This window comes from Anomalospiza imberbis, chromosome 12, assembly GCF_031753505.1.
Source record: "Anomalospiza imberbis isolate Cuckoo-Finch-1a 21T00152 chromosome 12, ASM3175350v1, whole genome shotgun sequence".
In the NCBI taxonomy this organism is placed as follows: Eukaryota; Metazoa; Chordata; class Aves; order Passeriformes; family Viduidae; genus Anomalospiza; species Anomalospiza imberbis.
This window is the reverse complement of record NC_089692.1, coordinates 6,069,438-6,141,526: the sequence shown is the minus strand read 5'-3', so window position 1 is coordinate 6,141,526 and position 72,089 is coordinate 6,069,438. Positions and strand designations below refer to the sequence as shown.

Sequence of the window (72,089 nt, the reverse complement as noted above, 5' to 3'; positions counted from 1 at the left end):
GGTGTGACCAAGCTAGTAATAGTACAAAAGTGGTGGGGATCATAAAGCTGCTGCTCACTTGGTGATCTAGAGCACTTATTTCTGTTACCTTAGTAGGCTCAGATCACTTCTGAGCCAAATCAGCTAGCAGCTGGATGCGTTAAAAATATAAAATGAGGCTTAAGAAGGAAGAAAATGGCTCCAAAATGCATTGCATCCAGCCAAAAAGACCTGAAGATCACTGTGAAGAGAAGAGGAGGTTGAATTTGAGGGGTATTGTATTGATCTCTTAAAAACATCCATATATCTTAATGTAAAGCTACCAAGAAAAACCTTAGCCAGACTCTGCAGAAAGCTTCATGATGTGAAGAAGAATGGAGCTCCTGGCCAGAGCTCAAGGGAATGTTGTAGGTCTCAGATCTGATAGTGATTTCTATCAAGCATATGTTTCAGCTTTTTCCCCCCTATTATTTCTAGAAATTAGAGACACAATTATGATATTTAATGACCAATACCCACCTATAACACTAGCTGCCTTTTTTTTAAGGGTATTTACTTCCCTCCACTTTTTTTTTATTTGGTAGAACATTTAGAAGACTGAATTCCATTTGTTATAATGTAGAAAACCCACAAGAAGTGAGATGCAGATTTACTTACTTGAAAGTGGAAGATAGCTGTTCCACATTGCAAAGATATAAATTAAAAGGGCATCTGAGCTCCCCAAAATCATCTGTTCATATCAACAAAGTGAATATTAATGAAAAACAAAATTGAGTTCTTCCTGTGGTTGATTTTCGTCGCAGTACCCAGGTAATAAAAATGGCCATAGAAATTGAATCCATCAGTCATTAAAATAACTTTGGCTTCTTCTCTGTAGCAGACAAGCACCAGTGCTGCCTGCACAGGCACAAGGCAGTTATGTGAAGTCTATTTGGACACTTTATACCATGTAATGGAAAGGGAGGCAAAAACATCCAACTTCTGCTGTCCCCATAACATAATCCAATGCTGGTAGGAAATGTGCTTGTTCCAGAAAGCACATTAGCACAGATCAGTCAACCTTCCTACCCTGGCTGTCTCTGCTTTGCGTGTCTGTGCAGTGGGGTTGTGCCCTAGAAGTTAATTGGATCACTTCATCCCTGAGACAAGACCAATAACCACACAAGGACTTGGGCATCTGAAAGAGGATGTCAAAATGGAACTCTACAAAGCTCCTGTTCAGCCTGTTGGAAAGGGGGGATATTACCTGTTTGGCCATAAGAACATTGTCTGGAGAAATAAGAGGTGATGCTTTCAGATTGTTTCAGATACCTGGGATCAGTTCCCATCTATCATCCTTCATACTTTCTAGGTATCTCATTTTGTACATTTATGACTCATTTTCAGGCCAAGTTCTCTGAGCAGCAAATTAACTTTTAAGTTACATGAAAATTCCCTTTTCCCACTCTACTTTCTGCATCAATAACATGAAACAGAAGCAGTGGAGTAAATTTAAAAAAAAAGCCTGATACAATCAGGGTAAAATAGAGATGTCATTTGGGCAGATGCCTCACTCATGCTGGTGTTAAATTCCAGATCACCCTGTTACCAAAAGCACACAGGGCAAATGCTCAGCTTGTACCAAATTAGGGGCAGTTACTTCAGCAGAGGCTGTGTAATATGGACCCAGTAGTAACTGGGAATCTTTGTTTCTCCAGCAAGGTCTGGTTGAGCTTATGTTTAGCCGAAATCCTGCAAAACATTGAAGTTCTTCAGTAGCAAGAACTTCCAGGGACACTCTTAAAAACCCATTTTGTCCCACCTGTGTTTGCAAGTCTCACCTGCAGCTGCTGTAACAGATGACACTGAGCTAAACCCACTGTTTCCCTTTTTTTGGCTTATTTATATGTAGTAGCACTCTGCTTATGTGCAGTGTCACTGCTTTTCCCCTAGTTGTCTTGATCATATGACTGCTTAATTAAGTATGTGCTTAATTTTGTATAACTTACTTATTCAGGAAAGTTTCTCACTTGATTAAAATTAAGCATATGAATGTTGCATATCTGGGGTTCTAATTAGTTTTCTTGGCTGCTTGAGTTTTTTTTTTTTTATAAACCATGAAGGAAGCAAATAAAGACAAAGGAAAACTATATCTTCAAAAGTAGTTTGGGGCTTAGCAATGGCACCTGGCATGGTTTTTACTTCATTGTGATTAACAAATCAAGTCAAAGCTTCCTTTAAGACTGCTTAAGGATTTAAAAGCTCCAGGGCAGAATGAAGTAACTGCTTCAAGCTTTGCTTTAAGGATTTAGAGCCCAGTGCAAATCCTATTGGAGTCAATGGAAATAATTTAAGGGATTTTACTGGGCTTTGGATCAGGCCCTCATGGCAAACGAGAGCCCTAACCATGTTAAGGAGTTAATGTCCTTAGAGCTGTTCTGGACCAAAAGTGGCTTAAGACCTTACGGTGTGTTTTCAGGTATCATGGTGTAATCGGAGGAGCTAAACTCTTGCTTTAAATGTGCTCTTCCATGCTGATAGCCCTTGCAGGACACAGCCTTGAGGACACCTGTCAGGGCACCCCTAACTCATTCATTTTTCTGGAGTGAGGTCTGTATGCAGCAAAGTTTCTGGCCTGTGTGTCTGAACCCCATCACCCATATCACCCACAGCTGGGCAGATGGAGCCATGATTTTAAGATGCTTTCATGGCCCCTGCTCAGACAGGTAGAGTGGGAGGATATGTTAATGTGTGTGTGAAGATAAATACACACAGAGCCTGCAAGGGGAAAAGCATCAAAAGCCTTATAAATAAAAGCCAATTCAGTTTTCTGGCCACCTTCGCTGTTGTGAGGAGCAGCTGCTCCTTTGGGGACAGGGAAGCTGAGTCTTTATCCATAAAAACATGTGGACGTTGTCACTGGTTTCTGCTGTTGGAACCTTTCCCTTCAGCTGCCATCAGGCTTGAGCCCTGATTTTTGTCAGCAGGTCCTTGTTGGGAAGGCTGACTTTCTGTTTCCTGTGGTACAGACCAGTGCAGACAAATTTTAACTCACTGACTTTGCTATCCCATCACTGAAAATTGACCATATTCTCCTGATTTAATCTGATATCCTCAAAGTCTGCATCTAGTCACAAACTAAATTATGTTTTGTGTTCTCAATGATAGGCACAGAATACAGGAGGACCCTTTTACAGCCTTTGATTTTATGCTATTTCTCCCTGCCTGGGTAATTGTTGAGGAGTGAGTCAGAAAGATGTTCTGATTAATTAGATATGGTATTTTAGGATGTTTCAGTCTGGGAAAATATGGACTAGAATCTAGACTTCCCACTTATCTGCCTTAAATAGTCTGACCCTACCCTGAACTTCACACTTGCTCTATGAGTGTTTGTTTATGCTGGAATTTGCTATAGGAGGCCTTATTAACTGGTGGTCAAGATTTTATTTTTAAATGGATCGTTAACTTGTTACATACTCAAGGAGAGTGTTGATGCATCTCTGCGTAGGAATCCTTTCTTCCCATCCCTGCACCTTCCCTGTGTGCCCATAACGTGAACCTGTTTAGAGACCTTATAGATTTCCTTTCATTCATGAGAAAATAATAAAAAAAATGAAGCATAGAAAAAGCAAAACAGGGAAGTAGCAGCAGTAGAAGTGGAAACACATTCTTTAATCATGGTAATGGAGCAGATGCTTCAATAGCAACAGCAGCAGGTCCAGTAAGTGCTGCATCTTCTTCTTTCATCCCCCTCTAACCAGAGCTGCTAGCAACATGCCATCTTTCCTTCCCAGGATTTTGCTTCCAGTAGCATCTGCTGTGCCTCTTTTTCCTACATGCTGCGACATATGTAGCTGCATCATAAGAAGCAGCCAAGTCATACACTAAGGTAATTTCTATTAATGATTTGTACTTGCTTAGTGGATAAAATCCCTTTTTGTAGCCCTGATTCATCACAGCTGCTTTTTGCTACTAGTGTGAGCAGGGGAAGTGCTATGAGAACAGACGGATGATTACTGGATAGCCCAGGACTGACAGCAGAGCACAAGTGCTTGGATTGAGGGAAATAACTTCAGTGAGGGTAATAAGATGATTCTGATTTTATGTTTGTTGTAAGAGATGGTGGCTGCTGTATTTCCACATCAAATTCTTCTCTTTTCTCGCTGGCTTTGTTGGCAGAATCAATGAGTAGAAATTTCCGATCTGATTTCTGGAAACACAGGCTTGCATAGTTTAGATTATAAAAGAGAAAAGGTTGGGAAGGGAGAAACTCTTATCCCTAGTGGTATTTGGAAAGCAAACTGACTCTCAGAGTCAGTTTACTCCTGTATCCATCACAACTTTGCCTCTAGAATAACCAAAACCTTGGCTGTGGTGGAGCCCATGTTTTGTCATCTCCTGAGCTGCTGATGTATTTCACTCTGAAGGCTGAAGTCTCAACATTCCCTCTTGTGCCACTACAAACGGGTGTGTTTGCCCACCTTCTGTTCCATGGATGACAAATGTGGGAACATGGATGCAGCGCTCAGCACCTCCCGAGAGCCCTGTGTTGGTGTCCCTGGGATTCAGGGCAGCTGGATCCCTCCGGGGGAGCTCGCAGGATGCGGCCCACCAAGAACACAGTGTTTGAGCTAATATGCAAATTCTAGGTAGTGCAAACACCAACACAGTCAATTACACACAGCAAAAACATACACAACAGCCAGGAAGCCATATGATAGATATCATGTTGTGACTATGTTGTGGGACTTTCATCTTTATTGGCAAACATTTCAGGCAGCAGTTCAGATTTACATAGAATCACATATGTGCTTAAGAAAGCATTTTATCTCCCCCTTCCTTTACCGAGCTGCAGTTACCAATACCCTGCTACTAGTAAGTAATTAAGATATTTCAGTGCTCTTCAGCTAATCACTCAAAATGTCAGTATCCTTTCCAACCCTCATCTAAATTTCTTCAAGTTTTAAAACCAGGCTGGAAATTTTAGGCAAAGTGGAAGTGCTGCTTCTTCTTAAGCTGATTTGTCTTTTTTATTTACAATGTTTTGTTGTTCTTTCAAGAGCCCAAAGGAAAGTGTGCAGAAGGAAACCTTATTGCATTGGAAGAAGCTTCCCAGAAATAATATTTTATTTGGAAAGTTATGAAAAGAAACAGACTTATTGTCAGTGTGTTGCACTTAAAAAATTCTGGTTTGATTTTTGTCATGGAAGAGGTTTGTAACTTAGATCACATTTCTCCAGCTTTTTTTTACTTTCTTCATTATAATACCTTAAAAGGTTATTTATATAAACTTCAAAATAGCTTTTCTGAATTTGGATCTAAAGGGAGTTTAGTGATTATTGAAAGTCGTGCTCTTAATGATAGTCTTAAATAGAATGAGTATTATGTACTCTAGTAATAATTTAAGTTCTCTAGCAAAACCAGTAATATATTTTAAAATATTACTTACACCTCTATTCATGATAGACCGTATATTCCAAGTATCAGCTAATTTTTCATTTTTCTCTCCATTGTTCAGTTTGGTCATTTTATATGAAAACATTTACAAGCACTCTTCTTGTTGAGATACTCAGAACCTAAAGAATTTGGAGTATCAGAAATCTTAATGTTGTACAGAGATTTTATAAGGAAAGTTTTCCCAAATAGCACATAGATCATTTAGAAAACTTCCATAAGAATCTTTCCAAATGAGCGATATTTAAGTATTTTTACAAAGAGCAATCAAAGCACGTAGCACTTGAATTTGTTACATTAAAGCTCCCTGATTGTGCAATAATAAAAAATGAATGTAGATTTATATTGTATGCAAATTAATTAATCTTTTCATAGCATTACTCAATTAAAAAAACCCGGGGTAGAATTGCAATGCTTATCTGCTAGTACTGAAAGGCAAACAACAAGAGTTCATGAAGCATCCATGTGCAGGCATAATGTATACAGCAATTTTTCTCATCTTTAATATATGTGCAGTATCTGTAGTAGTTGCAAAAATTACTTAAGAATTTTAGTTGTAAGGCATGAGTTAGGACTGTCACTGCAGCCCTTCTGGATGCCATGCTCTGAAGTGCCTTTTTGCAGAGTCCTTGCAGCAGCAGATGTTGGGGAATGCAGCACTGTCAGCTTCTGTCTTGTAATGGTATGTCTTGGAGGATGATGAGCCCATTCCTAGTGTGACATTCGGGGCAAATATGTAAGAGATCTTGTCCTAAAAGTTCAAGAGAAAATGATGTCTACCATTGCAACATCTGGAAGTGTGGTGAAAAGCACATTGTGAATAAAGACAACAGCCTGGTGGAAGTGCAAACCTCAGGCACAGAAAGAGTTACCATGCCAAAATGGGCATATTTTAATAGCAAGGATCATTAACAGCAAATGTTCTTAGCAAAATGGTTTGTTGCAAATAGAGGGCGCTGGGGCTCCTCAGGTGTCCTTAAATGTGAATTAGATTGTGTTTGCAAACTTTTTTTCTGGTTCATTGTACTGATCAGAGAGCAGTGGATCCAGAGAGGAACATAGATTTCTGTATATGATTAAGATGTAGTAGAGAGAGTTAGACTGGGGTTAAAACAGAGGCATTCACATTTACACAATTAAGTGATTCTGGTCAGCCATCTCAGTCCAGTAAGTCACTAAACAGTGTGTTTGAATGTTTGCCTGAATAGCATGCAAGTGTTTATATCCATCAGCCATTTGTGTGAATTCAGCCTATATCCCTCAGACCCAATTTCAGGCATGCTGTGAATGCCTCCAACAGGAGCTACCACTTTCTAGAGGGTTCCCACCTTGTGCAGAGGTGCTTTGCTCTGTGTCTGGACTCTGTGGGTGCAGCTTCAAGAAAATTGTATAAAAAACTTCTACCAATAAATGCCTCTAATGGTGCAAAAAATGCAGGAATAAATTTAGCAACAGAAATTATATGACATGGGTTTGTGAGATCAGCAACATAGAATTGTTTGAAAAAGGCAGTTTTGCTCTTACCCTGCTTTTTTAAGACCTCTCTTTCAAAAGTTTTCCTGCTATGCTCTTCTGCACTGGTAAAAAAAAAAAAAAAAAAAAAAAAAAAAAAAAGAAATATCGAAGTTCAGACATTTCCAAAGCCTTAGCTGTTTTTTCTTTCTTAACCAATTCTGTTTTGTTTCACCTTATCGATGTCAAAATTGAAGCTGCAATTAATGTCTTTTTCTGAGACTACCTGGAGCTGATGACTCAGAGCTTTAACTCCAGGGCATTTCTGTTCTTTGGCACTGGTCTGGCTGAACCCCACTCACCTTCCAGCAGCAGAGTGAGAAAGAGGAGTTGGGCTGGCTCATGTCTGATGTGAAACAAACAAAAGCATGCAGGGACTGTCTGCTCTTAGCAATGAACACCTGGCCATGGAGTTCAGGTGATACCCCAACAGGTCAAGGAAAATCATAGAATAACCCAGATTTTTCCCCAGTTAATTGCTTTTTGTGATTATCTATTTAAAGTATTCAGGAAGTTTTCTATAGTGATCTACTTTTCTTATCTGCTTATTTAAAAGTAGTAAATTCATATTTGTTCACATAGCACAATGCTTTTTTGTCATAAAATAAATAACTCAGCAAAATATCAGCATTACAAAGTGATATTATTTTTCCTTTGAAGGTTCACTTTACACAGCGTGTCATACTAGACACAGTGCTGCTTTCAGATGCTGAGGTTTTTTTTTTCCTTTCCCCACATTTTCAATTCCTTTTTGGTTAAAGTTAATGGAAGTGCATATTGAAACCTCTATTACAGGTAATTTTGAATTTTTCTGCCAACCTGTTTACTCTTCCAGTGACACCAGAAGACATGGTAGAGGTGTTTACAGTAATGAATGGTCTGGAGGAGGTGACCTGCACACCATCCCTCACCAAACATAAGATCACAGACTTGCAGGCTTGAGCAAGAATTAAATGTGCTGGTTCTTTGCCTTTCCCCTGGGCAGTGTTTGGTCATCAGGTCTTGCTAGGAAAAGGCTCAACATGGGCAACTGTGCTACCCATAAAATTCTGCAAAGCACACCCCTCCAAGGCACGGCTCTAGTGGCAATTCTCTAGCATGGTTTGCCGTGGTCCTTTTCAGAGCAGGGAGCACTGGGGCCTGCAGGATGTCAGGGCAGCTCCAGCCCATTTAAATTAATCACTTGCCAGGAAAATACAGCTTACTGCTACAAGACAAACTCACATGCTGCAAAACCTTCGTGTTTGACAGGAAAAGTGTGCTTCTCTTTAGGACTCTAAACAATGAGTTGAGAAGCCTTTATAATTAACACTTTATTAAAAGATTCTAGATAACAAGAAAAGCCATTGTCAGAGTGCATGCCATGTCCTCAGCCAGCGCCTGGCTACATGGACATCATTTCCTCATACAAATCCTAAACCTGAAAAAAGATCTGTTTAACCCATCGATTCCTTGTGTGACATCCTATGTGCTTTGCTACACCAGTGTTGCTTTAATAGCATTACAAGCAGATCTTTTGTAGTTTTAGTCCTAATTCTGCAAAAAGTTCACCCATGGGAGCAGTGGGACCCTGGCCTGTGTCTTGAGTGGAGCATAATATCCAAGGGATGTGTGGGTAGTATTGATTTTTGGAAACAGCAATCAATTTAAAATAATCTTGGTCTCATGAGTGACCTCAAAAGCACTATTTATTGGAAATGTTTTAAAAATGAAGTGTTTTGTTTTAATTATTTGTCACATTATTTAAAATCTTACTCCATCTCATTTGGGCAGAAAACTGGATAGAAGGAGGTTATCCAAGTTTCTGAACTGGTGAAAATTGTGTATGTAGGGAAGCAAACAGAAAACAACATGCACATGTGACTCAGTAGTGTTTTGGACAATGGTTCCCATCTAAGATGTACAAAACACAAGTGGTCAGAGAGGCTTCTGCTTGTGGAAAGCCCCCCCATGCTCTCATATGTCTATGGGGGAGCAATCATATTCATACTAGAGAACTGGCTTCTGCAGCAAATAAACATATTTACATAGTGAGAGCTGAAGCCACCACTTCAAAGACCCAGCTGAGGTCAGGTGCCTGTTCATTTCAGAAAGGTATGGTGGATGCTGTCACTGAGGCTGTGAACACTTTACATCTATAAAACATCAGTTATAAAAGCATAGAGCTTTTATAAAGCTTTCAATTTAAAGGCTAGTAGCAGATCCCTCACTTGCTGATAATCCTCCTCCCCCACAGGCAGGCTCACACACGTCCTCCTGCAGGTCAATCAGCACTCAGCCAGGCAGGCAGGACTCCTGCTCTGTCTCCAGCTTTGTACACCAAAGCCTCAGCAGCACAGAGCTGGGTTCCTCAGCATCAAGGGTCAAGACATTTTCTCCTCATCAGAAAAAATTAACCAAGCCACCTCTCTCCCTCCAAAGCCCCACCCAGCATGAGTGGAGTAACCATCCAAAATGATGCCAAGCTGTAATCAGTAATGCTGATATGCTGTGAATTTTGGAGAAAGATCAAAAAAAAGCAAATTTTGTGGTTGATTGGTCTCAAGTAATATTGAACCTAGAAATATCAAAGGGCTGATGGCCTCGCAGGGGCAGGGCAATGCCTGAAAGGTATGACATTCCTATGCATTATTGAATACTATGCATGTTTGCTCATCCCCTTAAAAGAGTAAGAGCCATGCAACACAGAACATCTGCCACTAGTTGTGAAATTCCTGGAAATGCAAAGAAGAAAAGAAAAAAAGTTTCTCTCTAAATAAAACAAAACATGGGAAGTTGCTTCTTTTTGCTAAGTCACTGCTTTCTGTGGCTTTTTGATCCATTTCTGAAGGGATTGGCAGCTCAGTTGGTAATTAATAGTCTCTGGAAGAACACAGGCCTTTTGGAGTGTTTCGAACAGTCTCTCCGTTTTCACCTCTTCTCAGGATTTCTTTGAAGAACCAAAGTCAAAGATGCATTTTCAAAACATGTCTCAACTCTGTGAGTTGCAGACAGAAAGACCTAGATGAGTTCCATTGCACAGGGGGTATTTCATGCTATGCAGGTATTTCAGACAGGTACAAATGTAACTGAATATCCTTTCGGTTTGGAATTATTTTGACTGTTCAGAGCTCAAGACATGTTGGATACCTCTCATAATACTTTCTGGGTCAGTATTTTTTTTTTTAATTCTTAATGAAAAAGAGCAAAAATTATACAGTATTTGAATGTAAACATGAAATCTGAACTATAATTTCAGGGAATTGAATTGCTGATTACAATATATTGCAGAAAAGAAAATTCTTTGTTTGCCACATCATTTTAAGTTTAGCAGGAGCACCATATAATCTTATATATTTAAACAAAAGCAGTTAATTAATTTTGCCTGACACCTGTGTAATTTAGGATTGAATTCTCTGAAGTTGTAGGCACTGGTCTGTCACTGCTCTCTGTGAGCTATGGGATGAAGTCACTGACTCCAGTGGCAGCAGAGTTGTAGCACTGCAGCTTTTCAGGGACTCTCCAAGATTTGCGTATTCTTAGATTTGGAATATGAATACCCTGATGGGTATCCAGAATCCACAGAAAGTAACACCTCAATCAAATCAGAAATCACTGTAGGTACCACCCAGAGCCAGTGAAATTCCCTTTGGCTCATTTTGCTCTGCTGGGCCACACAAATCTCCACAACGTCTGCATCAGCTCTTCAGGGAACATCCATGGGAAACAAAGGAGGAAAGGCCTTCTGATGCCCACTTGGCATAAGGGAAATTTCATTGGTAGCTAACTGAAAGTTGTCCCCAAGTTTTTGGAATGTAGCCACATCTGTGTGCAGTCATCTATTCAGCAAGTGGATATAAACAACCTGGAAATATATCCGTATTTTGCAAAGAATTTTGAGTATTCTGAAAAGACTCATTAGGAACATTCCAATTTATAACCCCCCACCCACTGCACTATGATTTAATTGTACTTGCAGATTTAACTGTACTTGCAAATAATTAAACAAATCCATAAAATGTTTGCATTACATTAATTTACTTCACTTGGCCCTGCAATACTAGAACCATAATTACTTACATATTTCCCTTTATTATTTTCTAACCTCTTTTTGTAAATTGTCAATAAGCATTCTAGAGATAGTTGGATTAAAAAAATACTGAGCATGTGTCTGATTAATATTTTAAGACCAGGAGGATCAAATCTAAAAATGTGGCTTTTTTTCAGCAAATTCAAATTAACTGATAAAGCTGTCCAGTGTGTATTAAGAAGTTCTTTCTTAAATGTTGAATGATACAGTTTTTATATTTCAAAGTGCGGCCATCGATACAAGAACTATAAAAATAGAGGTCAGGTTTCAGCTCACACTGGTGGGGTGTCCATGGAACAAGGAGAAGTGTAGGCACACAGTTTGTGGTGATTGGGATGGGGCTGGGTGAGCCCCATCCCCAGTGGGCACAGCTGTGAGAAGCAGGTGAGCAGCACTGACAGCAGTGAGCCATGGAGTGCCCAGGTGCACTGAGCAACCACCAAAGGGAACAGAGGGCACACAGGTGCCATGCATCAGCGTGAGGGGATAAAAGGTTGGGCTAAAGAACAAGGAGGGCAGATGCTTGCAGCCTTCTGTGGTGGATGGTGTTACTCTGTTTGGGCTGAAGCCTTCTGAAATTGTGTGGTGATGCTCTGTGTATTGTGGCTCTCTCAACAGCCACATGTACTGTGACAGAGAAGGTGTAAATGTCTTCCCTTGCTGTCCTGGACACTGATATGGGGCAGACAACAACCCCAGAGCCAGTCTGGCAGTGATGGCTGTAGGGTCCCTCCTCTCCTCCAACCAGCACAACTCCTCCATGTTAGTCCAGGGCAATTCTCCATGGTAAGACCTTTTCCTGAAGGGCTAGGCAGGAATGGTGACATGGAACCTCCTTAACTGCTTCCTTGAAATTTTTGATCAGGGTTGGTAATCACATGGATTGTGATTCAGCCTCCTGCACAGGGACAAGGTGAATTCAATGTTTGAAGGCGTCATGTTTCTTTCATATTCCGTTTCAAAAACCAGAATTTAGTTCCACTTTTCAGGCCAGTGTCTGCCCCCCGTGTCCCTGTTGATGTTAATTTGTAGAACTAAAGTCTCCTTCTTAAGGAGTATCAGCAAAACTTGCTCCACTTTCCTACATTTCAGCTGTGCCAAATGTTCCTGCAGCCACAGGGACCCACAGGAGGCTCGGCAAGAACAGACCCACTTGGTGACCAGCTCCTGCTAGCACCAACCTCATGGCTGTAGGAGCAGTATTTCACTCGCAGTAACTGGGTGATTCTTCATTCCCCAGGGCCCAATTCCTCCATGTTATAGCACTTTAAGAGGATGTCGTGTTCCCCACAAATGAGAGTGCATTTCAGTGAGGGGGGAACCCATTCTTTCTGCTTCATTGATATAATGGGGTGTCGTTAATCTTTGTAAGGTCTTTGGAGAGTGTCATATGGGAGATAGTGCCCAAGTGACAAATATTAAATTAATTAGGACTAGCAGCATTCTGTTAAAAAAATAAAAATAACCTGAGTTGCATGTGTAGAGGCTATTTATTGGTTTTGTGAGTGGCACTGAAGGATGTGTACAGAGTAACATCATGTCAGAGAACACGATGATCTGAAAGGTAAAACTATCCTTTGCTGATAAACTTTTACTGCCATCAGTTGAGGAACAGTTCATTCTCTGCACTAAATTCACAACCATAATCCCTTAGGGAAAAGGCTAGTGCATTAAGGACAGTGCATCCATCAAATGTACCACCCAGTCCCCTCAAGCTTTTTCTTTTTGGAATGGCAAGATTTATGGGATTTCTGCCACTTAGTACCTTACAAGAAAAGAAACCCCAGTGTTAAGAAAGGATACAAAACTACCAAGTTTGGCACATGCCCTACCAGCTTTCCTGGCTTTTGACACAACCATGAACCAAGGAATCCAGAAAGAGTACTCCTAACTTTCTCCTGGTTAGACCAGTCCTGGAGGCTTTCCCCTGGCAAAAATCAACATTTGGCATCAGACAGGATTTACCTAGGTGAAGCCCTCAATGTTTCCTCAGGGATTTTTAGGAGTATTTGTGAGTATTGTGGTCACATTGCCAATGGAGGGACAGATAGAAAGGGCAATGGCACAGGTAAATCTCTGCTTGTCATTCAGGCAGTTAGGCTGCTGCAAACATTTTGGGCTCTGGAGGACTGCAGGGCAGCCCTAAGGAACTCTCAAAACAGATTTAGGTGCTACCCACATCAACCTCCCTCATTGCAGTGTTACAGGACTTAGAAGAAAGCTACAATCATTGAAAGTACAGAGCTGGATTTTTTTAATAAAACATATTTTTGGACATTTTTCCTGATTTTTTTTTTTTTGGGGGGGGAGTGTGTTTGTGTCTCTGAAATTGTATTTCACATATCTTTAGGGAAATCTTTGGTTGTCCAATCAGAATAGAAAAATAAAAGCATGCCTTGAATTTAACTGCATTAGCCAGCATAGTATCAGGCAGTAATGCCTTCATTATAGCAATCTGAGTTCTTCCTGAATAATTCAGAAGTGCCAAACAGAAGACTTGTTGCTTGGATGTGCTAATGAAAATATCAAGGGAATTAATTAATAGTCAATTATATCAATTTTAGATCTGGACATTGATTATGACGCTAAAAGCAAAATCTACTTTCTTTACTATACATAATTCCTTACTTCTGAATGCTATATCTCAGTTTAATAATTCCAGTTAAAAGTGGAAAAGAAATAGAAATTCAGATTATTTTTCACTATTTCTCCTTCCTTTCCAGTATGCTCAACATAAATGAGATAAAAGGCGTGGTGGAAACATATATGTACATCTTATAAGTGTTGATGCAGATTTTGCTAGGATGAACTTCATAATATGTTTTGTGAGAAGGTTTGAATTCAGAGGAGAATAAAAATGTGACATGGATGTGTATATTTAAATTTTCAAGTTTATTTCTAAACTGGAAAAATAATTATTTGGTATTATTTGATGGACCCCATTTTTAAAGGGAAATTTTGATTTTTTTAACACTCCACAAACAGAAAAGTTTACCTAGAAGTGTTTTATTAAACTCCACATGTATTATAAAAAAAACAACAAAAAAAAAGGAATGAGAACATCTTCTGGTCTTTGGTGCTAAAGGAAAGCATTTCATTGAGATCAGTTTTTGCATGATTTGGCACGAGTTGTCTAGACTGGTTTATGAAAAATGACAGCTAGTAGGAAAGTAATTAAAAATGTATTTTGCTGAAAGCAAAAATATTTTTGGAATCCATAACAACCGTCTTTAATTTGCCAACGATTTCTACAATTATTTTACATTAACTGGAGGATTTTGTATTCTAGAAAATATGTATATTGATACCTGAGCATTGATAGCTTTCTGGTTTGATCTTCTTGCAAACTCTGCTCTTGTAACACACTGGCAAGAGCTGAAAAAGTGATCAAATGTTACATTCAAATCTCTGTGGCACCCTTTATGAATTATTATGATTGGCAGTAGATTGGGATAGGACTCTCTTCCACGGATGAGATGTTTCAGTATTTTGGCTGGAGCTGAAGGAAGGTTTGCTTTACTTGGAAAGAATACAGTTTTTCAGGTTTGAATGCAGTAGTGTTCCCATTTAAACAAGAACAAAACCAAAAAAGCCCAACAATGCAAAAGTTGAATAAATGTAAAAAAATCATAACATGAAATCAAAGCCAGGCATTATGATATGAGTTCTTCCTAAGTGATGGAGCTGAATTCTTATTAGTGTTGTAGAGCCCTTGGCATATTGCTCAGGAAATTACTGGCAATATCAGAATAATTAGGTAACCTCTGCACTTCACTGAATCACTGTGTTGGTGCAACCTAGCAGCCTGCCAAATGCAGCCAAAATCTTAATGTCACTTCAGGTAAGGTTGAGGTGGGAGCAAGTACAGGGTATGGCTTTGCACTGGGAGGTAAATGAATTAGAAACCAGTGTGGAAATGTCTGAGCATCCTCCAGTTTCAGGCCTGCTCCTTGGTGCTGCTTTTAACTGAATAATCACTAACTGCATGGTAAGGTTTAGTCTCAAGAGGACACTATTGACTTTTCCAAGTGACAGTGGGAGCATGTGGGACCTCAGGGTGGGCAGGTGAGACAAGGTCTTCTCATATGTTCAGCCAAGCCCAGCCCCTTCCCAAGAATGGCATAAGTAATTCATTCCAAAGGGTTTATGAAATTGGTGAAAATTTGTCATTCTTGAGTTGCATTTCTGATTCAATGTTTTAGAGACAAGAAATCAAATCTGAAAGACAGCAGTGAATGCATTATAGTTTCTTTTAAAGCTGGAGATTAAGTATTAATAACAATAAACTGATGGCAGAAAACATGTTGATAGTCCATTGATCAGTACCTGTCATTCATTGCTCCCTGGTATTTTCGGTGAGCACTTTATTTATCATGCTGTCACTCTCCTATCAAGGATCCATTCCAGTCTGGATCTGTGGTTAGCAGTCCAGAACTAGTTCTCCTATAAAGAAATTCAAGTATTATTTCATTATACTAGGTACCTCTAAGAACTGCAGCATAAGTAACTCTGCACATGGTATTTTCCAAGCTGTGTTCCAGTGTTGAACAATACTGGAAACTCCATAAACTTCTATGTTTAGATGAAAGGAATTACAGTGAGTGTGCAGCCCTCAGTGCATTAATGCTCTTCTCCTTCAGCCAATTGTGGTTGGGATACCTGCAACAAACTCCTATGAAGTGCTTTGAAATTCCTCAATGAAAAATATCTCACTGTTGGATTGGCCAAGTGGGTGATAACTGCTCAGCTGTGCAGGAAAGGTTTTACTCATCTCTCATTCCACAGGAACGGTGCTGTGCACCACCCTCTGCTGCATGGGGCTACAGGGACCTGGCTCCCCATTTATGTCAGTAAAGAAAGTTGCTGTGCAGGGTTACTAAAAAAATAAATGAAGCTTAAATTGGTATGTCTGTCTCTGACATTTCACACTGACTGTCACAGCTGTGTCTTTTCTTGCCTATCCTCAGTTAGCCAGCCACCTTTCCCTGCCATGGTGTGTCCCATCATGTGCCGGTGTCAGAAACCTTCAGCCTCCTCTACTCTGCTTCTGCCTGTCCTGCCTTGTGGGTTTTCACTGCTGCCTTATCTCAGAGCAGAATTTTCTCCTCAATTGATATGCATAGTCAGACATAGTTAATCCATGCTTATCTTATCCATACATCTAAATATCCCAGAGATTTAAGGAACACTAGTAATCAGTTTTATAAGGGATAGTAGACAACTCCTAAACTTTTTGCAACAGTTTGGGGCTCAGATAAACTAGTAAATGCAGCTCACAATTTATTTTTGTGATGGGACCCCAAACTATGATGTCAGTGGCCTTGTATCAGCACAAGCTTGAAAAGAAAGTCCTGAAATCACTGAAATGATTGCAGGTTTTCATGCGTTTAACTGACAGATTGTGTCCTTGATACTCATGATTTTTCCTGTGGCTTTAACTAAATGTGCATAATAATTTATGCTGTCATTTAAATTTTAAAGAGAGACTTTCTGGGCAGCAGTATTTTGCCTGTTAATTCTTATGAACCATACTTTGAACAGCATTTTAATATGAATAGGTAAGTAATGCAGATCACAGTAAAACAAGCAATGTATGATGTGTGAAGAACCAACCAAAAAAACTCCTGAGCTTTACATGAGCGTAAGTTTGTGAATGATTTTCCAGTGCAAAGCATATTGTACTAATCCAGTTTTGTGTGAAATGTTCTTAGGATAAGCTTCTATCAACTGACCCACTGTTTGTGTATGATATACACAGACAGGATATTAGTTATGGATTACAGACATCTTCCTACAAAGCATTTTGTTAAGTCCTGCCAATTGCCAGACAACGGCTATTGTTCTATTTTGGCCTCTTTAGCTAAGCCTGTCTCTGGATTAGCCTGTGCCTCTCTTGGAGTGTCAGTTGTGCAGTGCAGCAGCTCAGTGACTGCACAGGTGTCCTCAGCAGAGGTGGGGCAGCAGACGTCAGCCCCATGCACCCAGACCTCAGTCACGGACCACAGGTGTTTGTCACAGCTAGGATTTCTACTAATGCCAGAGGCAGTTGAAACACAGTCACTTGGAAGTGGTGGGGTTGTTGTTAATTTTCCAGTGGGGATGAATCCTCAGGGTACCAGCCTGTTACAGGTCCAGGAGGAAACCCACCCTGCCTTTCTCCCTCACTGCTGGGCAGTGCAGTTTGGAAACCTGGCATGGGAGGAGAGGCAGATTGCCACCTTTACCTTACCCCTCACCCACAGCAGGGAGAGGATGGGTGCAGAGTGGCTCTGCAGCTTCTCCTGGGACTGCTGGGCTCTGGTCACTGCAGAGCCAAGGGCAAGAAACAGATGTCGACAAGGGGAGTTTCTCCACCATCCCCAACCTTTGCATTTCTCATTTCCCTGGCTCCAGCTCCTCCCCGCCTCCCTCTCCTGCCTTATTGGAGTCATTAATGAGGGTGTAAGCCATCCCCTTACTAGACAGGCGTACATTTTGGGCTTGATGACCCTGATCCTCCTCATGCTCAGCCTATCTCCTTTCAATTGTTTCATCAGCGGCGTGACTGCCGGCTCACACCTGACAAGTGACAAGTCTCAGGCTCCTGCTGACTAGATAATCAAAGTCTTGTCAGAGCTGTCAATACCCTGCAGATAGGAGAGGACAAAGAGGAAAGGTTTCTACAGAAACCACTGCCTTCAAAAAATACTGTCGATTCTTCTTACAGAAATCACCTGTTTGTTTCAAAACATTATTTATTACTGAAAATATGGTCTCTGCAGAACAAGCATGTAAGCAGAATAATGACAGCGGCTGTTAATGACACAGCCCTCCAAATCTGCTGGCCCTCATGTTTTGTTGGGAATTGTTTTGAATCCCTGAATAAAGGGAAAATATTAATATTCAGCCATTTCATTCATTTAACCTTCCTGAAGAATTTAAGGGGGATCATTTAAAGCACAACCATAATTATCATTTGATAAAAAACACGGGTTTTTTTAAAGCGGAGAAGGCACAAGTATGTTCTAGTATAATATTGCAAACCAAGGTTATTTATGATCTCTTCCAATTTTGGCACATTTTCAAATGCAGATTTGATTTAAAATGTTAATTAAAGTGCAGGGCCAATTTTTTCCCTTATTTACAGAACTCTAAATCTGCAATCTACTGAAGTTGATGAATTTCATCTGGGTTTCACTAGCACAAGAAAGTGTCATATTTGACACACAGTTATTTGGATATTCTAACATATTTACAGTCAAAGAATGTGTTAATGTTTTGAGACTTTGGGACAGACAGATGTTCTGAATGTGACGGATTCAAGAGATTTTTTTTTAACTTTGTGTAACAAAAAATAGAACCTTTAATTTGAAAGACAGCTATGTCTAGAAAATCAAATGACACCATTGCTTTTTGCAGCTGAAACTCCTTTAAAATAATATTGGAGGTGAAGTTTCTGAAGACCTAGTGACTATTTAGTGTGTACCATTTACTTAGCACCAGAAATAAAGCAGAGGGCCTGGCTTGCTGCTGAGAGAAAGACATACAGCATTTCTTGCCTCAGAAAGAGAAGTCTTTAAAGCAGAGTTTTCATCAGCACTTTTCATGTGCTCGCCTTCAGTGCCACTTCCAGACAACTCATGGTATGAAAGAAGCACCACTGTTCAGTCAGTCCCCAAGCCCTGCATGCAGCACAGTCCTTTTCTCTGCTTTTAAGCCTATTTCTTTTATTAGGAATGGCTTTGTTAGACACAAGCCGTTATCTGTCTGAGCTGTGTTCAGCTGTCAAGCGCTGGCTGCCTTTTGCTGCTCATGTCAGCACACAGCAGAAGGTGGCAGGAAGGGCTGGAAGTTAAAGCTCGTCAGGTTCCTGGTGTGCTGCCACCGGGGCTGGGCTGGGTTTGCTGGGGGCACGGCACAGCCCAAGGCAGGAGAACCCCACCAGCAGCTCCCTGGCGGCTCCTGTGCCACCTCTGAACTGCAGCACTGGGGGACGAGGAGGAAGGCAGGTGTGGTGCTGATACCAGGAACATCCATCTCTAGGGAACTGCCAGCCTGCAGAGTGTCCACACTGGGGCTGGTTTAAGGAGACAGGGCTTCTGAGAGACCCTGAAGATACTGTAGTGTTTGCTTCTGCTCTGCTTGGTGTGGAGCCAGTGCTTGTGTCTGAACACCGGTGCTGGGGATGGCTGTCTGTGGGCCAGCTCCCAAAGCTGTGGGGGATGGAGGAGAACAGCAGGACCCATCCTGGAACCTCAGCTGTGGTGGGCAACTCTGGTGAGAGGGAGGGGATCAGGAGCTGGGAGTCCCTGGGACACTGTCCCCAACCTTGCTGTGTCTCTGCTGGCTCCTCCTGGAAGCAGCAGCTGCCAGCAGAGCTCAGTGGAAGTTTTTGGAGAGAAAGTTTGTTGGCTTTTTTTTTTTCCCATCAGAAAATGCCGATTCGTCAAAAGCAAAACATTTCACAAAAACATCTGGCTTTCAATGAATCTTCCCAGAGAACCTAGCCTGCTAAGCAGATTTTCATTGTAAATCTGTCTGGTTCCCTGCCAGGTCACCTGCGTGGCTCCGTGGCTGCCTGCCAGCGCTCGCGGCTCAAAGGTAGCCACACCAGAAAGCCTGCCCCACATCCCAGGCCTCGCTCTCTGGATTTACATCTGCACCGGAACATCCCAGCCCTGAACACAAGGAGAATTCCCAGACAGACCCTCAGGCTTCCAGCAGGCATAGCCCTGGGCAGCTCTGATGGATTTCCATTCTGTAAAAAGTTCAAGCAAGAGGAGGAAACAAAGGGGGGAGGGGGGATTAAATTAAATATTGATCTGAATTTGAATGGAAAATTATTTCAAAATGCTCGTGTTCTCTGCAGACCACAAATTCCCAAATTCCAGTAGAAATAAGCCAGCAAGACTCTGAGGTAGAGATATGGGAAGCCAGCTGTATGCTTCCAGGTTAAGTATGTTTATGTATATCATAGGGAAGCAATATTATTTTTGTGACATATGTATCCACAAAGCAAGTATAAGTTATATCACTGGACTTAGGCATTTATTTCATTAGTGGTATTTAAAGTAAATTAAAATTATCATATATGCCAGCTTGTAAAAAAAAATTCTTCTTTTCTATAGAATTCTTGATCCTAAAAAATACCTTTTAAGTAATCTAATTTTTGTGTTTAGTTAGCATACAATGCATGTCCTGTTAATCCTGATTAAATACATGATTAGGTGTATTTAAAGTACTTAATTTAAAGTATTAGTACTTATTTAGACAATAGTTTTCTTATTAAGGGTTTGTTTATTTGTTAATCAAATGTCACTTAAAATGTAGAGTGGGTGGGAAAGAGTAATTGTATGATTTACTTGAAAGAAAGCTGTAGACAAAGTAGGTGGCAGAGGGTAAACAAGGAATTGTTTGAATGAAGATTGCTATTATGTGCATGTTTCTAATTTTATCCATGTGCCTCGAGCAAAGAAATGGAAGGGAAGGGGGAAGATCAAAGGCTGGAGCCCAAGCTGGGTTGGACTGCTCAGCTATGTGCTGGGAATTTTTAATTCCCTTAATTTTTCTGAAGTAAAGTTTTCACTGTGGAAGTTTTCAAGGTGGAAGCCTTTTGTTAAAGTTGCTGTATCTAGAGATAAGGTGGTGCATTCCCTGCTGGTGAGATACAGCCACTTCCACCACGTTTGTCACTGTGCCCTCCCTAAGTGTGGCTGGAGGAAATTGTGGGTGAGAGAGCTGGTGTTTAACACTGCTCAGGTTTGGGCTCCCTGGCTCTGTGACAGGCTGGTCACACTGCCTGCTCTTGGACAGGCAGTACTAGGGTTGCTTACTAGATAGAAAAGTTTGAAATGGTGTTTTTCCAGAATGTTTAAAGTTTTGAGGCTGAGCACTGTTCCAAGTTTTGCAAATATTCTCATTTGCGTTCTGCTTATTGTTTTCAGGTTTAATCATAAGGTAAAATACAAGCTGCATTAAAAATTGCATCAGAATGGATTAAATTGTCTGCAACTTTCCTCAGTGAAGAAATATTCCTGTTTAATATGGTCTGACTCTGATGCCTTTGTTTATGTGACAAGCAGCACTTCCCTTGGCATGGCATTGCTGCTTTCCCTTTCTTTTCTGCACTTTCGATGCCGTGAAAAGTCTCAGCTGACTGGCAGAAGCAGAAGCTGATGAAGTCTCAGCTCCTCTGAAAGGTGGGAGTTGCGCAGGAGTGAATGGAGCTGCAGTCACATCCCCCAGCCCCACAGGCTGCCTCTGTGCTCTGGGGGACGCTCAGCGCTCCTCTCGCTTCCCGGTGGGATGGTGAAGTGAAGAGATGGGTATGTCTCCTGTCACTTGTTAATTAATGGATTCTCTGCATCATCCGAGAGCTAAACAGGCCATTTCCAAATCCAGAATTCTCAAATTGCATTTGCAACATGCTGAGACATCTCTCTGGCAGCACATGGGGTCCTGACATCCAGGGGGTTTTGGGACTTCTGAAGCTTTCCCTACCTTCAATTTGTCCTGTGTGGAAAAGGCACGGGGTAATGACAGATGTGAGGATGATATGGCACTGATGCACAGAATTATTCAGAGGTAAAGTTAGTAATTTATTTTGTCTTTAGGAATTCTCTTTGTGGACGGCTTGCTGATTGTGGAATTCTTACAAAATCAGAAATATTCGGCTAAACTTATATTTCCTTCTGGAAGAAGGTTATAACATTATTGAAATTTGATCTATAACATGCACACTTATTGCTTGTAAATCTGGTAGTTAGCATGTCAAAAAGCCTTTTATCGGTTATTTCAAGGTTATAGCCAGAACTGAGTGGGGTTCCAGTAACATTCTGGGGAGGTTTGTACTGAAATCTCTTTCCAAGAAGTATCTGGGCTATCTGCAGGTTGTATGAAGAATGCCAGGCACTGCACTGTGCCAAAACACGATAATGGACATGCTCCCATGAAGGCTGCTGTGGCAGAGGCTTGCTATTCCTCTGAGGGAAGATAAGCAATCTTAAAGCTCTGTGTTTTGACATGCAGGAGATATGTATTTTTGTGGAAGCATCGTGACAGTTATATATGAAATGTTACTGGTCTGTAAAGACAGATATGGTGACTCTGAGGTTGTATATCAGTGCTGTCTTGTGTTGAGTAGGTTATTGCCTTCTCTGGGTTGAGAAAAATAGGTGTCCTCCAAGTGATATTGCTGGTGTTGTCTTTTGAGACTGCTTCAGCTCATCTGGGAGGGTACAGCTCCTAAATAAATAATTCACAGTTAATTTAGACTCTTTTTTATTAACTGTGGTCAAAGCTCATTTTATTGAAGAGATAACCAATTATTATATTTATTTCCCTTTCTCATGTCAAGAATCCTGCCTTGATGCAGAACCAGAGGGAACAGCTTGTTCTAGATTATTATGTTTTTTTTTCTGGACTTCTGGTGGTTTCTAATGCACTTTTTCATGTCTTGGGGTGCTCCAGCCCCTTGGTACCCTCCCATTGCAGAAATTCTTCCTGCTGCTTTGAAGTGTTTGCTAGGTACTGTGCAGAGATGAAACTTGGGGCAGTACTCACAAAGCTTTTGGAACGGATTGTATTGTAGGTGTTGGTACTGGTGATGCTCAAAAGTTTCTTAATTGTTTAAACTCATGCTCCTGGACTGCTTTGGCTAATACTCTCAGGCAGAGCCCATCTTTCTTTCACTCTGTGTTTCTTTGGACTGATATTATAGGTTTGTAGCATGAATTTATCCATGAAAAATGAGAATGAGTGAAAAATACTAAGGCTTCCAGGTCTTGAAAGTTTTTTTTTAATATTCAAAATTAAAAACTTATATTGTTATGGTGGTGTGTTGTTGCTGTTGTTGTTGTTAGAAGTAGTATTATCTTTAAAGGGAGGAATGGAGTGAGGAAAGACCAAAACAAGATTGTCTGGCAAGGAAGAAGAACTAGCTTCAGGTTCTCATCCTGAGGGATTCAGGGCCTTTTATTTCTTGCACTTGGTACTACCACCAGGCTGTAACCCCTTCTTCCCCCTCCCACCTCTGAGCCCTTGTCCCTAAGGACACTGACATGAGGGCATGAAACATTTCTGTTGTATTACACTGCATTTTTCAATGGAGAAATTTCACTGAAGAGTTCTCACAATCACCATTTGATTTACACCTTTTTATTTTGTCATTTCTTTACCTAACCCAAAATATTATTTAGGCAGGACTTTGGGTCATGACTCCTTGCAGAATTCATATTTAATATTTCCTTAATACAGAATCTAAATTATTTTTGATAATTGATGTAAAGATTATGTAATAATACAATTAATTGATATGAGTGGTTTCAATTCTCCTTAATATGACAAATCTCTAGTGTGAAATATTCTTAGTTAATGATCAACATAAAATAGATAGAGTTCATTTTTAATGCAAGTACAAGATTTGAATTAATTTGTAGTTACAGCAGAGTTATTAAACTATATGATATACACACACATACATTCCCTTTTGTTTTTAAAGCTTTTCACATAGAGCAGATATGGTGATGGGGTTGGGAACTTCCTATCTAAATTCTTTTGCTTTTCCATACTGTACTACTAACAGACATTTATTTAGGGTTCCTCTACAATACACTGATACTTCTTTGTGCCAATACTCTTATAACTGGCATGCATTTTTGTTTGCGGTTTGTCATGATTTAACCCCAGGCAGTATCTAAACTCCACACAGGTACTTGCTCACAGCCCTCTTGATGGGATGGATAAGAGACTCAGAGAAAACTTGTGCACTGAGAACAGTTTAATAATTGAAATAAAATGATGATGATGATGACAACAATAATACTAAATTATAATGAAAGGGAAAATAAAAAGAGAGAGAGAAATAAGACCCAAGAAAAACAAGTGATGCAGATAAAAAACACCTGCTCATCTCCCACCAAGGGATGCCCAGCCTGTTCCTAAGCAGTGGACCCTGGCCAGCTTTCCCCCCAGTTTTTCTGGTGAACATGATGCCATGTGCTATGGGATATCCTTTGAGCCATCTGGGGTCTGCTGGCCTGGCTGCATCTCCTCTGAGCTTCACAAGCCCCCAGCCCCCTTGCTAAGCAGGGCAGCATGAGCTGCTCTGCACAGCTGAAACATCAGCAAGTTCCCATCACTGTTCTCATCCCACATCCAAAGCACAGCACTGTAACTGCTGCTGGGAAGGAAATGAATCTTCTGCAGCTGAAACCAGGACAGAGCTAACACAGTAAGGAGTGCAGGTATGAACTACAGGCCCAGAGTCCAGCTGCCACAGAAGTAGTCCTGGCTCTAGGGCTCCCAGCTGCCTGTGGCAGCTCAGTGTGGCTGTGCTGGTCCACAGGCAGGGTGAGACCTCGGGCACAGTGCAGCAGGCATGGCAGGTTTGCACAGACTAATCTACTCTGAGCAGAGTACTAATGCAAGCAAAAGAGAGCACACAAGAGTACTGGTGAGGGATTAGCATAAAACTGTGTACATTATCATGGTCTCACTTTCTTAGATTTAATGCGAGTGATGTTCTTTAATATTGCTATTAAATTTATAGCAGTGAGATAAGCGTCAAATTTTCCTACAATTGCATTAAAGATGGGGAAAAAATATTGGGAGAAGTGCCAAATGGAATCTGAATGTTGCTTAAAAGACACGTGGGATGGAAGAAGCAAGTTGCAGGGAACATCTGTTTCTGCTGGACCTTGTCACTTTTCTGTCAGTTGTAACACTGAGTTAATCAGATTCCTTTAAAAACTGTTGTATTTAAAATGCAGCACAGATCAAAAATAACTATCCAATGTGCTGGGGCCTGTGCATGTTATGGAATAATTTAAAAATGAGGACAGAACTTGGTGTAAACGTATCCCCTTGTATTTTCCCCCAGTACAATGTATTAGTGAGAGCTGAAGGGATTTAAAGTGGTTTTAATCCTCACTGTTCTTTATACTCTCACTGTTTTACAGGTCAGTGAGCTTCAACATTAGTGTTGTATTTAAAATTTTAAGATACCAAAATTTGTCCAAATAATACAATTTAAAAAATTCTTTATAAATGCCTTGTTTATTTTATTTAGATCCCCAGAATTTATCAGCATAGGAGTGGAATGCCAGTCTGTGTTATGGCAGGGGGTCTTTGTGGTGGGGGAGCTGTGGCAGGCCCAGAGCCAAAGCAGCCCAAGGGTTTGGGCCAGTGTCTTCTACCCTGGGCATATCCTCTTGTTGTCTTGTTGTTTTCTGATGAGACAAGTCACTCTAGGATGTACTGGGGGAGGAACAAGAACCTCTGTCTTCTCTGAGAGGACCAACACATATCCTCTACTGTAAATTTCCTAAAGGTTTTCTGAAAGTATTTTTTTTTTCTGTCATGCTATATTTTGATTCTTCAATTTCCCAACTTTTTTTTTCTTAATATTATTATTTTATTCCTTAAGAAAAGTAAATACCTCCTTGAAACATTTTCCACAGAACAAATGTGAATTTTTCTGAAAGCATTTTGATGGGTAATATTAGACCTGTGATACCATAAAATCTTTTTTAATATGAAGGAAATCATGACAGTAAGTTAAGATTGATTTTTTTTTTGAGGGGGGGCACAAATTTCAATGTAGCTGTAATAAGGAATTTAATAGTTTGCTGTATGTCTCTTCATATTCTTTCTCCAAATTTTATGGCTTTTTTACAAATCTGTGTTTATTACTGTCATGTTCAAAAGTACATTAAAATATATCTGGTATCGTTGATGAAAAGCTTAAGTTAATATCTTAAGAAAGTATTTTGGGAAGTACAGGATTTTTGTGTTGCAGTTATGCCAATTAATGCTGTGATGCTGTTAAATCTCACAAGCTGCAAGGCATCATTTTTTGAGTAAGGGACCTCCAAAGAGACTCGCTCACTTTGTGTAGTGGTGCTGGTAAATCAGTGGGCAATATTCTCCTCTTTGAGTCAACACAGACCAAATGTCCCAGTATGGTGCTGGGAGAGGACAGTATTGTTGGAAAAACCATGCTTAGATATCTGTAAGTCATAAATTTGAGGTCATGATTATGTGCAGTTCACACACCTCATTGAATTATTTTTGCAGGACAGGGGTGTGAATCCTGGTGTGCTGGCTAAACTCCAGTTGGAGCAATTACATTTTATGCCTGAAATTCCCCTGCAGTTCCAGCTCGATATGTTTCCCATCTTGGTTTGTACTGTTGCTGTGTAGTGTTAAGTAGCTGACGTTTTAAACTCTATGACTTGCTGCATTCTCCATGTGAGTCTTGTCTATGATCATACGCCAGCACTTTTTTCAAAAGGCTTGGAGTGAAACCTTTTGTGCAAGAAAAAGTTGATACAGACGTTGTGGAAAAACTCCAGAAGTTTTGTGTAAGTGTGCAGTGCGTAAGTTGTATAACTTTTTCTCCTTGCACTCCTCCCTGCTGTCCCATTTGGATCTCTAACCTTTATGGGCATTCCCAACCACCCATGAGACATGGGCGTGGTACAGAGGAAATCTTGTGCTGTGGGAATTTTGGTGGCAGCTTTTAAGAGACTCCTTTGGGAAGGTGCAGTAGCTCAGGAGCAAGCTGGCAGTGCCAAGCCCCAGTCCCTGGCTGGGTCTGGAGTGCTCAGGAGTGACCCTGGTGCAGATAAAGCTCTACACCACAGTGCCAGCGCCAGCTCGTGCCCTTTCCATCAGCTGCAGGAAACCTCTGATGGCCAGCCCCCATGGCCCTGCTGGGGGGTGTGTGTCCCAAAATGCAACCCCCATGGCCCTGCTGGGGGGTGTGTGTCCCAAAATGCAACCCCCATGGCCCTGCTGGGGGGTGTGTGTCCCAAAATGCAACCCCCATGGCCCTGCTGGGGGGTGTGTGTCCCAAAATGCAACCCCCATGGCCCTGCTGGGGGGTGTGTGTCACAAAATGCAACCCCCATGGCCCTGCTGGGGGGTCTGTGCTGAGACATGGGACCCCCATGGCCCATCTGGGGGGTCTCTATTGGAACATGGGACCCTCATGCACGAAGCTGTGGGGCCAGGCGGGTTCCTCGCCTGGCAGGTGAGCTCATGGCTCCCCTGGAGAAGCTACAGTGGCACACACGCCGCTGTAAATAGGATTGTCTAGGGCTGATCTCTGTTTTCTTTCTTTTTCTTTCCAAAGAAGAGGCCAAGATCAAAAGCCTTTACCCAATCAGTCAGGCTTTAATCAAATGAAGCACTTGAGCACATGCCTTACGTTAAGCACATAAGGATTATTGCTGATTTCAAGGAGATAAACACATGCTAAAGCAGGGACTCTGATCTGGTTCATGGCAACCTCATACCCCCATGTCTGTCTGTAACTCAGGCAGCTTCACCCTTTCATTTGCTTTAGAGTGAGGTGAACATGCTGTCTGATCCAAAGTAAGCAGATGAAGGTATTAAAACACAAAAGACTTGTTGCTTTGAGACCACTTTTAATTAAAACACAGGTAAAATTTAAGCCAATAGAAAGGTTCTGTCTGACTTATGTGGGCTTTGTAATAGGCATCATATCATGGCATCTAAGCAGATCCTTATCTCCTCAGAACTTCTGGATGAGTCAGAATTTGTTTTTTCACTCCTTTCATTTCAATTTGGAAGTCACTCCCAAGGACAATATGCACAGAGGGCTGACACTGTGCACACAAAAGTGTAACTCCCTCCCTCCCCACCAATAATTAGTTTAAAAATTAAATGTTTTTGAGATCTTTTGCTTAACTGGAAGTTAGTGTACATCAGAATATAGAGTTTGCATAATATTTATCTAGTATTCTATGATCAAAGGTCATTACTGATGCAAGACAGATTCAGCAAACTATTTTCAGGTGAATCCTTGTTTCCACATCTAGGTTTGTACATTATTTTCATAGTTGTTTTTCTGTTAATGGCACAATCAGACAATGAATCCCAGCTTCTAAAAGCAGAAATAGTGAGTCTGGGAGAAGTCATAGGGTTAACATCCTAACTTAGAGTCTTGGTTTACCTTTAATTGAAGTGGGTGTCCTCAGCAAGTGGCTTCTCCCATTAGAAATTATTTTCTGCCAGAAATCTATATTCTGTCATACCCAATTATGCACCCTACTAATCAACAGAGAACTTGGTAGCACCCCAACATGGAGAAGTCTGCATCTGTTCTAAATCCTGCCCTTCTAAGCAGGATTATTGCCAAGCACTGTGAAGATTGCTTAGCTGGGTACAAAAGATGCTGTACCCTAGCCAAAAGAGGGAAGTAATTCTGATTTTATTTGAATGAGCTTATTTTATTGGATAGAAAGAAGTAATTGAATTATGCAAAATAAAATAAGGTTCTGTGTTTTTAAGGAAAACATCAGCAAATACTATCTCATAAAAATCTCTTGAAAAACCAGAATTCAAGGGTCTTTGGCAGTTAAAATATCTCAGATTTTTTTTGCTTCTCTGAAAGTACTACTAGGTGTATTTTTTGACTACAGTAGTAACCTCCTATCAGCTCATTTATCAAACCTGTCAGGTGTTAAAATGTTTAAGCATATGCTTACTGTCAAGCACTCGAGCATTGTAAGCCATCCCAACCAACTGCTTAAAGTCTTCTGTGGGACAGTTCTGGCTGGTTCCTGGTCCCCATGCCAGAAGCACAGGAGTAAATTGTGATTTTTGATTTGTTTTTGTGACATCCTCAGTATTTTCATGTTTACAGGCCACCTTAGAGGCACCAGCTCTATGTCTGAACTGAAGAAGGTTCTGAGGAAGCCCACAAGATACCAAATAGCTTCCTGGGGGAAGAAAGATTAAATAAGCAGCACTTTTTGGCTTAGAAAAGAGATGACCATGAGAAGATGAGACAGAGGTGTGCAAAATGGAGAGGTGGGAAGAATTGTTCAAGAGCTGGCAGGTGTTGTGTGAAACAACAGCAGGTTTAAAATTTAACTTCCTCGTAGAAAAAAAGCCCTAGGGTTTTTCTCAGCACACAGAACATTGTGGAGGCCAGAAATAAGAGTAATTTGACCAGGAATTCAATAATGTGAAGTGCATATAGTCCAACCAGATATGCAGCTGCAGGTATGACTGCCACCAATCTGTTGGCAGCGCGAGGGCCTGGCTGGTCTGCAGGTCCTCCTCACGTGGGGTGTATCCTGTAGCCCTGCTGCCCTTTTGGAGTAACTGCAGTGTGGTTTGTTGTGTTGGGGTGTTCTTGTTTTGTTTGGTTTTTCATTTCAAGACCTGGATGATCTTCAAGGCCATTCTGTGGTTCTGTGATTCTGTTTATTCTTCCAAACTGGAGGATGGTTTTTTTTTTTTTCCCCGTGAAAATGGCAAAGTGTGACTCAGTCATCCATTCCTCCTTTCCCATGTGGTCACAGGACAGTGTTGGAGAGGCTGCTACAAGGTGGGGCTGGTGGAAACAGCTTTTAACAATTCAGCTGAGCTGTTACTGTGCAGGCCAAACTACAGCACCTTTGATGAAGGTGCCAATTGTCTCTCCCCACTGCACTGCTGCTAACAGCTTTACTTTGTTTACTGCAGGATGGGAGGCTCTTGAGTATTTTTGAAAATGAGATGTCTTTTCCAAAACAGAGATCCTATCAATGTTGCATCTGCCTAATACACTGTTCCTACAGGTGTCCTGTCCAGTGTTTGAGCACTCCCCCTGTTCAGGAGTCCTGTGTGTGGATGAAAGGTGGATGATGCAGCTCACAGTGGCTTTGGTTAAGCACTGAGACCACTCACAACTCCTTTGTGGTTTTACACTGCTATTAACAAGTAAGTGGCTCTCTAGGCTGGCTCTGGGGCTGGGAACAGCTGTGCAGGCATGGAGGAGTGGCTCTCCAGACAGAGTTCAGCAGGGGGATGCTCCAGGTGCAGCTGGGCAGCAGACCTTACCTGTGCCACAGTTATTCAAAGGCCCTATTCTACTTTTCCCTTTACCATCCTGAAAGGATTAAACCCAATGGAAATTTTTCACATCTGAGATGCACTTTCTCATTATCGGAACAATTTGCAAAAAAAAAAAAAAAAAAAAAAAAAAGTCTTATTCCTAAGGAATAAAAAGATCCAAGTTAGAAAATGTGTAAGTATGCCTCTGCTTGCAACAAAGTCCCTTCAATCTGCATTTAAATAAAGGTATTGACTATGTAAAACACAAGGCTGCCCAAGGAAGAACATAAATAGTGTTTGCCAGGCATAGTGTTTGATGTGGGCTTCCACATAAGGTATTGAAGGCACACATCGGTAAATCCTGAACCTGCCAACTCTTTCCTGTGCAGTGTCACTCTAGTCTAGTTAGAGTGTATTTAGAAAGTAGCTAAACACACTTTTGTGGAAATCATTAAATAACACAGCAATTCATACATTTACAGCAGACAGCTTCTAATGCACATTATTAACTGAAAATAAAATCTCAGCATTTATCTTATATGTTATTTTATCCTTAAAAAAAATCAGATGCCCAGTATGACTGAGAATATAATACCCTAAAGTTTAAGACTGGTTTGTAAACACAGTCCCTAGTGTCTGCTATTGATCTTTTGCTATTTTAATGCATTTTTACTGACCGACATGTCCTGTGGTAAAGAATATTGCCTAAATTAGTTATCTGATTGGTTCTTTTGATTAATGATGGGACTGTGCTTCATTACACATGACAACATGATCAGAATAATCACTGCAGCCATAGAAGTTGAGACTGGCATTTTTTATTCCTTCATTTTTAAAGTTCATTTATAAAATTATTTAATGTATACGTCCTAAGTTGTAATTTATTTACATGACACTTTTTTCGATGGGAACTGTTGTACTGTGTCACAAATGGCTAAGAAAACAAGGTAAACTAGATGTACAAATCAATGTCTTCTGGCTCAAGGGGAAAAAAACATAATCAAGATTCAAGAGCTGACCTAGTCCAAAGTCCAACTTGTCACACAACAAACAGTGAGGTGCCCAAAAAATCACTGGAATCAGCAGGATGTATTCAAAGGAATGTTTAAATGATGTTATTCCTTGCTGAAGTTCTTACCAAAACTTCAGAGACTGTGTGTGTTGGGGTGGAATCAGCCCAGAACTCAGAGTGCAGGGAGGGCACACTGAAGTGGGGAAATTCCTCCCCCAGCATCTGCTGAGATTCCATCAGATGCAGCACAGCATTTCTGACATCCCTTCCTGGATGGGGCCGTTCCCCAGCAACTGCCCTGCAAAGCCACATAAGGCTGCGAAGGGGTCTGCAGGGTGAAAAGGTTTCTTCATTAAACCCCAGAGCCAATCTAAGCAAATCCTGACAACCTGCAATTGCGCACCCTTAAATTCTGCAAAATTCAACTCTGCTTTGTGTAGGGACCACGACCAGATGTACTGCTCAGCATCATCTTATCCCTGTGCTATCTGCCATGGTTTATAGCACCTTCACATGCATTGAGGTTCTTGATTGCTTTTTAGTAGGTCATTCTGAGATTGATCTGTTTGAATTTATAAGGACATGCATGCCACCTTATGTCATGTTGATGAATGATTCAAAATTTTAAATGGCAATTCAACATTTAATGTTTTGAAAAATGTTTAAATGGTGTCATGCACAGAATAAATGGCAGCTTTCATTTTCTTTCTTCAAAATTCCCTGCCAGCCTGTTTACACGATGTTGACAGACATTTTAGCATTTGCCAGAGAAATAATGTGAAGGGTTGGATACTTGCCATAAAATGGTTTCCTCTCTATGGCAAGTGTGGAAACAAATGTGTGCATGCACATTACATACACACACATATATTTTTAACGTTTTTCCAAACAAAAAAAAAAAAAAAAAAAAAAAAAAAAAAAAAAAAGTTTGCTTGCTATTACTACTACAGAAATGTATCTCCAAGCAGGACTAACTCCAAACGAGGTAGGAGCTCAGAGCTGGCAGGAGCCAGAGCATGACTGACTCCTGACTGAGTCCAGCTCACTGTGTACAGTGTCACACATTCATTGCAAAGCTCAGGAATGCCCTTGCTGATCAGCAGCTCAACTTGTATTTCAACTCCAAATTTTGGTAAATTTTGATGCAACAACTAAAAAGTGCATTTGTAACCTAGATCTGCATCATCTTCTAGCTGTCCCATCTTTATTGTGCTTTGTCTCACTCTAAGACTTTATTGTACTGGCACCATATAACACATTACCTGCGTATAAAAGTAAAAGTCTATCCAGATTTAGGGCCCAATCCTTTACATACAAGTGCTCTTTAAATGGATCACAGCATTACTGCAATAGATTTTCCTTCTGGGATTGCAAGGGGAAGGCTGATCTTTGTTGTGTGCAGTAAATCTGAGACTTTAATATGCCAATAATTCCATTTCCATGGAATAACTGTGGATCTAGGGTGTTGCACTGAATCCATTTTAGCTTGTGTTTAGATGTTCATTTTGTGACTAATGTTTGATAACTGTAGTGGCATACAAAGTTTTTGTTTCCTGGGAAGGGATTGCTATTGTGTGAAATATGTTTAACTTTGGTTAAATATCCTTTGACTTCTCATGTAACTGGTTCCAGCTGTATAAAGGCTGTTTGGTGTTACCTTCACATGTAGGTGACTGAAACATTAATGTTTCTTTTATGAAAGCAATTCTGAATGATGGATTGATACATAAAGTTCATGATTCTTGTACTCGGGAATTGTTTTTTTACCAGTACATTAGAAATTGTGACCAGTCAATGAAATGTCAGCATTTTGGCACCTTCGGAATCAGGGCCTATCTCAAAAGCAGTTGCAAACTCCTGAATGAGTCACTGCGGTTTACTACCAGAGATACATGAAATATTAGACGACACTAAAGGTTTCACGCTGTACCTAAAAAGTAAATTTTTATTGGCAGATGCACAAACAGAAGAGATTTTTTTTTTCCTCTTGGAATTGATGAATTTTATACATGGACCTTTATTTCCAGATAAGGAATTAATGCATTTATGTATTCAGAAGTTGTTGTCTACCAATACAAGCAGATAATTGGTTCCCCTAGTCAAATCTCTCTGTGTGTATGTGTGTGCTACTTAAACATTTACTACAGACACAGTACTTTTAGGAGCTTGTTGTATGGCAATGCAACATTTTATGCATTATAGGATTAGAGCATGTGAAATTGATGTTGGATATGCAAGTTTTATGTTAATCTGATTAAATGAATGGCGAATTGCCCAATGCAATCAATTGAAATATTCAAAAACTTTGTGTTGAACTTGAAGGAAATTATCACCTTGAGGCTGCCAAACCCATGAAACAACTTTGCATTTGCAGTAATATTTGCCTATTTTGCATTAAAAACCATATATATATAAATAGTGGTTTTGTAATGAATTAAGATTGGTCCATCAAGGAGAGGCTTGTTAGAACTGGAAATGCAACAGTCTCCACAACCTAGGTATGTTAAATGTTGGATGAAGTGTATTAGAGTGGTTTTACTCATACTGCATGTTTTCTTACAAAAAGAGATGCAAAGGCATCTATATTATTTTATCACTTTATTATTTGTTTATTTTCTCTAAAAATAAAATGACTTGATTTAAGTGCGTGATGCTATTTACTTGTATTTTAAAGCCTTGCATAAGATTATATAGCAGATTGAAATGCATACTTATGTCTGTTTCTTTCATTGGACGGCTATGCTAAAGCAAATAAAATCAAACACATACATTCCCTCTCAGTGGTTTACAAACTGTAAGTGATGGGAGGAAAAACCTGCAGCCATTCCACTGAATTCTATTATTGACAACAGCAGAAGTAAAAAAATTAGAAAACAAATCCCTTTTTAAATAGAATGAAGTAAAAGACCTATATTGCTTGGAGGAAATGCTAATTGAAAATACCTTGCTAATGCTAGCTAGTCACAGGAAGGAAACATTAAGTTATTATTTTTAATAATGTTTACAAGTATATCCAGCCATTTCCAGCCAGTGAAAAATGTTAGCCTTGGTAAAATGTGGCAGTGCTACTTTTCACTGGTGATGCTGCTCATCTTCTCTCTGATAGCAATCATTAATTTTATTTTTTAACCCAGTCTTCAAATGAAGACAGATGAGCAGGAGAGTTTTAAATGCAAGCTGCTTATGTTCAGAAAAATGGCTGCGAGATTACAGATCACTGTGCCTGAGCTGAGTCCAGCGACTGTTTGGAAAGGGGGAGAAAAAAACAAACAAGCATTAGGTGAGCAACAAACAGGCAGAGCCCGAGTGTGTGTGTGTGTGTAGAGGTGTCCATACTCCTACCTGTGTTTTGGGGTGAGAGGGGACCACAGGGAGGGAGAGGTAAAAGAGTCCTGCACAATGATACAGCAATCCAATTCATTTCCTAATTGCTATGGAGACCCACAGATATGATTATTGCTAATTGCTCTTGATAATTTCAGTGTTACATTTTAACATCTATTTTTCATTAGTACCAGAGTTAGAGACCAGAGTGTGTAATGTATCACATCACTGGTAGCATCATCCTGCAGCTTTTTGTCCTTCCAGCATCACCAGTGTTGTCTTTTTAGTCGTGTCAATGAGCACAATGTAGTTTCTACGTGTTTTAAGCTGTGATTTTTAGCATCTGACAGCTTTGCCTCAGTTATTTCTTACCACAGACACACTGGATTTGTCCTCATGCTCCCAATGCTCATAAATCTGAAGTTTTTAGACTTGGTCCTGCCCACAGTGACCTCATGACTGCTTATTTGGGTACACCTTGTCCTTTTGGAAAGGAAGACGTGACTTGGGCAGTGCATTCATAACAACAAGAGGAAGTTAAAATCTCATTTAGTGTAGTAGAGAGTTGACTGTGGCTCTGCAGAGCCAGTCCTCCACTGTCAATGCATTGCCTTGGACAGACCTCCCAAACATCCTCCTTCCTGTAGCCTCACGGGTGACCAAACCCACCAGCAGGAGCTGGGTGTCCCTGTGTTGCTCATGACAGAACTCCTCTGTCTTGTTGAAGGGAGATTCTTAAAATAAAAGTCCAAAACTGATTAGATCAAGCCAGAACTTTCCTGTGAAAGGCTGGAAGGGCAGATCTGGGACTCCAACTCGGCTCAGGTACAGGAGTCTGGTGCCTGCAGTCAGGGAGAGCAGTCCCTGCAGCTCCTCTAATGTGCAATTTTTGATCAGCTCTTGTAAGGAGCTCTGCTGGCTCAGAGTTTGAGCAAAGACAGCATTGAACATGCTTCCCTTACACTTCAGGGTTTTCTGCCAGCCCAACTGCTCCTGGGGAGTGACCTTGTCTCTAGGAATTAGGCCTTTCGTTACAGTCCCTTGTAAGGAGTTGAGAGAGGATTAATTGGTTTGCTCACTGCAGTTTCTGGAAGTATCTCACATTTTTCAGTGGAAGATGACTCTGGAAGTACTTTCCTACAGTGAAACAAATCCCTGCCAAAATAAAATGATGAATCCTGAGTATTACTGGCAGCATTTCATGCCAGTTTTCGAGCAGTTCGTTTCTATCTGCACCTCCGTTGCACACGTTCGGTGAGTTTAATGCCCAGCTGTCAGTGTTTCCCTCTTGAGCTGACCATCATGGGAAGCACAGGTGCAAGTGTCCTGAACTCCCCCAGGCCTCCCATGGGAGGCATGAACTGGGCTCAGCAGAAACCCACCAGCCTGTCAGGGCAGATGTGACTCTCCATCTGAGACTGGCTCCTGTGAGGAAATGCTTATAGGGTGAAGTAACATTTCACAGCAAAGGTGAAATGTTACTTAAGGCTTTTTTCTCCTCTACAGTCACAGCACCTGTAACTAGGAGAGCACTAAAATTTTTTTCAAGGAAAAATATTTTTTTCAAGAATTACCAGAATAGTCTCATCCTTGTGGTGGGATAACATCCCCACCCACACTCGGCAGAGGGTGAGCAGACACCCTGCTGACCCAGGTGAGGTTTGGTTATCCTGATACCCAAGGTGTGAGATGTTTTGCCCTCAGCAGTGAGGAGGAAAGGGGTTGCTGCCTTTCCTGGGGCCAGCAGCAGCCAGAGGAAGTGTTTTGGTGCTTGCCCTTGAAAGGCTGCAACACCTGAGAGATGCCTGGAGGCTTTCAGGATCTTCATGTGTTAGCTATGGGAGTGAATCAAATAACCCATGGATATTTAACTCCAGTTCTAGCTCTCTTTCCACACTTAGCTGAAAGGGGGTTGTTTGGTGCAAAACCAGCCCCTGAAAGGTGAAAGCAGCTTCTGGATGGTGGCAGGTCCTGGGTGGTGGGGCTCTCTTGAATTTCTCACAAGGTGAATGCAGAGGTAGAGAGAAAGTTGGAGAGTGGTGGGAGGTGTGCTGAGAGCTAACAAAGGCCTTCAAAGTAAGAGTGATGTTAGAGGGTGTCAGGAGGCAGAAGGTGCCAGCTGCCTGACAAAAGAAATATCATTACTCACTATTAAAGAACACTCCAGATGCTTGATATAGTCATGGGTGTTCTTCTGAAAATTTTTTTAGCAAAGCTCCTAGCCTGCCTACACTATTGTTTTCTGGAGTCCAGGCCAAAATCTGTGAGCTTTTGTTCAAGCAAATAGACCATGAATCTCATGAGTAAGAACCAGTCTTATGGTCTAATGCTGCAGAGTGGTGGTTGCCTCTTCAAAAATACTAAAATCCTCTTCACACTCTCTTATTCCTCCGGGACATCATTACTAACAGGGACAGATTGTGCAGATCCTCTCTCAGCAGTCCAGGGTGGGATGAACATTTGCTCTAGGCACTCTTCAGTGTTTCTGCATCATAGATCTCTCTCCATCTCCACTCTCTTCCGTGCCTTTATAACGAGCTAATGGACAACTGTTACTCATGCCTAGAGATGTGTCTGTATCAAGAAAAATGAAAGCATGAAAAAATGAAAAAGTTCATCTGTTAACTTTCATTGGCAGAAATGCTACAGTGGATTGTACTCAAACTGCAGGACTCTTCCCAGACTTTACAAGTGCAGGGGTGATTGAAACAGAATAAGAAAAAAATGGTGTTAAAATGGGACTGCTGAAATTAAACAGGTTGAAAGTTGTCTGGCAGTTCCAAATAAAGCAGAGAAGTATAGCCCTAGAGTGCAGCAAATTTAATCTTTGAACAGGTTTATTGTTTTATCAGGTTTTTGTTTAAGAAGGGTTTCATTATATATAACATTGAGATAAATTTTTACATAGCAGATTTATTCAACAGGTTTATCCTTTTAACAGCCCTCCCTGCATTTCAGCAGTTGGTATGTGGGGTCTTATACATCAAGCAAGTTTATTACTTTATCAAGTATGAATTTTAAGAAGTTTTCCTAATAATAGAAGATGTGTGGAGATTTATAGGCAGCACATTGTTCTATTCAGTATTTGAGCTGTTTTACCTAATGTAAGCTACATCGTAGCTACATGACAATGCTGCTCCAAATGGTGGTAATTGTGCTGTAACTCATACTATCTTCCCACCACTGTAATAGATCTCACTTTGCTGTCCCAGTGTTTTAAAAACCCTTAAAAGTCCAAGTACAACTACCCTGACTAAATTGTCTCTGTAAATTAGAAGAACAAAGTGAGGTAAAAAGCAGTATTGACATTAGTTAGTAAAAGGATTGTGCTGAGCTGTTTTGATAAAAATTCAGTACTTCTGGACTGCAGGAATTACAAATTCTCCAAAATGAGATGGAGAACTTGCTTTGGCATCTGTGATAGGGAAATAGCAGTGTTTGGTATCATCATAAATTTTCGATCCAAGGTTTTTCTTCCAAAAATATCCATTACTGATTATTCAATCCGGAAAACAGTTTTGGAAGTTATGTGTTCCAGAGGGAATGGCATGAAAATTCAGGCAGCTGTCCCTGATTTGTGGCTCTTACTAAGCAAAGTAATTAAAGAATACTTGGGGTTTATGGCTTTTTTTAGGTTTGTTTTAATCTTTCTGCTTCTGCTTAGAAAGAGAAAAGTAATATTAAAAAAAATCCTTTGAGATATAAAGTCAGCTCCCTATAAATGTTATTATTATTTTTGTACTTTTACAGCATGCAATTCAAATCAAGCTGTATCTCACTGATTTGTTCTAATGACAAAAGAAAGATCTATTGCAAATTTCTTCATGTTGGGAAGTAGCAATTAATTTGTAGAGCTGGTTCAGTGTTTGCTGATGAAATGTTTTCCTATAGGAAAATGCTGATTCATCAAAACTAGCCTGTTTATAGATAAAAGTTAATTTAAATTTATTTGTCTCAGAAATATTGGAGGAAATCTGAAATTTGGTTGAATGACAACCTGTATGTCTGTAGTTGAGGTTAAAAGGATTTTTCTTTAGAAACCTAAAATAATTTAAACAGAAATTAAGTGCTTCAAAATGAATAGATGGTTTGTTTTGTACTGAGTCATTTTTCTTTTTATTTCACACTTTGATTCATTAATACATTTGAGAGTTCAAGTTTTCATCATAGCTTTGGACAAGACATTTCTTTCACCTCACATTTTTACAGATGAGAGGAGTCTTCCTCCTAGTACTTCAGGAACAATAGTATAAAAAGAGTATTCCACTGCAAAATACACTGCAGATGCATATTATGATGCAAATAATCTGCAGATTTAATCCTTACCTCTAAAAAGGTCCTGTTTTCCTGACACCTTTGCTTATAAGAGGAGTTCTGACCCTAGAAAAGTAATTTGTGGTTATGAGATACATCCAGTAATTTGTGTTCCATTGGCACGTTTATTTCTGAATATACTGTCTTGCTGCTCTCATATTAAAACTTTTCTGATCAGTGGGATGCTGCCACCTAAAATATGAAAATCACTGGGCTTGTTTATTTGAGAAGAGAACATTAGCCATGTCCTAGTTTAGACATGGCTATATTTATACTTATAAAACCCTTCTTGTGAACACAGGAACTAGTACAATGTGATAGCTCTAATAAAATAGGTATACTTCTATGCAGTAATCACATAGCTCTTTTCAGTGGTTCTAGTATAGAAGTTCCTACTTTAAAAAACTAATTTGATTGACATCTACTTGATATTCTGTGATGACTTTGACATATAGTATATCTGGTTGACAGGTGCGTTGGGTGTACTCTACAGATATAGATAGACTTTAAAAATGTATTTTCTAGTGGTAATTGTATGGTTTAGATGAAATCTGCAGTTGCTCCCAACGTAACTGTTATAACTGGCAGCTCTCAGCTCATGAAATATTCTAGTTTAAGACCACTTTAAAAAAGAGACTGACACTTTGGGTGAACAGATAAATTCAGTGAGAGTTTTGTCACTGCCTTAATGTGGCCAGGAGCTATGGCAGATCTCCTGCTTTGAAGGGACTTGGGTAGGCAGGGAATTAGCACTTTACCTTGCTCCTGCTTCCCAAACATTGCCAGCCCGTGCCCTGAGCTTTCCTCCTTCCCCTCCCAACTGTGTGTAACTTGTCTTTACAGCATTCCCAGTAGGACAAAATCACCTTTTGTTCATGTTAACTTGATTCCAATGGCATCACTGGGGTTATTTTTCACTTCAAAAACTAAGTTGGCACAATAAATAGGTCAAATTTCTGTAGTATCTTTAGTCAGGGGATGGGAGGAAGATGTTAAAGGAAGACGTTAGGTATTTTCCTATTAAGGATTGCTTCTAAATTATGAGGCTCTTGGAGTCAGGAGTTTGATATTTGTTAGGAACATTTGTTTCATGCTGCAAGAAAGGCCAGGGTATGTTCATGTTAAATTGTGGTTTGGTTTTTTTTTTTTTTTTTTTTTTTCTGAATCTCATGCTTTTAATTTAACAGGCAGGTTTGAGGTTGACAAGCACTGTCCTTCATTTATAAGACTGCTGACAATCCAAATCTGCTGAGTTCCAGTGTGGTGTTGATGGTGCCTTTCTGCTTGCATTGTTTCCTACCAATTGGTGTTCTTCCTCTTCCTGAATCATCATAACTACTGGTGCCTGCCTTGAAAGTTTTGATGTATCTAACTTGGTTGAGGATCTGGCACGGTGGCTCTGTCACATGAGGTGTTGTGGTGCAAAGTTGCAGCAGCACTGGCACCAGCCAGGATTTGTCTCTCCTCTGTTCCTGCATAACCTTCCTTCTCCCACACTTCTAAATTGCTCTATGGAGATGATCCATTAAGAATCACAATAAAGCTTGAATGTTTGAATAACCTTTGAAATTATTGACAAATCGGCCCCAATGGAGTGCCCAGGAGTCTAACATAGAAGAAAGAGATCGATGACAATGCTGCAGAGACAGGATCCAGGCTGCACAAGCAAGGGGATATGCTACATGATTTTTGCATGCTGCCACTGGAGCACAAACATAGCAGGAATGATGCACTCTCAGAGTGGACCTGCTTTTCCTCTCATGTCCTTTTGGCAGGTTGAGTTCACCAGGTTCCTTCTCACAGCAGGGCCTGGGTTCATCAGGAACTTTGGAAGAAGTGACAAGCTGAAGCCACCAAGGGCTATAACCCAGTGAGGACTTAACATAAGCTTGAAGCTTACGTTGTGTGAACCTGGAAAATCCAATGCACCTTCTCATCTCTGGAATTTCACCCACCTCATAAGAAATTCATTCCAAATCCTTGTGTGATCCCTGTTGCCATCACATAGAAGTGTCTGTAATCTAGAACATCAATTCAGCCACAATCTAGCCTCAAATAATTTCCAGTTTTCAACTGGGGAAGAAGTACTTTGTTCAGAATCTCAAAAGAAATCTGTTTTAAAACCTAAGTCACCACTGTTTGAGTCAAGTTCATGTTACTTTTCTTCCTTCTATTCTCATGAGAACTGAGATTCTTGAGTTTAACCAATTCCATAGGAGTTCTGGCTGTTGGCAGGGGTTGGCACAAGGGCCATGTTCACTTTTTTCACTCTGATTCTTCTAGGCTACCCAGGAGGTTTAAAGTGAATATGCACACACTTGAAAGGTAGGTAACAATTTATTAATGGCTGTTACACCCCATTCTATAGGAAAAGCGCTATTTAGCAGAGTTTATTTATCAAAGTTTAGATGTTTGGTGGACTCCTTTACGCCATTATTTTCTTTTACCAGACAAATGTGTCCCACCCGAGCCTGCTTGGCACAACAGTGACCTCTAAAGGCTCATTAGATTAATGGTGTCTCCAGAGTTATCTGGCTTTAATTCTTATTTAAAGGTAGGTGTGTGGCTCTGTATCAGGTATTACCCCCTTCATGCTGAGCACATCTTTAGAAAGGTCAGCTCTTGGTAAGATCTGAATGCCTGCTCCTTTTCCCTTGTGCTGTATAAAGGACCTGACCTTTCAGTGATCCTAATTTCTCTTCCTTTCCTCTTCCCTCCACCCTCCCTCCAGCCTATTATTTATTGAAGTGGAAAAGACTTCCCCCCCTGCCTTTTTTTATTTCTCCAAATATTTCTAAAATAAGTGACCAAAACCAGTGATGACACAAGTTAAAATCCAGGCTACCTTGATATTTCACCAGGAACCTCCTCTTTTCAGGGCAATCCCATTGTGCCTATTTGGAGCTGTGGATATGGTTGTGCTCTGTCTTGCACTGGGAGACCCTATGTTATTTTTAGTAGATGAGAGCATTTAAATGCAAGATATGTAGGTTTGGGGGGGTTTCACTTTAAAATTTATTTTATACCAAGAAATTGGTGTTTGATTGGGTTGATTAAAGATGGGAAGAAGTAGAAGAAGGAATAAAGCCTGGGAAGAAGTAGAAGAAGGAATAAAGCCCAGGGGAAGAGGCAAGAGAGGATAATGGGTTAGTGAGGGTTGAAATAAAGCAGAGGAAGCAGAGTGTAAATATGAGCAAAGGGGCAAAGTGAGAAAGGGGACAGTGAAGGCCTGGGGGAAATAGGAAAGCCTTTAGTAATTGCAGGATTTGAAAGACAGCTGCAATGAGCAGGAGGTAAAAGTTGAAGTAAAACCTGTGATTCTACCTAGACACCTTAATTATCACTGCAGCTTTGCAGCTGTGGGTTGTACATGTCTCCTGTTCAATTGACTTGCTGTCCCTTTCCCCAAACCACTTTACCCCTGTTTCTAAAGGGGAAGTTTTCTAGTTTAACAGTTGCATTTTTTTTAATTGAAAAGTGACATGGTTTTGGCCAACTTGTTTTCTGTCAGCAAGAAGCTGGTTAGCTCTTTGGTTGGTTCCACTTCCCTGGGAATTATCACTAATTGATTTTTTGTTCAAATCACTGCACTCCATGGACTTGTCTTTCTTGCTAAAATAAGACTAAAACCAACTGCAGTTGGAGGTGGTATCCTTGCCTGGGCTGTTCAATTCATAGACTTTTATCATGAACATCTTTGCCCTTTTTGTATGGTTCTGATGGCATTCTTTGCTTCAGAGTTTTTTTCCCAAAGGGTTGGCCTCTCCCACTCATCGTAGCTGGGGATTTGCTGCTTGCTTTTCTATGGAGCTGGGTTCATCTGGGATTAATAAAAAGGTCTTTTAATTCAGTTTGGCCAACTCCAGCATAGAATGATTGAGAGAAGCACATTATAGATAAAATTATTTTGTTTTGGACCTCACAAGAGCACCCTTTTGCCCAGGTTTGGGACTCAGAACAATGAGATTCTGCTGGAGATTTATCACGTGCCTGATGACAAGGAGCTGGAAAATTATCTAATATTACCCAAAAAGAGTGCACAATGCATGCAAAGCTGTTCAGAAACAATATTAGCCAGACTCATTATTAAAAACCTAGAATTCAAAGTGTGACTGTAGACAAAAACTTAGCTTGAGGGGATGGGAAGGAAATGAAACACCCTGTGCTTTAAAGGACTCATACGAAAATGTTGTGAAGGAGAACTAGCTGCAGTTTACAGGAATAAAACCAATGGCTGACAGATCTGAGGAAGATGATGCTGTTCAAATTGCTGAGCAAAGCATGTCTGGGTCTGAGGAGTGGGTTCACCTCCTGGTCATCCCCAGAGAGAGGCACAAGCCCCCTAGGAGCGCGGAGGATCCCCCCATGGGGGTGACCGTGTGTGTAGCCAAACGCAGAGTGAGCCCAGGTCGGTGGTGAAGCTGGCACAGGACAGCCTGGAGTGGAGCTGGGGGGGCCATCCCCGTGTCAGGGCTTGGGAGGGGTGGGTTTGCCTCTGCTTGATTAGCACTCCCTGTGACCAGGGGCACTTCGGATGTATCTCACTCTGTTTATGTTTTTGGTTCTTATAATGAAAATGAGATCCCTCGTGTAGCCCTCTGCCATTTTGCACATCAAACTGAAAGTATATATGCTCGTTGTGGGTATTAGTGTCTCAGCTTAATGACAGAAGCCTCGGACAAATAAATCCGTGTGCCATGGAGGATTTTCCTAATGAAACTGAAGTACAATACTGTTTACATAATGTCCTTTAGACTCCATTCAAAACAGCAAATGCTGGACGTTGCCGTTATCCACCGACACCAGCTAATACAGGCAGAAATGAAAATGTAATGCAAAGTGGCATCTCTTTTTAACTTTTCTCCAAGTCTCTATATAGTGGCTCTGAGCATGCCCTCTGAACTTTTCCCCTCCTGGGTACTGGGGTTTTTTATATGTTGGTTTTTGGTTGGCTTTTTTTTTTTTTTCCCTTTAATATATTGACATTCCAGCCCTTGGAACAAGGTCTTCACTCCTTTTCTCATTTCAAGATCTTGTTTTGGGAGAGCTCTAACACCTGTCCACTGATCGCCTGCCAGTCTGCATCTGTGCCCAGCTGACAGAGCTGTCTGCTTTGACTAATGATGTGATTGATGGACAAAATAAGGAAGAACACACAAAAAAACATTTCTGTCTGGTCTGGTGTGTCAGCAAGCCTTCATCAAGTGGCTGCTGAAGGTATATTTTGCTGCATGCCTCATTACACAGTAATGGCATTCCCAGGCAAAGCTGTTTCTTTTCATGACACAAGACAGCAGGCAGCTTTATGGACTCTGGGCCTATCGAGCCTGGAGGAGAGAAGCACTAAAGAGTGGTCATTTCCAAAAGTGCCTCAAGTTGCTTTTTTGTTGTCATGAATTTAATATGAATCAACACAATATGAAATGAGCATGAGAAATTTTAGTGACTAGTCATTTTTTAAGACTGCTGTCTAAACAGCCATCAAGGAAAAAAACCCAAACATTTTCTTCTACCAAACCTGTTGCAAAAAGAAGTCATCTGTCAATTTTATTACATTAAAAAAGTGCACAGAGGTGTATAGTCCAAACAAATGCCTGCTTCAGTGCTAAACATGTGGAAAACACCACACATGTAAAGTAAAAAAAAAGGCAAGTGAGTGGCCGAGTGAATGGAGTATTTAATAACTAAGGTTTAAATGGCTCTGTGCTCGAAGAAGGCTCTTGTGCAGTTCATATATCATGTTAGGGACCGCCTGCTCCAGGAAACACAACAATTAAGTGATAGTCATTAGGCAACAGGGCATGGGGCTGTGGAAGGGTGGCCACCAAACCCCCAGCACACCTTTTGCTGCAGCGAGGGAGGGGCAGGACTGATCTAAGGAGAGAGGGAAAGAGGTGGGAGGTTCCTCCTCTGCACACAGCATCAGCCTCCATTTTCCCCCTCTGCTCAAAGTTGTGCCATTCACATCTATCCTCCATCCTTCCCACAGCTGCTTTTCACTCGGTGTCTCCCCTCCTCTTACTTCTCATGGACTTTTTGCATTTTGAAATACTTAATTTCATCCATGAAAAGAACCAGAAAATTAGTTATGCTTGTTCACAAAAAAATTTTGGATTGTTTTCCTGTTCCTAATACAAGAGGTCTTTTACCATGGGCTATTTGGGATAATTTGTGAATTTAATGAGTTGTGATTAGTTAAGAAATTGTTCTTCATGTAATAAATCCTACACACTAAATTAAAAAATGTACACGAGTTCTTTATACCCACTTAAAGAGAGAAAAACATCAATGTAAATTCTTGTTATGACAAATGTAAAAGATAATCTTTTAAAGTGCATTTAATTTACTGTAATAGTAAGAACCACTTTATCGATGCCTAAGAGTACAGAAAAAATGAATACAGGATAATTCAAAGCAAATAAATAGCACGATTAAATTCAGTATGGCACTTACTTACAGACACAATCACGTTACCCTTGCATACTAGTTGAAAGAATAATAAGAGAACACCATTTTTTTGATTCAAGAATAAAAGGCTTCTGCATAGATGTGAATAACTAGGCAGGCTGTTAACCTGCTTTCTCTAGTCTTGGTACTAAATAAGGCAAATTCAGGCTCAAGGGAAGAAGAAATTCTGTTGATTGAAAAGCTTAAACAAAGCAATTATTCTATCAAGTGCAGTAGGGGAGCTAAGTACCACGAAATATCAAACACCTGCAGGTTTCCAAGAAGTTCTCTGCTGAAAACCAGAAGCAGCTGGGTGGAGGAGAGACCATTTTATCAGTAACCAATGGGTTTCTGTGCTCCACTGACCTTGAAGTCAATACCAGTGCCAAGAGCTCACTGTCTGCTGTTTCTTCTTGCGTTATTGGTTTGAGAACCATAAAAATGTCAGAGATTTACTATAAATCACAATTCAGTGGGGTTTTGTTGTCTTGGTTCCTTTTTTTTTTTTTTTTGCTTTAGCTGAGCCTGACCATATTCATTTGTGAATTGAGAGCAAATAGTTAGCAGAATGTGTCTCGTTGCCTTTTCCAGGGAGCTTTGCTGTGTGTCTAACAGGGAGTTTTGTGTTTCTGTGCTAATTTAGCAATGCTGGTGGGTGGGGCTGGGTGGGGGCAGCTGGTAGGAGCTGCTGGGCTCCCACAGTGGGCTGTGGTGTGAGCCCACACAGGACAAATGGCTATTTTCTTATCTCCCTTGCTGCTTTTCTTTTTTTTTTTTTTAATCACTCGGATTCAGTTTCTGCTTTGGTAAGGTAGACATTCCATTTTTTTGGGCTGTTTTCCCTGAAGTTGTTGTTTGTGTCAAATTTGTCATGGTTTAATGGCTTACTGTATTTCCCTGCACTGGAACCACTAAACACATTTTCATTTAAGTTGGGATCTTTAAAGAATGATCATCTTATCCATCTGTTCAGAAAGCACGAAGACACAAATCTGGGTCAGAAAAGAGACTTGGAAAAATCCCCTGTACTCAATCAGTTTCTGGCAAGTGAATTTGTCTCATGACTTCAGGAGCTGGTGGAAAAAGAGAGAATTTAGCTGCAAAAATATTGTTATCAGCTCTTTGCTTGGAGCCATGGCAAACAGGTTTCCAGTTTTGTAGATGGTAGCAGAGAAACTCAAAAGGATATTTAACCTTAGGTTATTTTCTTTAATCTTAGAAGAAGCAGCCACCCGTTAACATGCCTATATATATATTTATATATAGGAACATACAATCTTTTCTTTCCTAATCAGGCTTGTGTATCTCCCTTGATTGATTTTTCTTTTTCTTAAATCTTTAATAATTTTTCTTCATGGTTTCTGCATCCTGTCCAGGCTTTTCTTTCTGTTCTCTGTACGTGATACAGTAGTTAAAGGCTATGGCTCTAGAAGAAATCTGCTTATTTCTTCATTGTTTCTGACAGGGGGGAAAAAGCCTCTGAAGATCAGATGGCTTAATTAAGTGTCTTTAGGATTGGAGGATGGGGGGGGGCGGGGAGTACATTTGAGGTATTGGAACTATATTATGAGAATATATTTATAAAGGGATCATCTGTGCACAAAGAAAAGCAGGTTTTGTCCTTGCCTGCTTTTTGAACCCAGTTCCTGGGAGTGGAATCCATAGTTCATTGAATGTTTGAACTACAGATTCATTTTTTTCTAGGAAGAGCACCTTACTCCAGTGGAGTTCCTAGTGATTGAAATGGGGATTTGACATGTACAAGACTTTTGAGTGGTGTGTTGTTGGCCTGTGCTGCTGAGGTTGAGTTGTGCTCTTTGCTCCTACTGGAGTCACCAGAAACCTGTGAACTCATCCCAGAACACCTGACCCCCTTGGGAAAAGCTTTTGGTTTTGCAAAGTGACTATTGATGTTTGCAATATTTGGTTCTGTTGAAGGCATTTTGAGGTCCTCAATTGTTATTTATCAATATTGGTTGTTACTGATACCGTTTGTTCATATTAATTAGCATAAAGGAGCAGGATTGAAAGGACAAAGGCTGTATGCAATTCTTGCTGGGGAAGGGAGTGAGATGGTCTTGCACAGCCAGGATGGAGTTGCTCTTTGTTGGTGGTGAGGAGCTCTGTTTCACTTGAGGAGCTGACATGCCAGGTCCTGGGGTGGCATTTGGCTCAGGCCATGCTTTCCCTGCTCCTTTCTCCCTGCTCACTTTGGGGGTGGTCCTGCAGTGGCCTCTCTGAAACACAGACCAAAGCATTTTCTGGGAGCCACCAACCCTGCCTTTGCATGGCAAACAATGGTGGCAGCAAGGCTGGCACACACAGCACTGGTGATGGTCCTGTTCTGGGAAAAAGCCACAAAAAATATGCGATAAACCATGGATTGCAGGACTAGAATGCTGCAGACGCATCAAAGCCTGGAAAGTTTAATGGAAAATCTTACATTCTTGTTGATTATTAACATGAGGACATTTTTCCACTTAAATAGGAGAAAAACTAATTATTAGTTCTTGAGTGCTCTGTGACCACTGATCTTTATAGAGTGCTATGATGACTGGAGCTGTGTGAATAACTGATGTTTCCGTTCCTTGGCAATACTAAATGTGGATAAATAGTTCAGTCAAATGAATTTTTTTTTTTCCTTCCGCTTCTTCACTGTTGACTTTTATTTCTTTTTGTAGCTTTCAAAACAGAATGGAAGAAAATGTCAAAGAAAACTTCAGTTTAAAATGCTTCAGTATTTTCAGATTTTTATTTTTTAGTGTTGCTGTGTTCTTAGCAATGCAAGTGGTGCAGTGAAGTGGAAGTAAATTTCTAGCTGTTTTCTTATTTTCAGATTTGGTTTTGGTTTGGCTTTTTTGGATTTTTTTTTAACTTGGGAGGCAGATTTTCATAGAATAATCTTGCTTGTATTTAGTGACAGTACCTTGCATATGGAAATCCCTAAGATATGATATTAAGAACCTATCAGCTAAAGGCAATAAAGTCAATTTAAGCTTCTGGTGTCCACAAGAGGGGAAGAGTCTTGCTCTTTTTTAGCACCTCCCTCAGGTTGTAAGGCTGATAGAGAGTTTAAGAGCCCCATACAGTGACCCCTCAGACCAAGCTGCTGAAGGCTGCTCTGTGTATTTGTGAGTGATAAGAGATCCTCAACCACCACAGATATTTTCTCCTCATTTATGCTGCATTTTTTTGTCCCTGAAGAGTTTTGGGTGTGGGTCTATACATCCAAAGCAGACAGCTCCAGTGCATTTTGACCACACCTTTGCCCCTTAAATGTGTGCAGCAAAGGGGCAGAGGGCAGGAGCTGTGTTGTCCATCAGTTCACAACATGCTAGTGTGAAATGCACGGTGAATATACACACTATTGTATTGAATGTTATGTGCATATGTAATACATTAGGAGAATGCAGTGTATAATGCAGCCACCATATGTCATATAAAATAAAAATGAAGAGGGTATATGAGCAAATACTGTAGAGCATATGGCAATATGAATATTAACCTCAATCTATAAATAGCTTCTGAAGTATCTGTTTTAAAACAGGGGAAGAAACTTAACATAATAGCAATTGAGGAGAAATTGGGCATCTTTTAAAGTTCTTGATGTCAGGGAGGCAAAATACCATTTCAATACTTAGATTTATATGTACTTCCCACAAAAATAAATCATGTAATATTTTCATGGCAGGCATAGAATTTTATGATTTTTATGACAATCATGGAATTGGGATTCATATTTTATAGCTAGCACTAATAACAAAGAAAATGCATGTGAGAAAAGGTCTTAAGGAGAGAGGAATGGCAGTGAAGTCACAGAAAGGAATGGAAAACTCAGAGTAATTAGGTATTTTTTATAGGTTTGGGGTTTGTATTCAGAATAGCTTTTGGTACATTCACAAGACAAGCACATTGATTTTAAATGTTTAAAATGGAGAACAATAAATTTCCCGGTTTCCAATTGCAGTCACAGTAAAACTGAAGTAATTGCTTTGGAGGTAATTTAACATGTGTTTGATCTTAATGCTGGTTTGTTCATATATATGGGGTTTGTACCTGCTGACCATTAACCAGTGTCTGATTCTCTTGCCACCTGATCTCTTGGAAGACAGAAGGGTGTAACACACCTGGGTCACTACAGTTTGCTCGTTGCATTCCCTATCAGTGAATGTTCCAAAAGCTGATCTCGTATGGAGAGACTCTTGTTAACGATGTTACCGTTGTTAACGATGCCTTGTCAGCCAGCATTACCCCAAGGAAAACAGTGTTTCCTGCTATGTGGGATGCTTTGAAGGGAGGGCAGAGAGCACTATGAATTTATGCCCTAAGCAAAATTAAAAGATGAACCTTGATTATCTTGAGCCTCCCTGGCATATGGGGCAGCCTTAGAACAGGGACAACAGACAATTTTACCAAGCAGCTTAATTGGGATATTCTGCCAGGACAATGCGGGGATTTGGATTCGATGCCCACCTTTATCAGGGGACTTTTGACTTGAGTTTCCTGCTTCCCTAGATATGCAGTACAGATTTGGTTACGCTGGGTTACCACAAAGGAAATATTCCACATCTTTCCTATGGAGACTGCTTCAGTTTTCACCCAGGCTTGGATTCCATTCTGTTTACTGTATTTTGCTTTCTTTGCGAGTGGTGCTGCCATGTGAATACGAGTCTGGCTGGCTCTGGCTTCCCAAAGGGTGACTCCAGTCCTCAAGGGTAATTTTCACCTTAATTACTTCTCATTTGAGTAGAGGGTCCCAGCTATCTGGAGGAAAAGCAGGCTCTAAGGAGAAGGGAAACTGCTTGGGGAAGAAAGGGGAACAGTGCAGCAGGAAGAGAGGGAAATCTGTTTCTGTTACAGAAGACATGAGGTGCTCAGGAAGGAAGGCCTTGGCTGTGGGAGTATTCAGCTTCTGCCTTGAAGCAGCCAAGCTGCAGTGCCTGCCAAGAAAATGGAAAAGGATATTTTCTTTTACCAGGAATTAGCCCAGTCCGTGTTTTCCTTGCTGAGGGGGCACAGGGTAATGCTGCTATCAGCTTCATTATTTACTTCATCTCTGGCTCACTCAGCAGCTGCTTCCTTGAGTCAACACGTCCCTACCAAATTATGGTAAGTTTTTTTTACTTAATTTCTGAAACAAGCCAAAAGTCTTTTAAGAAAAGGAATGGATTGCTAGGGCAGACTGATTTGGGACCAGTTTTAACATCATTTCATAGAGTAGAAACCTTGAGCAGATGACCCTTTGAGCCGGCATGTATTTTCTAAAGACCAGGCTGTATGTGAAGGGCTCAGTCCATGCCACTGTCCTGGGATGCAGCACTAAGAAATACAATGGTGTTATTGATGTGGTACTTCCTTACAGAATTTGCAGGAATTTAACCTAGGAAACTTTCAGGTCTCACCTAACAGGAAAAATTTTAAAAGCAGCAGCTGCTTCCCTTCATGCTGATGGCAGACCAGCAAAGGCAAATACTGGGAACACTGGTAGCAGTGGGCAACATTTCTGCTGTAAGTATTTAAATTTCTACCACCTTATCTCAGGTGTCTGGAATGGTGCTGGCCTTAAGCATGGAAAATGTGCTCTGTGAGGGTGAAATACAGCGTTGCCTGTACACAAACCATGTTGCAAATGCAGAGGCAGGTGCCAACGTGCAGCTTGTGCTTTATCAAGTAGTCTGTGCATGTGCTCTCACTGCTGTCAGTGCCTGGGGTTTGTTACCTGAGCACTAAAGACCTGTGGGTTGGGAATCAGGTCGGCCCAACCCTAGATTTTCCTTTTTCCTGGGAATTTGAACTGTAGTTTCTAGAACATGGGAAGCCAAAGGTATATGCAGTATGCAGACTGGTTTTTTTTTTTTTTTGTTGGTTTTTTGGGGGTTTTTTGTTTGTTTGGTTTTTGTTTTTGTTTGTTTTTGGTTTTTTTTTTGTTGGTTTTTTTTTTTTTAATAGATTAGTAACAGCCCTGCACTACCCTGAGCCACCCACTGCCACAGGTCAAGCTTTTAGAGGAGAAACCATCTTGCAAGTGTGAAACTGCAGCTGACTGCTCACCTGGCAGGAGTTACCCCTAAAAACCTTGTGATACTCTAGCATTGCTGAGTATATTATTGCTGAGCATATTATTAGGACATGATGGTCCCAAAAGGTTTGTATGTATAGGTTTTACTTCTTTAAGTGCACATTCATCTGATTGAGCTGGTAGCATGCTTTGATAATGTGTGTCTGTCACACTTCCCCTCAGCTACTCAGTTCACTGGGGTCTGCTGGTGGGGCATTTCATGGCAAATTCTGTAGTATCTGCCAGGAAGATAAGGAAAGGACTCCACAAAATATCTGCATTTTACCTTTACCTTCTAAATTATCATGATTTTTTAGCTCTAAGTGGGATGCTTTGGTCCAGCCATGTTTTGCTTTCCACCAGGTTAATAACAGTTAGCAGAAATAACACAGCAGAGCAGCCTTCTCATAGCAGTTGTCATTACTAGCAAGCATAGTAAAGAAAAATAATTGACTAGCAAAAGGTTTGATAACTCAGAGTTTTATGTTTCTCAGAAATGACTCATTCCCATATGCATCCTCCAAACTGCATTCTGCACGCTGAACTCACCATAACCTGCTCTTAGAGAGGCTCTTCTCTCACATTCCCATTTTGGCATTAGAAGCAATAAAAGTAACAGCAGCTTTGAAGAGCATGTAAATGTATAATGGCTTTCCAAAGCGGATTGATAATTACTTATTGCACTAAATAATCCTAGAAGTGTGTTAGAGGAGGAATGTGAGAAGAACGAATGAACTTACATAAGTAGAGAAATCTATGCATCCCTTCTGCTGTCTGATTCATTTAAACAGTCTTATTACAGTATCAGTGTGGAGGGGAGATAATGAAGGCTGTCTTATGTTGTTATATCTTTTTTCCAGCTTGTTTTATTTTAAGAAATGCAATGGTAGCTCTGGGTGGAGCTACAGTCACCACTGCCACTAGAATGTAGCATTTACTTCACTCTGCATAATGTGGGGCAAACATACTAAATGTAATAAGTTTAATTTTGTGCAGTAATTTAGTATGTTGATGGTGATGGAGTTTTGTTATTTTGAAAAATATTTCCTTTTGCAGATTTTTTAAAAAATAAGCTTTCAGCTAGCACCAAGTAGATTAATCTGACCTTTTTAAAGCTAATTTCCAAGAATTACCTCCTCTTTTAAGCTAAATTATTTTGTTAATAAAAAGGTGTGACACAAGAGCATAGGAAGCAATTGAGCTTTATTCATCAATGGCTGTCTCTTGACATCAGTCAGCACAGCAGAGCTCAATACTTCTGTGAGAGGACAGCTGCTAACATGTTGCTGGCTACTTTTTTCTTTCTTCCTCTTTTTTTTTGGAGGTTGATTTTTCTGCAGGTAGTTTTTAATTTAGTGGGTAAGAAATAACACTTGTTCTTTATCCATTCACAGTGAATATGAGATTCCTTCTTATGTTATGAAGGACTTGTTTTGGTTTCTGCTGCAGGGATACTTGGAAAGTGGAATTTTTAGAGGAGCTGAATGACACATGAAAAGAGGTAGCTCGGGTTGCATCCAGCTGAAATTCAAGTCTTCAAACTAATGCAGCTGCAAACATCCGTTTAAACCTTCAACTGAGTTGTGAGTAATTTAAAACGAATTGTTACTTGAGATGTACACAGAGTGGCACTAAGAATGTGTCCTTCCCCCCTTCTGATGGTTGGGTTTGAGCTGAATTTTTGTGGGCTCTGCCCTGTGCTTGGCCACCAGGCCCCCCTGGCTGCCAGCAGTGGGGGCACCGAGGGCTTGAGCAGCAGCTATTTCTGAAGCCGTGCCGTGGTGGAGAACAAGGCCTGGATATTGCAGAGGGGGAAAGTGCACGTCTCTTTTTCAATGTAATTTATTTTTATTTCCATCTGTGATCACAATTTTTGCCCTTGATGAAATCTTGGGACCAGGAACCTTATCCCTGGTGTAGGTGAAAGATGATGCAATGCTGACACAGTTAGTGCCTCCTCGTGTTCCCGTGTCCCACCTTCAACTCTGGCAGAAGGGTTACTGTGCCAGGCATCTGCAGAAAAATTCACTTCATTTAACCAGTTAAGGGAACAATGATTTTGCAGCTGATATTTCAAATCTCATCTGTCTATCTGCTCTCACTGAGGAGGGTTAAAAGACCTGCTTACTTTTCACAGAATCCATGACAAATTCATTGATATTGAATATATTTCAATTAACAAAATTAACTGAAAAAATTTAACATTAATTGGTCAGTGCTACTTCTCCATTCTGGAAAAGAATGTTTGGTTGCTTGTTTTCCTAACAAAAATCCCATGGAAAATGTTTGGAAATATCTTATTTTAGGGCTAAAATCCTTGGAAGAAATCAGCTAGAATTACACCTTCTCTGGGAAATAGCAGCAATTAGGACAGATGTCCTCCTCTAACTCTGAGCCAGGCAGCTTGGGTGACAAATATGTCAAATTAATACATCACCAGGTATGAAAGCACAGTTAGAATTTGACTGAGGTACTTCCAGCCTGCAAAAGAGAACGATTTATCAATGCAAACTTAATAACATCTATTTGAATCTAACTAAAAATCAATATTTCATTACCAAATTGTTAGTGAGAATGAAGAAAAATTGCGGAAGTCGGGCAGTTTGGTGGAAGAGAAGCATCAGGAGTTCAATGCGAAGACGGGATGATTCATGAGGCCAAGCTGGTGGAAGGGTGAAGGAGGACGAATGCACAAAACTTGGAGGGCCCTCTCTCTGGTGACCTTGGCAGCAAAAGGGGAAAAAAATACCAGAAAATGAAAGTGACTGTCAACTCCCAACAGGGATGGATCACACCATAAATCAAGCATAGCCCTGAGAGAGAAGAGAGGGGCTTAGGGTGGGGGGCGAGCGCGGCATTGGAAACCGTTGGGTAATTTAACTCTTTGAACCTTGGATGCCTTTTATTCGTAGTTTAGTGAGTTGGTAAAACATATGTGAATCCCTTCCCTTTGCAGTGGTTTACATAAAAGTGTGTCAGGGGCAGATAGATGGTGAAACATTGCTTTCCATTGGCTGGGATTTAGAGTACAGTACCAATAAGTATTTCCTTCAGCCCAGGAAAAGAGAAAAATGAGAGACGGAGGCTCCTGTGACATATAACTAAATCAGTTGGTTGGGAGGCCTAATCCAGGAGAGACTTTTGGGTGATTTGCAGGGGAAAAAAATATAGATTTAAGGACATTAGTATTTCTATTACTGAAATAATCTATTGATCCAAACAGCAAGCAAAAAATCACTCCTTTAAGCCTGAAATACAAAGGAAACGGAAGGTCTCTTGGCTTTTTTTAACTTTTAATATTTGTTTAGTTCTTGAAATCTGTTCTCTGACAGAAGTGAAGGAGGTGACTACCACAGAGGGGGAGGTGACTGCCACAGAGGGGCTTGTAACTGTCATCTGACAGGGCTGGAAGGGGATTTGCAGGAAATGTGAATATTACCTCTCAGTCAGAATTAAAACAGTGTCTGAGCACTTTATTTGCTAAAGAGAGGCACAGAATATTCCTTCCTGCTTTTCACAGAGACTATTTTTTACTCTTTGTCCTGATACATTTTCTTACATTTTAAGACTTTTTTTCCCCCTTTTTTTTTTTCCATCACAACAAGAAACCTGGTTTTTTTGAGACCCAAATGGATGTGTATTCATACCATCCATGAACAGTGAGCACCTTCCATTTCCAGTTTTAAAAAAAGACTGACAGCAGAACATCTGTAGTCCTGCTGTGGTGGGAGGCAAGCCCTGTGCTCATCCACAGGTTTCCACGAAGACACAGTGCAGCCTGTTCTATCCATACTGCCAGGAAAGGTCTCTATGGTTATTGCATTTGACATCTGCCTTTCTGAATATTGAGGGGTGGCAGAAATAACAGTGCTAGAGGCATTAGAAATACACCTTGGGAATTCCATGCTGGAATGTTTCAGTGCTGGGGCTCCTGCTGCGGTCCAGAGACTGGAGCCACATCTTTGGAAGCAGCATCAGAGAGTAGTTGTGTTTCCACACCCCTTATAGTGGCTTTCACCAGGGGAATGGCTCAGTTTTCCATCCTCTGGGGAGAAGGCAAAGGAGGGAGGTGGCTCCCAAGCTCTTAAGGCTTGAAGGTGGTGGGAAGATGCAATGAAATCTGAATGGTGGGTTGAGGGAGAGGGACTGGTGTGCTGTGCTGAATAGCTCCCATTTCCAAAGAAGAGGAGAGTCCAGGATCTGTGGCACTACACTATATTAGGCCAGTGAAAGTCAGGCTTTCTTGTACCTGGGGCATCCTTTGGCCCACCTTTGTATGGAGTGAGCCTGAAAATTAACATGCTTGTCCTTTCTTGACTTAGTTTTGAACCAACTTGCTGCTCTGTCTTGAGGCATTTTCCTGCCTGGTGCTGGCCACAAGAGGGGTTTGTGTCTGGCACTGTGCAGTTATGGGGCACCAGGCATGGGCTGTCACCTGCACCAGCACTCCCAAGGTCAGCTCTGCACAGGAAGCCATCACAGACTGGATTTTGGGAGCAGCCTGATGCATTAGCTCTGAATTAGTAAATAAGAGACTGCTTGCTGCAATTTCCCAACACAGAGGTCATGCTGACAAGGTACATGGCGCTCTGGGAGATGCTCCCAAAGACGTGGGTGCGAAGAAAGTGTCCAGAGAGTTCAGAGGACTCCTGGGATTTTGTTAGCAGTTAGCTCCTGAGAGGTAAATCAGCTACCAGGAGGAGAGGAGATAAGGGGCAGCAGTGGGGTTCAGAAAACATGGCACAGTATGTAGAGAACCTTACATGCCTGGCAGTTCACTTCTGGTACTGCTTTTTTATCTAAATATAGGGCTCATCTGAAAGCCTCACATGAGAAGTTGCAGATCTAATCAAGGTCAGAAGAACATTAAAAAAAATTGGAACAGGAAAAGGCCATCAGGACCAATGTTTCTGTTCCTTTTTTCCTCCTGTCTTAGCTCTGGATCTTGGCTCTAATTGCCATTTATTTTTTATTGCTCTCACTATACTTCTCATATAATGTTTATATTAATGGGCAGGGGGAGGGGGGAAGTGAAGAAACATCAGGAAATGGAGTGCAATTGGAGTATGTGAGATGTGGCTTTTGTCTTCTTTATCACTGTTTTCTTGTAGTACTTCCAGCTCAGATATTAATTTATCATTGAGAGTGCTGCAGAAGTGTGGTCCCTTGTATTTTATTGAAGGTTTGATCTAAATTCCAGATGGTCACCATGTGATCAAACCAGCCCTGGGCAAATAGGATATTTCTTTGTGTCTATATTTGATTTCTTTGCCAAATTCATACCTATCTAATCTTCTGCCCATGAGCCTGCATTCATTCATTCTTTAAAGAAGTGTGCAACAGCTCCACCTCCTCATGGGTTAGAGACAATGAGGGTGATTGCAAATATTCCACATCTAAATGCAGTTAAAATGTGATGCTGTTGCAGGCAAATAATAGCTTTTCACGTCACAAAAATGTCTAGCTAAAGTTTACAACAGACAAATAATTCCTCTCCTTAAAGAATGAAGGGTTCTCAGAAAATACGCAGTGGGGGACGTGGGTGTATTGACACGATACTGCTGCAAGAAAGTGCTTTGATTTTGGGGATGCGAAATGCTCTGAAATATTACTCAGGAAAATCCACAGAGCCCTTCTGCTTGTGGAGTCCCTGTTTTATTGTAGGAGTTTAATAGATGTGAATGAGAGACTGTCGGTACCTAGCAGGTTCTTTCTTAAAAAGAAAAGCAAATTTCAGATTATAACAAAATATACTTCAGAACACAGAAGTAACAATATAAAAACCTTCTTAATCATGATATGATTAAAGGATTTTTAAAATCTGCCTTGTAGTCACATTTCCATTTCCTGATAAATTCCATACTTTCTTTCAAATCACTTCTCATCATAATAATACGAACTGTAAAAAATCCTTCCATTTCTGCAGCGTGCTACAAAAAATGGGGGTGGAAAGGAGAGAATTAAGAAGGCTCCAAGTTTTATCATTCTGTTCATAAAGCAGCACAGCAACCATAACTGCAGCACAGAAAAGAAACAGATACTGTAATGTCTGAGGTATTCTGTGCCATAAACTCCCATAATAGAAACAGATGGCAAAAACGCATTGGAAGTAAGGGAAGTACTGTACATGCAGCTCTACCCTAACATATGAAGAGATTCAGGCCTGACACGTAAAGGAATACGTCTGGAGCTCTGCCAGCGCTACTGTGTGGTGCAGCAGTTGGTGCTGGAGAGGAGAGAACCTGCGATTTTGGGGTTGGGGCTCCGTGGCAGCTCAGCAGCAAGACTTCTTGCTGTGCTTCAGCGGGTGTGGTGTTCTGGCTGGGACAGCAGAGAAGAGTGGGAACCCCTGTGGGGTGTCACTGGGAGCTCCCCCAAGGGCCCCTGGCGCAGTGGCAGCTTGGGCATGCTGCAGAGAGCTGCGTGCCAGGTAGTGCTCTGGCGCCTCTTCCTCTCTCTGCCTCATCTTTCCCTCCCTGCCTCTGCTAAGTCTCAGAGATCTTAATATCTAAAAAGAGCCAAGCAAAGTTGTGTGGTGGGTATCATACATGCAGTGAAAATGGCAAAACTATTTTATTCATTCCTAGCATCTCGCTGAGGAAACCTCACTTGTTTCATCCGGCGTTGTTTCACTGGTCCTGCTATGAGTGAAAGGAAATATAATGTGTGCATTGCACTAGAGGGGGAGCTGAAGGTCAGGAGTGAAATATGGCTTTCTGCTGCACTTGGTCTCAGTCTGAATGTTACCTACATTATCATCAGAGTTCACTGTCATAATGGGGAGACCTTGTCACAGGAGGGAGGTCACCTAGAAATGGGAAGAAAAATTGGGGGGGAAATACTAAATAAGATTAAACTAAAAAGAAGACCAGTAGGGTATCCAAACTTCCTTTGTGTATGTTTGTGAGCAGTAAATTATCTGCAAAAGGCACGCTTGTCCTCAAGCACCTGAAATCCCACTGTTGTCCTGGGCTTGAAGTGCCATTTTCCTAACTTCCTGGAGTTTTGTTATCAGCATCTTTCACCAGGGAGTCCAGCCCAGCCTTGGCCTCTGTGCTTTTGTGATGGGTTGGATTAAAAAACTCCAATTACATTTCAGGGCAGTCACCTTTAAAATACTCAGACAAGAGGGGCATAAATCACGTTTTTTTCATTAGAAAACATATCATGATAAAGAAACTTCACTATTCTCTGTGCCCTAAGACTGCAGTCAGACCCCTGGGCTGGGCACCGTGCTGCAGGATGGCCTGAGAGCGTGGCTGGGAGTGAGCTTTTCTTCAGCACTATGGGGAATTGTGCTGCAAAGTTTTTGGAGGTGAGAACTGTCCTCCCACTGTGTGGCTGAAATGTCTACTTAATTGCAGGGCAGGAGAGATTTTAAACATCAGTGCAAAGAGCTAAGTGTTGTGTGGGTCCACACTGTTTGCATGCCCTCCGGCCACCCAATTAACAGCCTAATCTATGTGCGGATCCACTTTCATCTAAAGGCGTCAAAGAGCTTTGCAAACATTAATTCATATTAATATGTTGCTAAAAACAAACAAACAAATGTTTCCTTGGTGCTTCCAGGCCTCTCTTCCCCCTGACACAAGTTGAAGCCAGTAATCTCCAAGGTGGTGCTGGTCACCTGGTTTGACAAGGGGGCCACCCAGTGCTGTGTTTTGTTGGCAGCAAAGTTTGGATCTCCCAAGACCGTGAGCAGGCACCCTGACTGCAGTTCAGCAAGGCACAGAGTCACCTTTCCCTTTGTGTGCCATGTTAAAGGCTGATGTGGTTTCTCCCTGGTGCTGCTGAAATTTTCTGGCCCAGCAGCTCTGTTACTGACAGAGAGAGAGTTACTCCAGATTGCTGTGGCAGTGCAAGGGGAGAAACCTCAGGGGCTGCAGACGCCATGGAGGGTGTGAGCGCAGCCAAGCCTTGGGGCTGCCACCTTTGTGGTCAGCCTTGGCTCGAGGTGGGTGCTGGGCTCTGGCACAACTGCCCCACGATGCCTCAGCTGGAGAGACAGCTGTCTGTCTGTCTGCAGATGAGATTAGATAGCACTGCAAAGCTATTGCAGTAAATATCCAAAATTTAGATCGCTAATCATGAGTTGGCACCTCTCTGGTTTGCAACAAATCCTTTGGGGACTCGCCAGAATTTAAGACTTAACAGCTAATGTTCAGAGAAAAAGATTTTACTTTTCAGTCTACTGGAAGAAAGTCCTGGGAAATAAGCTTAATTTTATCTTTGTCTAAAAAAAAAAAAAAAAATATCCCGGCCAGCACAAACCCACAACCAGAGTTGTGGGACAAACCGACAAACACGGACAAACCGAGTCTCAATATTTAGAATGATGGTTTGTACAGCTCTAAACCATTCTGATGGGTTTCATTCTTATGTCAGATGTTGTGGTATCACTAACAGGTATTTGGAGATGAGAGTGCAGCTGCAGTAGCACAGTCACCAGGAGCTGGCTGAAGGGGATCTTTGTGGACATTTCCTTTGGAATGTATTCAGCCGCTGAAATACAAAGCCAGGTATGAATATGAGCATTAGTTCACATAAAATGCACTCTTTCATCTCAGTATAGTTGTTGCTCTGACAGTTTAAGCTTCTCAAATACCATATCTCTTTTTAATGAAGAAATTGCACACTCGTATTCAGAAATCATGTATTGACAGCATAGAGCACCTATTGATACATTTTGGTCATTTTAACTGAATTTGGAAGTCTTCAGAAAGTGAGAAATACAACGTTTCATTACACAATTACAGCTAATTATTTTAGAAATACAGTTTAAATGCAAGTTATTTTAAATTTATTGCTTATCTGACTGGAAAGATCTAAGCAAAACCTGAAAATCATAAACTCTTCCAGAACATTATATTTTATGCAGTCCAAAATGTGACACATGGGGTCTTTAATAATTCACTGCTTGTTAACATTAAACAACTGTTAACATGCTCAAATAATTAGTTATGCTTGCTTGACATGTTTGCATCTTTAATAATTGATGCATTTATCTTAATTACTAACAGTATTATGGTCGTAATATGCATCTTTTTTCTATCTTAAAATTTTAACAAAAACTGACTTTTTGCCAAAAATGATTATCCTCTAAGTTTTAATTACTCATTGTAATTAAATTGCAAGCTGCAGTATTTTATTAAAAATATCTTTCACAAAAAATATTTAATGGAAAAGAGGTGATTTGTTGTTTATGCATCACACTTAGTAAATATTTCATAAGTTTCATATTACCCTTTCAGAGCAGATATAAAAAACATAACATTCTTAATATAAGAGTCAATTTAAAAGCTGCTATAGTAGTCTTCATTTCTCCTCCAAAAGGTTTGCAGAAGTCAATGAATAAAGGAAGACAAAAAACAAACAAAAAATGTCGTGGTGATTGCAAACTGGGTGCCCACAGTGACAGAAACCAAGGCTGAAGATGTTGTGCTGGTGAGTATATCACACCTTCCACCAGTGGAATTAATCTGACTTCAAATAGAGCTGGGCATTAAAAGTTTTTTCATTCTTCAGTGTTCTTCTGATTCAACTTTTGCTTGCAGGCTGCTAATAACAATAGTGGCGGTAGTTTGACTGTAATCATTTATTTATTGCAATGCTGATAGAGATGGGGGTGAGCTTTGAGTCAGCCAATTTAAAAAGACTATGTTTTCAAGGCCTTCCCATTGCTAAGACAGGCTGGTTTAGATTAAGATGGTTGTTTCTGGTCTCTAAATGTTGTGGAGGCAATTACCACTCCTGTGGAATGACAAAACTTGTTAATGATGTCAAAGAATTCAGTCACATCCGTGTTCTGGTGTGTGGTTGTGTTCCTTCCCAAATGACACGTGAAGATGCTTGAAAAGGCATCAGCATATTGGCAGGAAAAAGTCCATTTGTGAGACAAAATTTTGTCCAGAGTTTTAGATTTAAATCCCAAAAAAGCTGTGTGATGCTGTCTCTCAGGACTACGTTTAGCAAGTGACTAAAGAGAGTCCAGCTCGTCTCTGAGGTAGGTGGTTTCTGAGAAGCTAATACTTGAGCTGTGAGCCAAAGTCAGCCAAAACACTGCATTTTTAACGACAGTGTGCCTGGGAATAGATCTAGTGTAACACTTTTTTAAAGACAAGTCAGTAGACCTAAGGGGCAGAAATGTCCCATGTGTCAGACAGTGCAGGCAGGGAGATTGTGGCTAGATCCAGAAGTGTCTCCTCCAAGCCATCAACTTAGAAGTATTCTTTCAGCAGGATTTACTCCAGATATGACCCTTTGCCAGAAAAGCAGCCTGAGATCGGGGGGAGAAAAATGCTGAACTGAGAGGTTGAGCTCTGTGCTCTCTCCTGTCTTTGGGGCTTTCCTGCCTGCACTGAATAAAACCCGCATATTATCCTCAGCTGCCAGCAGAGCCTCTGGTGCTGCAGCTTCTGCAGCAGCATCACCACAGTGGTGAGATTGGAACTGAGATGTAGAGCACGAGCAATATGAAGTTGAGTCCCCAGGAATCACTCAAACCAATCTGCTGGAGTGTCTCAGAGCAGGGCTGTGCTCCCTCCTGCCATGATGTCCAGCACCAGCTGGCACATCCACTGTGTGCAGGTGGGAATGGCAAAACCATGGCCAAGGCCACCCTTCCCACTGCTGCTTCCAGAGTCACTGTGTGCTTTTAATCTATCCTGTCTCTTCTGACAGATTTAGAAGATTCTCACTATTGCAAAGTCCTCATGTCCTTGACGTGGTGTTCTTCAAAAAGCGATTTCTAGTCTGATTTTAGAGTTAAATAAAAATTTACACATCACAGATCTATTAATCATTTTTTCCCTTCTGTGGGTGTATCTTCAGATTTCAGTGATTGATTTATGTGGCCAGATGGGTGCATTTGTTTCCTGCTGTCTTTCAGTCCAGCAGAATCCATGCATGCTGTGCAGTACAGTGGGCTTGAACTTTCACTTGAAATGCTACTACTGTTCATAAATCCTGAATACTATTCCTTCTTTGGAACAAATGGGATTCAGATGTGACTCCTTTGGATGTGGCACAAGCTGAGGTTTTCCTCTCAGTTAGTAAAGAAGCCATTCCTTTCAGCTTTAAGAGGAAAACTTCAGTATAGCGGGAGGTCCTGTTCATGTCCTCCAGGTTTTTGCTCCAAAAGCCTTTGCCTTTCTTTCCTGTCACCACATAATGTGTGGTGGCTCATTAGCTGCTGCCAGAGAAGCTGATTGCAGGGAGAGCAATCTGTGGTGTACATGAGCATTTTTGCTGACATGTGCTAACATTGTAAAAAGTATTTGCGTATTGTCAGGTCAGTGTTCCCACATCCTGAACTGTGAGGATCTGAGAGGGGTTCTGTGGGAAGAGCCAGAACTGGAACAGAGTGGACATAATAGTTTGATTCTCAGCGATATCTTATGCAAAGGTACACGAGGGTATATGAGGCCATCCTGGGCTCCAGAAACTGCATGTAAGCCTTGATCCAGATGATGCCAAGGCTTGTGGTGACAATTCCATTTCTGACAGGGCATGGGAAGTCTCAGGAGCAGCAAGTTCCCAGAGGCCATGTGAAGGCAAGCAGGTGGTAGGAGAGGGAAATCCAAATCAGACTCCTACTGAGGGACCAACTTCAGAGAATCCACATGTGAGAGAGGTCTCCCAACAGCACAGGCAGGAGCTCACACTTCATTAGGCCAGGAAGTCTCATTATGACATGCAAAGTCACAAGAAATTAGCTTCAGAAGTTTTCCCACTCGGGAAGTGAGTTATTTTGCATGTAAGGTGTGTGTATTTCTGTATGAAATAGAATTTTTTGCTTCTTTATGCAATTAAAAGATAACCACTTCTGGTTTATAATTCATGGCCACATTTCCAGCTCTGGTGGTGCACGAGGGAGAGGTCAATGGAGCTGCACTGGTGAAAAAGCTCTGGCCAAGCAACAGCAGGTGTTTGGGTGGGAATATCACTGTGGTGTGACAATGTTTTACACTTCCAGTGGAAAAAGATGCAGTGCAAAACCAGTGTTTTGAGTGGTTTGTCTTGCTTCTGACATCCATTTCTCTCAAATTTCTGTCTAATGGGATGGTAATTTCTAGTTTAATTTTCATCTTAATTTTTAAGTCTCGACATTGACTGAAACCCAACCCAGACTTGCTAAAACTCAAGGAAGGCTGTCCTGGGTGCTGCTGCCAAAGCAGGAGTCCCGTTTGCAGAGTGCCTTACTGCAGCACCCAATTCAGAGCAGGAACTTTCATCAGAAACCAATCAGGAGAGCTGTGATGTAACCTCTGCTGCTGGCAGTGCTCAGCCCTGCTGAGCCGGCACCCTTGGCACTTCATTTGTTTTTTTTTTTTTTTTAATCTGGATATTAGGAAAAGAGTTTGTCTACAGCTGTTACAAACCCAATTAAATGTTTTATTCCAAACCCTTGTGACTGGCTTGCCATGACCTGCAGGAGCTGGCAAGGGACACTGCCTTCCCAGAGAATGCTCCCCTGGGACCAGCCACCCTTGCTGCTCACTGCTGGAAAAGGTTTGGCCAAAACTTGGGCTAATTCCTGCGTTCACTGATGATGGTGAAGGAGGGAATGAGCTCCTTACGAGTTTCATGTAGACATTTGAAGTTTGAGTGTGGAGAACAGAGGGTGGCCAATGGCTGGAAACGATGGCAAGCACTGATGTGCAGAGAGGTGAATTTCCAGGAGGGGACTTTCAGAAAATACTGCCCACAGAAATACAGATACTTCCCCGGGAGCTCTGTGATTTGCAAAATATACACATGACTTTTACTGTATTTTCAATGTGAATGTGTTCATGTTTATGACCCAGAATATTTGAGGTGTGAGCTAAATTCTTTCTGGCTCACTCAGGGTTTTGACATTTGTAAGTCTTTGCTCACTCTAGGAGTATTTTTAATGGCTTGTATTAATTCAAGGTGTCCCTTTATGAACTTAAAATTTAAAAAAAGCCCACTACCTTTTAATGACATTTCCATTTATTCAGAATTATTATTTAAAATCCTAAATTAACATTCTGCTCTTTGATTCTGACAGAGCCATTATATTTTATACTACAAGAGTTTAGTTAATTTTAAATTATTAAACCCCATTGGCTGCATGAAGTGAGCATCTTTAAGCAAGTTTCGTAGTTTGGGTACATTCCAATCAACTATAACTGCAAACTTAATTCAAATTTTTTTGCCTATGTTACTTTTTAGCCTTATATGTGACAGTGAGTATTCTGAGTTTCATTTTCTGGCCTGAGAAATTAAACAGCAGTTGAACACAGTAATAGCATTACGGGGACCAACCTGTACTGGGCAACACAGCTCTTCAAACTGAAGGCAGAGAAAAATCACAGAAATAACAGTAAGTCTTTTTTTCTGAAAGAGAAATTTAAAAGTTTGTGATATAAACTTTTCCTATATAGGAAACTAATTTCTTCCAGCAACAATATGTATTTACTTTGCATGTAAAATAATTTTATTTTGATTTTCAAAGATATTTGTTCCTTTCAGATGTCACCTGGCATGACTTGGGTAACATTCTGATTTCTGCATGAATTAAGGATGATAATTTCTTCAGACATTTAAGCAGGGAAACAATTTCAAAGCCACTTACAGGGTGACATCTAGTAGGTGGGAAGGGCTTTGTATAGGTGGGGTCTAACAGTCCTAATTGACTGCAAAGGAGCACAGTGGGGATTAAAATAATGCATGCAAAATGGGTCAGAATATAATGGGAAGTATGGACACTTTTCTCTTTAAACTGAAATTACACTTCAAGGGCAGTATGGATATCTAGCAATAAGCATCATTTTAAAGCCCTTCAGCTGCTGTGACTTCAGGTGAAATTTGCTGCAAGCCACATAGATCTGCTTTAATTATTTTTTGAATCTGCAAACTCTGATCATTTGCATGCATTGCTAATACACTCGTCTCCTGAAACCTGAGCTGTGTCATTTGGGCTTTACAGATTTATCAAGTGAAACAATTCAGCTAATATCACATTAATTTAATTAACTTTAATTTTAAATGACTTGCTGGAGCACCTAACAAATGTAACATCTCCAAGCCATTTTAGCAGATAGCTGTGGCTTTGTTTTATGCTCTTGTCTTCATAGTGAGAAAACATCTTGTTAGCATGAAAGGCTCCTCACTACTTTAGAAGAGAATATTTTGTTTATACTCTAACGTTTGCCTTGATTGCCTGGCTGTCATTTCAGAGGTGAAAGAAAACAGCAGAAGTGCAGATTGGTGGGGAGCTGATATAATTTAACATCTGCACTGTTGTGCAAGGATCTCTTTCAATTCCAAGTGGTATTGATAGCTTATTGTCAGTTTGGGATATCCCCAGGGAGCTGCCTGCAGCCTGGGAGTGTGAGTGCATGCCCAGCTCCTGGACTGCAGTGGCTTCAGGAGAGCTGGACCTGCATTCCTGCTGAAAAAAGTACCAGGCTGTATGCAAGGCTGGTCCCAGAAAGGAGGGCAAATGTGCTACTTATTCTTCCGTACTTTTTTTTTTTTTTAGGATAAAAATAGTCCAAGGAAAATTCAAACTATCTAAAATCAGTCATCAGGTCTTCAGCTGTCTCATTGTTGATTCAAAGTTTAATGTCAACTACTAAATATAGAGCAACATATTTTTATATTTATGTGAACATATATGTCTAAAATATATCACATGGCTAGGGAGGCCTATTGTCCTGTCTGACAGCAAGGTAGGTATGCTAAATATTTTCAGACATATAAATAAAGTCCATTCCAAACATTCAGTTTACAGTTGCAAACTGGAAAAAATACCAGAGGTAAGGCCATAATCTGTGTGTGGACACAGTCAGGAAGATAAAGGCAGGAAGCTTGTATAGGAAAAGCAGTTTATTCACATTCACTTTTCATCATACATATACATTAAATATTAATAACACTGTATGAATATTCATCTCTGTTTAATATTCATTTATACACAGAAGTTTACAGCCGATCCCTTTAACTTTTGGTGCCAAAACCAGTGTTCAAAGGGTTGTGCTGCCATTGTTTCTGCAAAACGTTTACATTTATCTGCTGTAAAAGAGGTTGAATGGCACCGAAGAGTGTCGTGTTTAGTTTTAAAATGCCACAAATAACAGATTTATAGATTTTTCTAAATACATTATTTTACCTTGACAGCATTAATCATTCATGCTTCCTTCTTTCATTTTTCTACCTGCAATGGATTATTGAAACAGAAAATAACAACGGGAAAGGCTACAAGCAGTATCAAAATGTCAAGTTTGTACTTACAGTTGTATGTGCGTAGACAGGGTCAAGAGCCTCAATTATTTGTATATGTACACAGTGGTACTACATGAAAGGTTATGTCACCTGCAGCTATTTTCTTGCAGATTTAAATAGGACTGATATTCAACTCCACAGTCAGCCACTGACATGGAACATAGAATTGTAAAATACTATGAACTCTTATGTCAGGACCTAAAATATGAACTGGGTGATTGCAAGGTGTAGCTGTGGGCAATCCTATGTATTGCCGTGTAAGTCCTTTAAATTACTTTGTGTTATCCCTGACCTGTTCTTTTCATTTAAGCATAAGCCAGACCAACATGGAAGTACTTTCCAGGGAGAAGAAAAACCCTTGATATTGCCCATTTTTCCAGTAGCATTTTCCTGGGTTTTGAGGGGTTTTGTTGTTTTCTTTTTTTTTTTCCATAGCTTTTTTTCTTGGCTATTTTTGATTTTATCTCTTTCGGTTCTTTTATGCTTTATATTTTCATGAATCCATACATGAAAATTCTATGTTAAAAAGGTTATTTTGCATATTATTTTAAAAGTTTTTTTTGTAACCCAGGTATAAGAATTTTAAGAATTCCAAGATCATGGCTTGCATGTTAATGAAATGCAAGTTTTATATCAAAACTGGCAGCAGCATTATTTGGAGTGGGATATGTGGTGGAGCTAATCAGTATATTTTCATGGTGGAGGAGGAGGAGGAGAGAAGCTAATCAGTAGATTTTTTGCTAGTGATTTGCTTATCTGAGATACAGTTAAAAAAAAAGAAGAAAACAATGGCATGGAGTTTTCTTGACCAAGCTCCTTGTGGGTAATGGTCACCCCTATGAAAGGTCAGCACGAGACCTCCAACTCAGAAAGTCTTATTTTTTTGAAGAAGAAGATTGATGTAAAAGTACTTTATATCTTTAAAGCAATCTACTAAACCAGCAGTAATAATCATATAAATCAATAGACTTGTACATCACTGACATATGACAGCATGGGGACACAGTTAAAATTGTATATTCAGCTTTGGCATTGACATTTGTGAAAACTTGAGAGTAACTTACTACTTCCATATCTTTAGCCTTAGAAAAAATAAAGCTTTACTGAAGGCCTAGCTGTACAACATTTATGTACTGTTAATGTTGCTTTGATTTAAATTATTTATAGATATTGATATAATTAGCACTGGGAAGTAACTATCTTAACAGACAAAAACATTTCAAAGAATAAATAAGTACATTATTAGATATTAACATCAACTTCTCTATCTCTAGTCAGGTAACACAAACCAGATACATATGCTGAATTAATAGAATTGTTATTGCAGATTTATTTTGAAATATACCATACACCCAGTAATTGTGATAATTTGTCGTGCCAGTTTTTACACTTCTGCCACTAGAAAATTCTATTCATTTTTGGGTTTTATCAGATCTTAAAATACAGAGTTCACTGTCTCAAAGTACATTAGAAGTAAATTAAGGCATTAAGTATTGCTGAATGAATGTGATTTTTAGAACTTACTATTAAATTCTGTTACGCATCCAAAAATTTGGTCCTTTATTTCTGGGAGGATGAAATTGGTCATCATTTCCTCTGGAGCAAGCCATTGCCATTAAATAATACACTCTCCTCTGTAGTTTTTGTTTTCACAATTTTAGATTTTTTTTCTCCCCTGTTACTTAATCTCTAAAGTTATCTCATTCAACTATAAGAGAGAATTTATTTTAATAAGTGCTAATTGTTCTGCAAAAATTCTTCATATGCATACACATCCTTATATCCACACACAGAATCATTCATGCTACAGAATTTAATATCAATTCCAGGGTAATTGCTTTGAGCTGCTTAACTGAAATATGAAAATCCTGTGTGCTCCTGCTTACCATATAGCAGGGAAAAGAACATTTATAAGTCGGGATCAGTAATAGACAGGTGGTACCTTTAAGTTTTAGGACCATAATTGGATCCATCTGATGAGAGAAATAGCAAGGAAAGAGAAGAGATAGTCAGAGGGAGGACTGAGAGAGGGAGCAGTGCGTGCTCCTAGCTTGTCTTCCCAAGGGAGATGCCTTCAAAAGGGAGGTGGCTCTGGCAAAACTGACTTCCAGGCAAGGGTTTGTGCTCAGTGCACCAGAGCAAGCCCTGGGACACGTGGGGCCAGGGTGGCCCGGGTTGGGAGCTCTCCTGCCTGGCACTCTTGTAGGGGGTGGTGGGGAATTTGGTTCCACGCTGGCTGTCTGGGGAGAGATTATTGTAGGATTTTTTCCCCGTGCTTTCTTTCCTTTTCTTCCCCATTTTCTGCAAGAGCAGGTTTCATGAGTCATGTTAAAAATATTTTAATACCAGGGCACTATTGATTGACCATGAAGAAACCTCCTCATGATAGTCAGTATACTCCAAGTAATAATGTAAGTGAATAATGTTTTACAGTCACTTTGCATCAGTCTCTTCTTCCTGGTCCAATCCATCTGTATCCAGTTAGAAAAGACTCCTCCAAGGCAAGTTATTCATGGGTTCTTCCCAATTCCCCTCTTTAGATCCTGTAAACAAATCCAATCACTGGCTGTTTAACATTTTTATTACATAAATTCTAACATGCAGCAGAACATTGCTGGGTACTGCTAATAATGGTGTGCATTTTAGATGTATTCTCTTTTTGTCACAAAACCCCTTAAACCATATTCTAATAACTGTGTATAAGATATAATTGGAAAGAAGCATCACATTCAACCACCAAAAGAAATATCTCTGTAGTGCTTTTTGTTGTTTCTGTTTTCATCTAAAGTAACCACCAGACATTTCAGTTCCTTCAAGGAAAAACAACCCATGTCTCCTGTGATAACCCAAATGTGCAGACATGCTGATAAATAAGATACATTTACTGTTTTTTTATTACTGTATTACATGACAAGATCAAATAAGCAGTATTTTGTGGAATATTACAACTTAAAACAAAGCTAAACTACTGTCCAAAGATGGTGAAAAATTCCAGTATAAATACACTTTATTTTCAGCTGGCTCATGGGTGATTAGGGTATCCCAACACTTTGACAATTTTTATATAATCCTATGAAGGATTTCGTGATTTCCCTTCATCTTACTGCTGCTGCCAGCTCAATACATCTTTTTCTAGTAAAAATTATACAAATCTGTGTTTTTTACTTTCCTCGTATGCCATAAATCCTCAAGATAGTTTCATGTATGTTAACTACAATCTTTCTTCCCCCACCTCCCCTCCCTGGTGTTCAACCAGCAAAACCTCAAATATATTGCACAGAAGAGAAGCAGAACATAAGGAAACATCACTTTGGTGAGATTTGAGGAATTTCTATTTATAAATATCTACCTGTATTTCTTTCACATAAACAATAGTGAAAGACCAGGAAAAGGTTGGGTCATCAACTGGCATCTGTTTCTCTGCATGAGATGTCCCAAGAGAATAATATTTACTGAGCAAACATGAGTTACATGATGGACCATAATGTGGAGTTTTCAAATTGTCTTGGCAGCTGTTCACCTGTTGAATAGCTCTGTGACTTTTTGAGGAATTATTTGCTTGATCCTGTCAAGGCAAAAGAAAGAATTTTGATATATACAAAAAGCCATCTATGCTTTTCTCTTCAATAATCTCCCTTCACAATATACTCAGTTATGAAGCCTGACTTTACTGATGAGAAGGGACAGGCAGATCTTTGGCCTTAAGAGTTTGTCTCTGCCTTTGTTTTAAAGGACTTTCTTTGGGTTAGATCTCTGATTTTTTCCTGCTTTGCTTATCCTCCAGATATTCCCATTGCTCCCTGGGCCTCCTGGCAGCCCGGCTGCCGTGAGTCTCTTGATTCCTCTGTTGGAGGGAAGGTGTTTCTTACAGCACCCAGCCCTGTGTGCTCCCTCCATCCCTTCCCATGGATCCCTCCGACCAGCTCTCCACGGCCATCGCGGGGGGCCTGTCCAAGGGGGTCACGCCCTGGCTTCCATCCAAACTGGTGGTGATGGTGGGAGGATAAGCTGGGGTCCCTGCCTGGCCCCTGCAGATATTGGGAAAGAAAATCAAAATACAATTTAAATGCTTTAAAGCTGGAAATCCCACCAAAACTCATTTCCCTGGTGTTTTCTTCTGCTCTGCTCCTTTTTAATTTTACCACCCACAGTGTAAATTTTTATGAGAGAAGGCTAGCAAAAGAGGATAATAATAATTTTTTAGTGTGCCACTGCCTGCCATTTCCCCTGTTTTTCTATTATACATAGGGGTTTATTCTCATTTAAAAATTCTGTTTACTGTCCACTTATGCTTCCTTTCTCTCTGAATTTAATTTTTAAGTGCTTTGAGTATTTGAAAAATAAATTTTCCTTTGTGTGGGTCAGGGTTTTTTTTGTCATAAAGAGAAGCTCCTTGTAGCCTATCCCACCAAGAAGTTTTTACATGAAAGGAATACTGTGTTTTGAAAAGCAAGCAAATGCATGAAAAATACCCCCCAGTTAAGAGTGCAATCCCTCAAACAGACCGTCTGTTCTGGGTTTGAGTGCTAGTTGTGTTATCAACTCAACTCCCACAACTTCAAAAGCATTCAGAATATATTTTACTCCTTTGTTCTTAAATAATTTAATCCGGATTAAATCTAGATTAAATGCCAAAGATGGAAGTAAATCTCTCACTGGAGAGAGATTTGCACTTTCAATCCATAGCTTGAAGCTGCTCTGTGTGAAGTCCTCAGAGAAGATAGTGAGAGTCCCAAAAGCTTAAAGATGTCATTGTACAGGACCATGACCCTGAGACTGAGATTCTCCAAAGAACTTTTTGAAATGCACCAAAAAGCTTCTCTTCTGTGTCTGAATTGTGTTGTGGGTCCAAACTGGCTCCTAAATTAGGTAGGCACATCTGTTGACTTAAAACATGCAATCTGCAGGTGGAACAGACTAAAAAAATTATATTTCTTATTTTGACAAATAGTTATGTTTTGTTCTCTCTGCCATGAGTTTGGGCACACTATCGTTCTTTGTTTCTAGCAAGTAACTGAAGTATTATTAAGATTTTCTTTCCATTTCTTAGAACTCCCCAGGGTCTATAGTTTTCTTTGCAGAAACAGTTGCCATTAAATATGCTGTATGTCAATGCAGCAGTGAGGTGGTTAATTTTGACTGAATATTATGCTATATAACCACTTGGCATTTAACTTGAAAAATGACTTTCTGCTTCACCTGTCAGCAGCCCAGTTCTCATCAAATAAGTGAGTGAGAAAAATTTTTAAATTTCAATTTCCTGATGCTATTAGACACTACTTCTTCCATACTTAAACAGTTTAGCAGTGCATGTACATGTTTTGGTATTCATGCCATGCATCACACTACATGCTATTACAATAGCTTTTTTGTTTAAAGGGTAAAGAGATGCATGGATCTTTATCTTGGGGTTAGGAAAATGTATTGCAGGAACATGGCCAATCAGGTTTCTGAATAACTTTGTAACATAGTACCATAACCCTGGTGCAGTGCAAGGAATTTAAAATACGAGGTGCCTATGAGTCCACAGAAAGAAAGGATTCTAGGTGGAGACACCAGCACAGCAATCCTGCACTGCACTTCCTCAGAAACCAGTGCCTCGTGGAGTATTCATCTGTTTTATCCTTTCAGCTGCCAGATACATAATTCTGATAAATCACGCAAAATAAATTTTTTTTACAATTTCAGTATGTTTTAGAGATGAAACCATTGTAACTTAACATTAGTGGTAGGTTTCCTTTGTTTCCATTTCAAATACAAGACCAGTTTTCACTGATGGCTAATACATCCCCAAACAGAAAGTGCACTGCATTGAGAGAGGGAAGGCATTGAGAGAAGGAATCAAATTAAATTTCCTCATTTCA

At 40.5% G+C, this 72,089-nt stretch overlaps 3 long non-coding RNA genes across 4 annotated transcripts in view; 2 read left to right on the top strand and 1 right to left on the bottom strand.

The window, feature by feature from the left end:
• The window catches only part of LOC137481099 (uncharacterized), a 340,016-nt gene extending 316,392 nt beyond the window's left edge, over positions 1 to 23,624 (top strand). Inside the window, exons 2-3 of the long non-coding RNA XR_011003325.1 lie at positions 19,526 to 19,923; positions 20,917 to 23,624. This is a non-coding gene — a long non-coding RNA (uncharacterized lncRNA). The remainder of the gene's footprint in view (positions 1 to 19,525; positions 19,924 to 20,916) is intronic.
• Positions 5,241 to 7,569, bottom strand: LOC137481097 (uncharacterized). The gene is made up of 3 exons (XR_011003322.1): positions 7,100 to 7,569; positions 6,937 to 6,989; positions 5,241 to 6,163 (listed from the first exon to the last, which is right to left on the bottom strand). It is a non-coding gene; the product is annotated as an uncharacterized lncRNA (long non-coding RNA).
• Positions 23,625 to 35,595: 11,971 nt separating the features above from the next.
• On the top strand, positions 35,596 to 45,564 carry LOC137481096 (uncharacterized). 2 transcript variants are annotated; one of them, XR_011003321.1, is made up of 4 exons: positions 35,596 to 35,811; positions 40,688 to 40,796; positions 40,922 to 41,025; positions 42,415 to 45,564. It is a non-coding gene; the product is annotated as an uncharacterized lncRNA (long non-coding RNA). The 2 variants fall into 2 exon arrangements; XR_011003320.1 differs by lacking the exon at positions 35,596 to 35,811 and adding an exon at positions 35,883 to 36,098.
• The last annotated feature ends 26,525 nt before the right edge of the window (positions 45,565 to 72,089 follow it).